General features: G+C 38.6%; 1 long non-coding RNA gene and 1 pseudogene across 1 annotated transcript; one reads left to right on the top strand and one right to left on the bottom strand.

Moving 5' to 3' along the window:
- The first annotated feature begins 23,721 nt into the window (after window positions 1–23,721).
- Window positions 23,722–64,003, top strand: LOC122050188 (annotated as a pseudogene).
- Window positions 64,004–68,288: 4,285 nt separating this feature from the next.
- On the bottom strand, window positions 68,289–68,810 carry LOC122053543. The gene is made up of 3 exons (XR_006132225.1): window positions 68,568–68,810; window positions 68,441–68,490; window positions 68,289–68,361 (listed from the first exon to the last, which is right to left on the bottom strand). It is a non-coding gene; the product is annotated as an uncharacterized LOC122053543 (long non-coding RNA).
- Window positions 68,811–72,089: the final 3,279 nt, after the last annotated feature.

Below are 72,089 nucleotides of genomic sequence, written 5' to 3'. Positions count from 1 at the left end.
CTTCCGACATACCTATGGGGCTATGCTCTAGACACGGCAGCTTTCATTCTCAACCGAGTTCCATCCAAGGCCGTGATAAAGACCCCATATAGGATATGGACTGAGAGAGATGCCCAGGTGTCTTTCATGAGGATTTGGGGTTGTGAGGCTTACGTACGACGTCAAGTCTCAGACAAATTAGGACCAAAATCTGACAAGTGCTATTTCATCGGATATCCCAAGGAAACTAAGGGATATTACTTCTACATTCCCAGTCAGCACAAGGTAGTTGTGGCAAAGACTGGGGTCTTTCTAGAAAGGGACTTTGTTTCTAGAAAGACTAGTGGGAGCACGTTCGATCTTGAAGAAGTTCAAGATGCGAACAATAGCACTGATGCCTCGATGGAAATTGAACTGGAACCACAAAGTGTTGTGGATGATGTTGTTCCACAAGGAGTTGAGGAACAACAACCGGTTCAAGTAGACATACCTCTTCGCAGGTCTGATAGGGTACGTCGTCAGCCTGAGAGATACTCATTTCTCTTGTCTGACCATGATGACGTTATGCTCAGAGGAAGCTGTGATGAGACCAGATTCCGAGAAATAGCTAGAAGCCATGAGATCCGATATGGAATCCATGTACACCAACCAAGTATGGACTTTAGTTGATCCACCTGAAGGGGTAAAACCCATTGGGTGTAAGTGGGTCTTTTATAGAAAGACTGACATGGATGCACTTATCTATGAGGGATTTCTGCCGATGTCAGATGGCGTGAGTCTTTCGAAGACTCAAGGTCCCTCTTCTAGAGAGGAGAGAGACCGCATGGATCAGATCCCTTATGCCTCAGCCATAGGGTCTATCATGTATGCCCTGCTATGTACTCGACCTGATGTCTCGTATGCTTTGAGCATGACGAGCAGATACCAGTCAGATCTGGGTGAAAGTCACTGGATAGCGGTCAAGAATATTCTTAAGTACTTATGAAGGACTAAAGAATATTTCTTGATATATGGAGGCAATGATGAGCTAACTATAAAGGGTTACTGTGATGCCAGCTTCCAGACCGATCAGGATGATTAAAGATCACAGTCGAGGTTCGTGTTTTGCTTGAATGGTAGTGCTATGAGCTGGCAGTGTTCACAGCAGTTCTACAACGTTTCCATCTCATTCGAGAGATTATCGATAGAGGAGATTTGAAGATTTGCAGAGTACCTACAGAGGCTAACATCACAGATCCCTTGACCAAGGCTTTGGCACAGAGAAAGCATGATGGTCACACTAGGTCATTAGGCCTTAGAGCCTATACTGATTGGCACTAGTGCTAGTGGGAGATTGTTAGTTAGTGTAGGACCGTTGCGGCCGGCTAGAAGGGGGGTTGAATAGCCATGAAAAGTAAAAGCAACCCTTCTCGAACTCTTAAGCTAACACTTGCATAAAATTAATTAAGTAGATAAATAAAAGCATAAAAGAAGAGGCACCGAATTTGACTTGGTTACAACCAGGGTGGTTGTTAATCCAAGAAAGATGATCGCACTATCAATCTCCTTCAGGCGGAGAAGCCTCTTACAGCAGTGAGAGCGCAGAAGACAAAAGTTAAACTAAAGCAGTGAGCGTACTAGTGTTTGGAATGCTAATTACTGAGTTGATTCAAAGCTTCTGGACCAAGGCTATATTTATAGCATTGGTCGGGGCGCCTGGAAGGGTTCCGGGCGCCCTGGGGGGATAAAATTTATCCCCCAACATTCAGATCGAGATAATTCTTGATCGAGTATCGTTATATGAGTGTCATATACTTTCTCATGTGGCTATTAGTATGACTATTAGTTGAATCGATAGTGAGATGATATAGGGAACACTACTCTAAATCATTCGTAGTCGATTATTAACATTCAGGGACAATGTTAATGCAATAAGACTAGCATGTAGGTCAGCTCGATGACTTGATCTCATAAGTCATGGATAAAGAGATATCAAGTTGACACATGGGTATGCATTGGAGAATGTATACATAATGACCCGCCATGAGAAAGTATCATGTATCGTTATATGAGTGTCATATACTTTCTCATGTGGCTATTAGTATGACTATTAGTTGAATCGATAGTGAGATGATATAGGGAACACTACTCTAAATCATTCGTAGTCGATTATTAACACTCAGGGACAATGTTAATGCAATAAGACTAGCATGTAGGTCAGCTCGATGACTTGATCTCATAAGTCATGGATAAAGAGATATCAAGTTGACACATGGGTATGCATTGGAGAATGTATACATAATGACCCGCCATGAGAAAGTATCATGTATCGTTATATGAGTGTCATATACTTTCTCATGTGGCTATTAGTATGACTATTAGTTGAATCGATAGTGAGATGATATAGGGAACACTACTCTAAATCATTCGTAGTCGATTATTAACATTCAGGGACAATGTTAATGCAATAAGACTAGCATGTAGGTCAGCTCGATGACTTGATCTCATAAGTCATGGATAAAGAGATATCAAGTTGACACATGGGTATGCATTGGAGAATGTATACATAATGACCCGCCATGAGAAAGTATCATGTATCGTTATATGAGTGTCATATACTTTCTCATGTGGCTATTAGTATGACTATTAGTTGAATCGATAGTGAGATGATATAGGGAACACTACTCTAAATCATTCGTAGTCGATTATTAACATTCAGGGACAATGTTAATGCAATAAGACTAGCATGTAGGTCAGCTCGATGACTTGATCTCATAAGTCATGGATAAAGAGATATCAAGTTGACACATGGGTATGCATTGGAGAATGTATACATAATGACCCGCCATGAGAAAGTATCATGTATCGTTATATGAGTGTCATATACTTTCTCATGTGGCTATTAGTATGACTATTAGTTGAATCGATAGTGAGATGATATAGGGAACACTACTCTAAATCATTCGTAGTCGATTATTAACATTCAGGGACAATGTTAATGCAATAAGACTAGCATGTAGGTCAGCTCGATGACTTGATCTCATAAGTCATGGATAAAGAGATATCAAGTTGACACATGGGTATGCATTGGAGAATGTATACATAATGACCCGCCATGAGAAAGTATGATGTATCGTTATATGAGTGTCATATACTTTCTCATGTTGCTATTAGTATGACCATTAGTTGAATCGATAGTGAGATGATATAGGGAACACTACTCTAAATCATTCGTAGTCGATTATTAACATTCAGGGACAATGTTAATGCAATAAGACTAGCATGTAGGTCAGCTCGATGACTTGATCTCATAAGTCATGGATAAAGAGATATCAAGTTGACACATGGGTATGCATTGGAGAATGTATACATAATGACCCGCCATTAGAAAGTATCATGTATCGTTATATGAGTGTCATATACTTTCTCATGTGGCTATTAGTATGACTATTAGTCCTTAGACCTGAAGTCACCATGGATCCCTACATAAAGAGTTATGTACTTAGGTTTCGTCAAACGTCACCCGTAACTGGGTGGACTATAAAGGCGATTACTGGGTATATAACGAATTATGTAGAGGGATGTGAGTGATGTAGATGGGATCTATCCCTCCCATATGACGGGAGCGACATCGGTATTCTTGATAGAGTGAGACCACTAAGTGCATGCCCATGCCCAAATGAGTCAACGTTCGATGTTGAGCTCATTTGATCGAGTGAGTCTACTTGGAGTTCAAGGTTTAGATTGATTAGAGGATGACACGGTCTATGCCACATATTGATCAATCTAGATGTCTAGGATAGGAGGACAATGTCATATATTGTGAGGAGTCACAATTAGTAGTCACAAGGTGATGTTGGATCTCAACATTTCTTGTAACTTGGGTAGCAATGATGTATTTCTAGATGCCGCTCATTACTTATGTTTCTAAAGGAGTTTAGAAACATTGCCAATGCTACAAGAACCTATTGGGTCACACATAAAGAACAAGTGGATGGAGATTAGGTTGATATGATGAACCAATTGGATTAGGTTCATATGATGCACCAAAGATTGGATTCAAATTAGACTTATTGAGTTAGACTCAATTAGATTCAATTGTTGAATGAGTCTAATTTAAATTTGATTCATTGAGTCAATTTATATTAATGAATTGAGATTCATTAAATTGAAATTGACTTGAATCAAAGGTTGGATTTAACTCAACAAGGAAGAAAATTGGTCAATTTTGACTTGACCAAATGGATGTTGAAACATCAAGTTTGACTTTATGCATTGCCACATCATGTAGGTTGACTCATCCTACATGGCATGACACATAGTTGCCACATCACCTCCACCTCATGAGGTGTGCCACCTCATGAGGTGTGCCACCTCATGGAGGTTACACCTTCCTCTTTGCATTAATGTGGCCGGCCACATTAATGAGGGAGGTTTTCATTGTGTGGTCGGCCACACACTTTATGAGAGGAGTTTTTATTTTGTGGTAATTATGTGTGTTGAATGCTTGATTCTTCTTCTTCCTTGGTCTCTTCTTTCTCCCTCTCTAGAGGTTGTCGTGTACTTTTCATGGTGGAAGAAGGTGGGTGAGTGAATTAATCCAAGAAGTCCAAGAAAAAGGTAATATTTTAGAGGAGTGTATTGTATTCTCTTCTTTGCTTTCCTTTCTTCTTCCATTCCCATCCGAGAGCCCTAGAGAGAGTGCTAGCACTCTTGGGGTCTTTCTTCTCCATCCTTGAGTGCTAGAGAGCACTCCTTGTTCGTGTGGATATCACTAGAGAAGTATCTACCTTGATACTTTGGAGATCCGACACGTACCTTGGACGAGCGGGATTTGCGAAGGGCACGCTTCAAGGGTAAAATTCTCAACACATAGATCTAGGAGTAGATCTAAAAGGTTTTTCAAACTCGTACTCGTAATTTCATTCGGTTTTTCCTTGCACGGATCTACGGCTTTGGGTGATTCGGGGTTTCCGCGACGCGAAAAGCGGTTTTTGCGGCCCGAAAAATCCAACAAGAACTCCTCGAAGAACTCAGTCTCGAAGTCAGACCAGGTTATTTGATCTACTTTTCGTTTTTCCTTGACCAATTCCCACCACATTCTTGCATCACCAGTGAAACAGAAGGAGGTACACTTAATCTTTTCTACCTCCGGCCAGTCCAGTAGCTCCAATATACTCTCCAGGGGTTTGAACCATGCCTGAGTATCCCATGATTCATTGGTTCCAGAGAAATTCTCTGATTTTAGTTTCTGCCACTGGATGAGGTATGCTTCTTGCCTCACAACCTTTGCTGGGGCTACAAGAGTAACGGATGGTACTTCAGCTATAGTAGGTGTCACCATATTGACTTCCAGTGGGACTACAGAGGGAGCTTGTGGTTAGCAGTCAGGGCTGCAATAACCTGCTGCTACTCCACCACTTGTCTCTGCAGCTGAGCTACTACTTCTACAAGGTTGGGTTGTGGTGTAGACTCATTTTCCCCTAGTTGAGATTCATTAACCCTCAGCTGTCTAGCTGGTCGTCCTCTAGCCATTCTACATATCATAAACCAACCAATGAGACATACGTCAGCCCATCCTCATTCCTACTTGCTATCATTACTACTTCCATGTATAAACATGCTAACTCATGACAAACAGTTCTTACTAACCATAATAGAATAAAATGCATAAAAGTTATGAGAAAAGTACTTTCTTACTTGGAAGCTGTAGGATCAATGCTTGATGTGTGTGTGGCGAAAGGGTGGAACTTACTCTGATACCAAACTGTAATGCCCGCCCTTCTTACCCCTAACCTAAGGTATGGACGCTACACTTATCATACCTTCTAAAGACTTCATTATACTTACATTGCTCGGTTCAAAGATCTACTCTGAACTTGTTTTGACTGTTAAGTCGTGGTTTGGAGTGATGTTGAGTTGAGATGAAGTCTAAAGCTGCTAGAAAGTTTGGGCTGTGTGGTGATAACCGACCGTGTAGCCCTACCATGCCCAAGTTTAGGCACGGTTGTGTTTGCGACATGGCCGTGCAAGGCCTTCCCTGCTGGAGCAGGTCACGACCGTGTGGCTTCACACGGCTGTGCCACCTTGGCAGAGAGGTAGAGGGGCACGACCGTGTGGCTCACACGACCGTGTCACCTCAGTTGAGAAGTAAGGGGTGCACGACCGTGTGAATCCACACGGCCATGTCATCTTATCTGAGAAGAAGAGGTGCATGGCCATGTGACTTCACACGGCCATGTCACCTTAGCCGAGACCAACAAGGGTGCACGACCGTGTGAATCCACACGGCCGTGTCACTCTGGCCGATAGGAGGAGGTGCAAGGCCATGTGAAATCACATGGTCGTGTCACCTTGGCCGAGAGCAAGAGGTGCACGACCGTGTCACCATGGCCGAAAGGGGGAGGACCATCACCATGTGAATCCACACGGTCGTGTCACGGGCCGTGTGCAGTCACACCCAGCCCTACAAAAGGAGTTGTTCTCCCCTTTATACTCCTTCTTGGACTACCATTCTATTCCTACTCTTGAGGAAGAGTCTTGGACACACTAGTTACTACTAAACTATAATTTTATCATAAGCAACACTTAGCGTTCTTTCATGCATACTCAAAAGATATGAAAATACACTACACCAAGTTTTAATGAGTTCCTTGCACTAACAAGTTCCAGGATCTTCTTCTACGGTTCTGTCACACACACAGATCCACCAAGCACTACTCCTGTTGCCCCCTTTTACTCGAGCTTTCATTTACCTTTATCTTCAGTATAAGGAAATGCAAAACTATAAGCAGATGCTTAGTAAGTATCATTTGCTCACAAAATAATGTATTAAAAGAGAAACATGCTTCTTTTAAAACTGCTAGCGAAAAACACAAAACGTACACTTGACCTCAATTCACACTAAAACGTAAAATTCAGAATTATATACATGACATACATTTTAAAATAGGTTGATCATACAAAACATCAACTCAAACCATGCTAGTAATGAAATGAATACAGAAATCTAGGCATATTATAGAGTTCGTCAATGCTACATCTTATAACTCAAGTTCTCAACCATAAGAGGACTTTCACTAATACGAATAAGTATTTTGAAATCTTTATATTACATAACTAGTGAAAATAATAATCAGCTTTCTTGGGCCCGACATTGTACTACTTTGCGCGCATCCTTAATAAGGTCTGAGGTAGCTAATCCCGAACCTATTAAGGTACTACTAAGCGATCTAGGGGCCTAGGGGCGATCTAGGAGCCCACCCATGGACCTTGTGTCCAGTACATGCCACTTTAAGGTAAAATACTTTCTTTTACTTATTACTTTCTTATAATTGCACTTGTTTGTCATGTAAACAAACACCTTATGTGCACTTAATCCCTCACGCTTAAAGGGTAGCACTTTAGGGCACTTGATTATGATTCTTAGTCCCAAACTTAATGGGAAGCAAATCAAGATACTCTAACCTTGCTCTTAATCCCAAACTTAGAGGGTATCTTACATATCATAGCATCTATCTTTTCTTAACATGTAATAACCTTCTCATAACATGCATACATGCTTAAACCATATCAATATAGGTAACATCGAAGCAACTCATACTGTAGGTGAGAGATACTTACATCCTTTCTCTAGATCTTATTCTTATAGGGTGTAGGAAAAGCAACCCTCTCTTTTGTATGCCTTGATCTCCAAGACACCCACCTCATACGTACGAATCCTGGTGAAAACTCCCCTCTAGATCCTCCTCTTGAAGAACCTAGAACCTTGGAACCCTAGAGTTCTTAGCCGAAACTTCAAAGTGGGGAAGAGAGAAGGAATTTCGGCTAGGTATGGGAGAAGGGGAGATGAAAAATTAGGTTTCCATCCCTTCTTTTCCCTTTTATACCATGAGGAAGTTGAAGCATCTCTTTACCCAAAAATCTGCTTATAATCAATTGTTTCTATTGCCAATGTGATGCTTTATCACCACCCTAATGGCAACTTTAACCAATCTTAAATAAAAGGTCTTGGGTTCAATCCTAGCCCAAGACCATTTATAAATCTATTTTTATTTCTTTTATTGTCTCCTTTTTATTTTTTGCTTTTTGACATATGTTGACTCTCCGCAAGTGTATGGAAATGTCATAAGTAATAAAAAGATATCATATCCACAAGGACTATTGACTAAACACTAGTTAACTTCGCACGCCGAATTATCTAGACAAACATAAGGTTGATGAGAAAAGAAAGTAAAAGAAAGAAAAGAGGAAAGAGACAGAATGATCTCGAGAGGGGTTGACCTAGAGGATGGAAGGTGATAGATTCTAGGATTTTGGTTTCTTTGTAATGCTATTCAATGTAAATGATTTACCAAATCTTATTTCTCAATTATCCGTCATTTGTAGGAGGTTGCTGGTTCTCTCTTGCAATAGACAACTGGCCTAGGACAGTAATATATCTAAATGTGATTAATTAGGAATCAAACCTATGTTGTCCTTACACGGGCTTACCTGTCACGTGCGTCCCTCGGATAATCAACATAAGAATTCATCACTTTTCAACCCCTTCTAGATATAAAAGATAAATGCATCCAATCTATCCTACCCCCTTGAATGGCCTTATTTCACCCTCAAGATTATCCCTCAAATGTCCTTACATGGGCATGTTCCTGTCATGAACGTCCCTCGAAAAATCAAATGAGGAATTACCTATACAAGATCCACAAAATATTCAAACATTCAATCAAGCATGGTAATTAAGTCCAATCACAACAATGCACACAAGATCAAATAGATACAAACAAGACAAGATCATTGAAATAGGAAATTGGCAAATCCATAAGAGTTTACATCAAGTCATCATTACAAATACTTCCCACATCCTAGATCTAGAGATCTACTCCATAGCTAAGGAAGAACAAACCCAAAACATAAAGAAAAGCATACTTACAACCCTAGATTCAAGAAGAAGGGGAAGAAGAGATGCTTGCCGATGATTCTGATGTCTTGGGGATGCCTCCTTGCTCCGGAGATCGACGGATCTTCAATGGAATGGTGGAGAATGAAACTGTATGGTTTCCTCCTAAAGGGAGAACCCTTCCCCCAAGGAGAGGGATGAAATCCTAGATCCAAGATCCCTCCAAGAATGGGGATCTTAACCCCTTTTATACCTCCTCCACACTACCCAGGAAAACCAGGAATACAAGGGTCCGGTAAACTGGGGGTTTCACCCATTAGAGCAGGTTTTCTCATGATTCATCCTAAACCAAAGTTATATCTCTTGAAATTGTCTTCAATATGATACTTGGATCGAGCCCTGGATCCAACCAAGCCAAATTTTATGGCGGTTCAAAGTTTGATTTGTAGTCTGGGCGGAGGTCCAGTTGAACCCGTGGTTGGGAGACACGTGTTGGTTGCTACTCGGAAAACCTAGAGGTTCCACTGTACAAAAATTTTGTACATAGGTCTGAACCTTTTCCTAGCTACCATGTGTTCTTTTAAATTAAATTTTGGATCGCCTGCGGAACTTAACACGTTTGATTCAAAACTTAATCTATTTGTTCTTTTAGGTTTAGACTTGGATCTCCTGCGGAACTTAACACGTTCGACCCAAATTACCTTAAGTTATTAATTCCATTAAATATTAATTTTCATAATTGGTTCCCAGTACTGACGTGGTGAGGCACATGGCCTTCTTGGATATGGGAGCAACCACCACCGACTAGACAAAACCTTTTATAGAAATCTAATATTTAATTTCCTAAAATAACTTTAGGTTAACCGAAAAGAACAATCAAATCACAAGGATAAAATAAAACAAAAGAACACAACATCGAAATACATATTCGAAATACTAAATCGTATGCCCTTGTATTTGGTATTATTTCCATAAATAACTAGTATGATGCGGAAAAGTAAAAACTACTAGTTACACCTTCTAGAAAGACCTCTTGATCTTCTACCGTATTCCTCTTCTAACCTCGGACGTTGTGTGGGCAACGATCTTCCAAGATGAGAAAACACCAACCACCTTCTTCTCCTCCTAGCTAGGTTCGGCCACAACAAGGAAGCTTCACCAAGGAAGAAAATCAAAACACCAACCAAGCTCCAAGAGATGCTAACTTTCTCTCCTTCTTCTTCTTCTTCTCCAAGTAGTATCCGGCCACTACAAGAGCTCCAAGTGGAGAGAGAGGTTCGGCCACCACAAGAGGAAGGGAGGGAGAGGATGGCCGGCCACACCAAGGAACAAAAGAGTGAGAGAAAATAATAGAGGTTGTATCTCATAAAGGCACCCTCACCCCTTCTTTTATATTCCTTGGCCTAAGCAAATTAGGAAATTTAATTACAATAAAAATTTCCTTAATTTCCTTGACAACAATTAATTAAGAAAAATTAAATAAACTTTTCTTAATCAATGTGTATGGCCGGCCACATCATGGAGCAATTAAGGGAAAAATTTTCCACAAGAAAAATTAAACTTTCCTTATTTGCTTCCGGAAAAATTTTAAAAATAAAATTTTTCATATTAATCTCTTCATGGTTGATCAAAAGAAATTTCCATAATTTTAATTTCTTATCATGTGAATAATTTTTAAAGAGAAAATAAAAACTCTCTCCAATCTACAAATTAGGAAAGTGATCTATTCTCTCTCCTTTAATTCTTTTGTAGATCTTTTACAAGAGAGATAATTTAATTTTAATTCTCTTTAATAAATTATATCTTCCACATAATAAAAATTAAAATTAAAATCCCTTTTAAATTTAATTTGACCAGCCCCTCTAGCTTGGGTTCAAGCTAGGGCCGACCACCCAATTTTATACCTAGGCCGGCCGTAGCTTCCGACCCCCTATTGGTGGGTATAAAAGGTGGGTATTGGTGGGTATAGTACTCTATAAATAAGAGGCTACGATAGGGACCGAGAGGAGGAATTGGTTTTGGTCTCCCGATAAAATTAAGCATCCCGTGTTCGCCCCTCAATTTTATCAATGATAATTCATTCCACTAGAGAACTATCATTGAACTACCGCACCAATCCCAAATTACATTTTTGGGCTCCTACTTATTATCAGTGTGTTAGTCTCCCTGTGTTTAAGATATCGAATGTCCACTAATTAAGTGAGTTACCGACAACTCATTTAATTAATATCTTTGTCCAAGAATAGTACCACTCAACCTTATCATCATGTCGGACTAAGTCCACCTGCAGGGTTTAACATGATAATCTTTATGAGCTCATCTTGGGGACATTATCAACCTAGATAGCTAGGACACAGTTTCCTTCTATAATCAACATCACACACTATAAGTGATATCATTTCCCAACTTATCGGGCTTATTGATTCATCGAACTAAATCTCACCCATTGATAAATTAAAGAAATAAATATCAAATATATATGCTTGTTATTATATTAGGATTAAGAGCACACACTTCCATAATAACTGAGGTCATTGTTTCTTTATAAAGTCAGTATAAAAGAAATGACCTCTAATGGTCCTACTCAATACACTCTAAGTGTACTAGTGTAATTAGATAGTTATGATAAACTAATTCCTAATTACACTACGACCTTCCAATGGTTTGTTCCTTTCCATTTTGGTCGTGAGCTACTGTTTATAATTTATAAGGTACTGATAACATCATCTTCTGTATGTGACACCACATACTATGTTATCTACAATATAAATTAATTGAACAACTACAAGCAAATGTAGATTATTTGACCAAATGTGATTCTCTAAACAAATGTCTACAAAAGCTTAGGCTTTCAGTATACACTCCAACAATCTCCCACTTATACTAATGACTAAGCTGCCATATCTTCTGCCAAACATCTGATTCTCATTCCTTCCGCATGCTGATCGAAAGCTTTCGCCAGAAGGGCCTTAGTGAAAGGATCTGCCAGGTTATCCGCTGATGCAATCTTGGCGATGACAACTTCTCCTCGCTTCACGATATCTCGTATCAGGTGGTACTTGCGCTCTATATGTTTACTTGCCTTATGAGCTCGTGGTTCCTTCGAGTTTGCAACTGCACCGCTATTATCACAATAAATTGTGATGATTTTGGGCAAACTAGGAATCACATCTAAGTCCATTAGAAAGTTCCTGAGCCATACTGCTTCTTTAGCTGCCTCAGAGGCTGCTACATACTCAGCTTCCATTGTTGAGTCTGAAACGCATTTCTGCTTAACACTCCTCCATGAAATGGCTCCACCTCCTAAAGTAAACACATAGCCTGATGTAAACTTACTGTTGTCCCTATCTGATTGGAAATCTGAATCCGTGTAACCCAAAGGAAGCAAATCGTCTGCTTGGTAACTAGCATATAATCTCTAGTCCTTCACAGGTACTTTAATATATGCTTTACCGCAGTCCAATGTCTTTGTCCAGGGTTACTCTGGTATCTGCTAACCATTCCCACGGCAAAACAAATATCAGGTCTCTAACATAGCATTGCATACATAAGGCTTCCTACAGCCGAAGCATAAGGAACTGCTTTCATGTCTTCTATCTCCTTTGATGTCTTTGGGGACATCTCTTTAGATAGTGCTATTCCATTTCTAAAAGGTAAGAAACCTTTCTTGGAATCCTGCATGCTAAAACGAGCAAGGATTGTATCTATATATGAAGCTTGGGTCAGACACAACATTCTTTTCTTGCGATCCCTTATTACTTTGATCCCAAGAATGTGTGCACACTCTCCCAAGTCCTTCATATCAAATTGTTTGGACAACCATACCCTTACGTCTGATAATACCTTGACATTGTTGCCAATTAACAAAATATCATCTACGTATAGTACAAGAAATACCACCACGTTTCCGTTACACTTCTTATATACACAAGACTCATCCGGACTTTGAATAAATCCATATGACTGGATTACTTCATTAAACCGGATGTTCTAAGATCTTGAAGCTTGCTTCAGTCCATAAATGGACCGATTGAGCTTGCACACTAGATGCTCTTTGCCTTTTTCAATGAACCCTTCTGGTTGCTTCATATGGATGTTCTCTTCAAGACTTCCATTAAGGAAAGCTGTCTTGACATCCATTTGCCAAATCTCATAATCCATATGAGCAGCAATGGATAAGAGTATCCGGATAGACTTAAGCATGGCTACCGGTGAAAAAGTTTCCTCATAATCGATTCCCTCTTTCTGAGTATACCCTTTCGCAACAAGCCTAGCTTTGAAGGTTTCTACCTTCCCGTCTGTCCCTCTTTTCCTTTTGTAAATCCACTTGCATCCAACGGCTTTTATACCATCAGGTGGTTCTACAAGCTCCCAGACCTTATTAGAGTACATGGACTCTATTTCAGTATTCATCGCCTTTTGCCAAGATGCTGTATCTATATCTTTGAGTGCTTCGTCATATGTTCGGGGATCAGGTTCATGTTTACCTGGTACCAAGTCCGAAGACTCTCCCAAAAACATGAATCTATCAGGCTGCCTCACAACCCTCCCACTACGACGAGGCACCGTTTGTGGTTGTGTATCATGTGTGACACGTGTTGCAGTCTCTTGTGGTACTTCATCTTGTACTGTTGGTACTAAGGTAGACGTGTCCTCTCTTAGTTCTTCTAAAATAATTTTGCTACTAGGCTTGTGATCCATTATATAGTCTTCTTCTAAAAACTGGGCATTGGTGCTAACAATGACCTTCTGGTCTTTAGGACTATAAAATAAACCACCTTTCGTTCCTTTGGGATATCCCACAAATACGCGAACTTCTGTACGAGATTCTAACTTATCAGCATCTATGCTGGACTACCCCAAATCTGAATATGTCTTAGACTGGGTTTTCGCCCATTCCACAATTCTATGGGAGTAGAAGAAACTGATTTAGAAGGTACTAAGTTCAGTACGTATACTGCTGTTTCCAGAGCATATCCCCAAAACGAATTTGGTAATTCTGAATAACTCATCATTGATCTAACCATCTCCATAAGAGTCATATTCCTTCGTTCTACCACACCATTCTGTTGGGGTGTTCCAAGTGCAGACAATCGGGATTGAATCCCGACTTCTGATAAGTAATTCCTAAACTCTCCTAAGAGGTATTCGCCACCACGATCAGACCGTAGTGTCTTGATACTTTTACCTAGTCGTTTCTCCACATCAGCCTTGTATTCTTTGAACTTATCAAAGCACTCAGACTTGCGGCACATTAGGTAAATGTATCCATATCTTGAATAATCATCTATAAAAGAGACGAAATATTCAAAACCACCTCTTGCCTGGACAGACATAGGATCACACAAATCAGAATGAACAAATTCTAACACTTCTTTGGCTCTATACCCCTTGGCCTTGAACGGCCTCTTAGTAATTTTACCTTCCAAGCAAGATTCACAAGTTGGAAAATTTTCCAACTCTAATGAACTCAAAAGTCCATCGGCTATAAGCCTCTGAATCCTACTTAAGTTAATATGACCAAGCCTTAGATGCCAAATATATGCTTGGTTCATTTCCGAAGGTTCTTTTCTTTTATTAGAGTTAGAAGATGAGTTATAAATTTCCATGTTTTGCTTTGTGGAGGAAATTGGATTTAAAGTATACAAATTGCCAACTAATGCACCAGAATAGATAATCTCTTTATTTCTTTTAATAACTACATCGTTACTGAAAGAAACTGAATATCCATCTAAAAACATGTTAGAAACTGAAATTAAATTCTTTCTAAAACTGGGTACATATAGACAATTTCTTAAAACCAAATTTCTATTTCTACTAAAAGATAAGTAGACGTCTCCCACTACAACAGCTGCCACCTTAGTAGCATTGCCCATGTGGACGGTAATCTCTCCTTCAGATAGTCGTCGGGTTTCCTGGAACCCCTGCAAGGAATTGCAGACATGATCAGTGGCTCCCGTATCTACACACCAGGTGCTGGTAGATAACACCGCTAAACATGTTTCAACAACTAGAGCAAGAGATTTACCATTGTTTTGATTCCTTCGAGGACAGTCCGCCTTCTAATGCCCTAACTGCTTGCAGATGAAGCAATTGCCTTTCGGCTTCTTCACTCCAGCTTTAAATCCTGTACTCTGAGATTTATTCACCTTCTTTGCTGAGCCAACTTGCTTCTTCTTCTTCTTTCCTTTCGGTTTAGAAGTAGAACCATTTTCAGCATTGTGAATCTGAGAATTATGGAGAAATAATCCTTCTGCTGCCTGGAGTTCTGTCAGTAGTTCCGCTAATGAATATATCCTCTTATTCATATTATAGTTCAGGCGGAACTGCTCAAAACTTCTAGGTAGTGTTTGGAGGATCATATCGATCTGGGTTTCCCCATCAATTTCACCTCCAAGGATTTGTATTTCGTTCAGATAAGCCATCATCTTTAGGATATGATCCCTCACAGGAGTACCCTCTTGCATGGTGGCTGTCATTATCTTTCTCATAGCTTCTTGTATAGAAGCCCTGTCTTGATGACCAAAGAGTTCCTTGAGATTGTTCATGATATCATAAGCTGTTGGTAAATCTTGATGCTGATGTTGCAATACATTTGACATTGAAGCCAAAATGTAACACCGCGCCATCTCATCAGCTTTTACCCATTTCTTATGATATTCAATCTCCTCTTGAGTAGATTCACCATTGGGTGCATCAGGGCAAGTCTTAGTCAGTACAAATTTATAGCTTTCAGCAGTAAGAACAATATCCAGGTTTCTTTTCCAATCTATATAGTTAGGTCCAGTAAGCCTATTCTGTTGTAGTATGATGGACAGTGGGTTGAAAGTCATCCTAAGAATCACAAATAACTTTTGGTCAGGACTCTAAATTTAGAATAATATTGATTCCTCAAACAATACTATTTTAAATTAACCAATGCCTCAAAACACCGTGAATTTTGTATGCCACGTTAGTGTGGACGTATACAAATTCAACATTTGTAAAAGGAGGGTTTTAACCCCATTAATTTTATTATCTTGTCAACCTAACTTTTTGACAAATAAAATTAATAGTTGGTATCATTTGGTCACACAAATAATAGCAGTGACTCCGATGGGGAGGATACTATTATATGTGTCTAAGTGTATACCATTACTTGACACTAAGTCCATTAATAAGATTATGCCCCTTCCGTTGGGGAAGATCTCACGCTCTTAATTAACTTCCTATAATCATCCAAAAATGGAAGTTTGTCCTAGTGATCCACAAACAAGCTCATCCGTTATGGAGGAAGGCACTCAGAGCCAACGCGCAAGCTTGTTTGCATCACTTACAAACCAGTAATGGAGACCATGGGATTTACTTAAAAATCCCTCTCCCACTTAGTTATTTATAAATGAGGAATTTTAACTATGCTAGCCTACTAAACAAGTATACTAACATGCACACACAGCACAATATAAAAGCAATAAATAGAAAAATCTAATTTTCAACTATTATGGCTTTTATCTTTGGTTGTCCTCCGTGTGTTGTCATCCCAAGCTGCTGCCATATTTGGCCACCGCCACTGGGTCTAGCTGTCGCATCCGTCTTGTTCCTTATTCCGTTGCGCTTCTGGTCCTTCGAGAGTTCCACGCTTTACAAGATTTGATTTGCGACATAAATAGAATTTTACAGTTTTTGATCCTATATTCCATAAAAGGAATGTACATGTATCTAGATCAAAAATAAAATCCTAATAAAACTAAATACAGCTCCTGCTGTATTTTATAATACAATCATGCACACGTAAATAAATGCTCTTGACATGTCCAAGGGTCCAATCACACACATAATAATTAAAAGCCATAACAGTTGGCTCCTGCATCCAAAGAGTTAGCATATCCTACTATTATCTTGCCTAAATTATGTATGACATGTGCATAATTATTCTAAATACCAAATACACAGAGGCAAAACCTTAGCTCTGATACCAATTGTTGGTTGCTACTCGGAAAACCTAGAGGTTCCACTGTACAAAAAGTTTGTACATAGGTCTGAACCTTTTCCTAGCTACCATGTGTTCTTTTAAATTAAATTTTGGATCGCCTGCGGAACTTAACACGTTTGATTCAAAACTTAATCTATTTGTTCTTTTAGGTTTAGACTTGGATCTCCTGCGGAACTTAACACGTTCGACCCAAATCACCTTAAGTTATTAATTCCATTAAATATTAATTTCCATAATTGGTTCCCAGTACTGACGTGGCGAGGCACATGACCTTCTTGGATATGGGAGCAACCACCACCGACTAGACAAAACCTTTTATAGAAATCTAATATTTAATTTCCTAAAATAACTTTAGGTTAACCGAAAAGAACAATCAAATCACAATGATAAAATAAAACAAAAGAACACAACATCGAAATAACATATTCGAAATACTAAATCGTATGCCTCTTGTATTTAGTATTATTTCCATAAATAACTAGTATGATGCGGAAAAGGAAAAACTACTAGTTATACCTTCTAGAAAGACCTCTTGATCTTCTACCGTATTCCTCTTCTAACCTCGGACGTTGTGTGGGCAACGATCTTCCAAGATGAGAGAACACCAACCACCTTCTTCTCCTCCTAGCTAGGTTCGGCCACAACAAGGAAGCTTCACCAAGGAAGAAAATCAAAAAACCAACCAAGCTCCAAGAGATGCTAACTTTCTGTCCTTCTTCTTCTTCTTCTCCAAGTAGTATCCGGCCACCACAAGAGCTCCAAGGGGAGAGAGAGGTTCGGCCACCACAAGAGGAAGGGAGGGAGAGGATGGCCGGCCACACCAAGGAACAAAAGAGGGAGAGAAAATAATAGAGGTTGTATCTCATGAAGGCACCCTCACCCCTTCTTTTATATTCCTTGGCCTAAGCAAATTAGGAAATCTAATTACAATAAAAATTTCCTTAATTTCCTTGACAACAATTAATTAAGAAAAATTAAATAAACTTTTCTTAATCAATGTGTATGGCCGGCCACATCATGGAGCAATTAAGGAAAAAATTTTCCACAAGAAAAATTAAACTTTCCTTATTTGCTTCCGGAAAAATTTTAAAAATAAAATTTTTCATATTAATCTCTTCATGGTTGATCAAAAGAAATTTCCATAATTTTAATTTCTTATCATGTGAATAATTTTTAAAGAGAAAATAAAAACTCTCTCCAATCTACAAATTAGGAAAGTGATCTATTCTCTCTCCTTTAATTCTTTTGTAGATCTTTTACCAGAGAGATAATTTAATGTTAATTCTCTTTAATAAATTATATCTTCCACATAATAAAAATTAAAATTAAAATCCCTTTTAAATTTAATTTGGTCGGCCCCTCTAGCTTGGGTTCAAGCTAGGGCCGGCCACCCAATTTTATACCTAGGTCGGCCCTATCTTGGTTCCCAAGCTAGCTTGGTCGGCCCCCTATTGGTGGGTATAGAAGGTGGGTATAGGTGGGTATAGTACTCTATAAATAAGAGGCTACGATAGGGACCGAGAGGAGGAATTGGTTTTGGTCTCCCGATAAAATTAAGCATCCCGTGTTCGCCCCGAACACACAACTTAATTTTATCAATGATAATTCATTCCACTAGAGAACTATCATTGAACTAGCGCACCAATCCCAAATTACATTTTTGTGCTCCTACTTGTTATGAGTGTGTTAGTCTCCCTGTGTTTAAGATATCGAATGTTCACTAATTAAGTGAGTTACCGACAACTCATTTAATTAATATCTTTGTCCAAGAATAGTACCACTCAACCTTATCATCATGTCGGACTAAGTCCACCTGCAGGGTTTAACATGATAATCTTTATGAGCTCATCTTGGGGACATTATCAACCTAGATAGCTAGGACACAGTTTCCTTCTATAATCAAAAACACACACTATAAGTGATATCATTTCCCAACTTATCCGGCTTATTGATTCATCGAACTAAATCTCACCCATTGATAAATTAAAGAAATAAATATCAAATATATGTGCTTGTTATTATATTAGGATTAAGAGCACACACTTCCATAATAACTGAGGTCATTATTTCTTTATAAAGTCAGTATAAAAGAAATGACCTCTAATGGTCCTACTCAATACACTCTAAGTGTACTAGTGTAATTAGATAGTTAAGATAAACTAATTCCTAATTACACTACGACCTTCCAATGGTTTGTTCCTTTCCATTTTGGTCGTGAGCTACTGTTTATAATTTATAAGGTACTGATAACATCATCTTCTGTATGTGACACCACATACTATGTTATCTACAATATAAATTAATTGAACAACTACAAGCAAATGTAGATTATTTGACCAAATGTGATTCTCTAAACAAATGTTTACAAAAGCTTAAGCTTTCAGTATACACTCCAACAGCACGTCCGTGCCATTTAGCATGGGTAGACAAGTCTCTCTCTCTCTATTGGACCTGAAGTAAAGTTGTAGATCTTGAAGTCAGCTATGGTTTAGTATAAAGATCATCCAAAAACTCCAACTGAGCGCAAAGTTATGGCCATTTTATGAACTATCTGCAATCTACCCAGAATTTAGCACAGCTCTGTTTTGGCGTGGCATGGGCCGTGTTCTTCGTCACACAGCCGTGTGGGATCTACACAGCCTCACACGTCTTCTTCTCTAGTTGAGTCACACGGTCGTGTGGCTCACACGGCCGTGGCATTCTTCTTCGTTGCCAAGGTCCATGGCCTTCCTCTCCTCTGGAAACTTGGCACGGTCGTGACATTTGGCATACCCGTGTGTTGCTTGGCCATGGGAAACTTGGCACGGCCAGGTGGGACACACGGTCGTGGACTTCTTCACATCTAGTGCTGGAGCACGACCATGCCATTTGGAACGGCCAAGGCATGATATGGCCACACGCCCATGTGGCATACACGACCCAAGCATGAATTCTTCCGGAGTTGCTCCCATGTACGTTTTAGCTCCATTATTTCTACAAATAGCGTCCTGTCAATCAAAACAAGCAAAGAGCAGATCTTCAAACAAAATATAACGGAAGTATGACATTACAATGAAATAGGGTGCAATAAATATAGATTATGCTAATGAAATACAAGTAAATGTGCGTCAAAGCATGCATAAAAGTGTATATAATCTACGCACATCAACATAGAGGAAATTTATGGCGTTACAAGCAGCGCGCTGAAGAAAGATGACTTTGGACGTGATGAATAGAGCTGCTGGTCGAGACCTCTTTATAAAGCTCTTTGAGGGCGCGCTCATCCGCACTGAATCCACTACATGGATGAGCTCTGAAGAAGTCGCTGCTGATCCTCTTGAAGGCGCCTCTAATCCCATGGAGGTCACCTTCAAGGCTATCCAAGGCACCTCAACACTCCCTGTGGGTGTCTACAGCGTTGCTGCATGCACTCTTCAGCCTTTTCACCCGAGGCACCTCCAAGCTCCATGAGGGCTCCTCGGGTACTGTTCATCTGAGGCAAAGCTTGTACATTTGTCGTTGCAAGATATGTTAGTCCCAAAAATACCCTGCAACACAAAGTTAGCACATATAACATAAATATAAAGTCTAACAGTCACTGAGCTGTCCAGTTCTGACTTCGAATTTCTGACTGAAACCCTAGGATGAACTGACGCCTACTATTCTCTCAACGGGGAATGCATCCTCACCTTCTCCACTCAGGAGAGTATACCTGTTGTAAGTTCGGTCCTCCAGATAGACTGGACTTTCTACCTAGGATTACCATCCCCTACGACCTAGGGTTACCACCCCCTAGGACCTAAGGTTACCGCCCCTTAGGGTTTTCCACCACCTAGAGTTACCACCCCTTAGGACCTAAAGTTACCACCCCCTAGGACCTATGGTTTCCACCCCCTAGGGTTTTCCACCTGCCTAACGGTAGTTAGGACTTTTCTACAAACTCATCACACACATTAGATAACAAATAACGTTAACTTTGAATCTATTGCCATTATCAAAACTTGGGTTCAATCATCGGATGCTTCCTGCACCAACAATCACTCCCTTTTTGATTATGGTAACAAAAAGTCAAAGTTAAGTAACAATAATGCTATAAAGAATTTTCAAAGACAGCATAAGCATGACAGTAGAAAATTAAGTGCAAAACTCCCCCTTAGTAAAAGCTTAAGTACATAACCCATAACCCCCCCCCCCCTCTAATAAAAGCTCCTCTTTTTAGAATTTTTCTTTAGACTTTAAAATTTTAAATTTTCTTATACTCTCTCTCTTTGCCATATATCAAAAGAAACAGCAAAAGGAAAGTAAATAAAAGTTTAATCATGGGCCTTAGCTAAGAATTTAGCTTTAAAAAGAAAGCAACTTGTTTTGAGAAATATTTTAACTTTATATTTTCAGTAAGTTTAAAACACCAAAATGTAGCTAAAAATATCTTTAGAAAGTTATATGAAAAATTTGGCTTTAGAAAGATATTTAAAAACTTGAAAAGTGTTTGATTTTTGTGAAACAGATTAAAAACCTTTTTCTTTAGAAATTGTTCAAAAACTATGTTTGAAAAATAATTTAGCTAAGGGAAAGTGTTTAACTTGAAAAGTAACTTAGCTAATTTTGAATTAGAAAAATGTAAAACTTTTAAAAAGAAGTTTTTCAAAAAGAAACACTTTGTTAAATCCTTAGTTTTAAAAGAAGGGAGTTTAATAGGAGATAGAATAAATACTTAACTTTGAAAACAATTTTTTCTTAGAAGACTTTTTAGCTAAGTGAAATAAAAAATGATTATCAAAAGTTAAGTAGGAAAAATAATCTGATTTTGAGAAAGTGTTTATAAAAACTTTTCCTTAAAGAAAAATTTACTCAAAAAGTTTGGAGAGAAAATTTAGCTAAGAAAACGGTTTTTTAACTTTGAAAAGTCACTTAGCCAATTTTGTGTTAGAAAAATTTAGTTTAAAAAGAGAAAATAAATATTTGACAAAACTTTAAAAAGAAATTTTTAGATATTCAAAAATTAATTTAACTTAGTTAAAAAAAATACTTAACTTTAAATAGTATCAAATTGGAAATTTTAACTAAGGTCACTTTCAATTAGTACCATAAAGAGTAAATCAATTTTAAGTAAAAGTTAGTTTTCTTTTCAAAAGTCCTAATGTCCAAGCATGAGTAATCAAAAAATTAAAACTAAATTCTTAATTTCCTTAGCCAAATGTTTAACCATTAGCTACTAACTGTTTACCTAGAGGGCAACAATTTTCATTTGGTTAGTCAAGTTAAGTGAGTGATCCAGTTAGATTTGACTAAGATAGGATAACTTAACTAGATTAATGTAAATCAAGTATTTATTGCCCAGACTTATGTCAATGCACAGACTTAAGCATACTGAAGTTCAGGCAGTACTCTATGCATCTCACACCATTCTAATTATTTTCAAACACAAGCAAGTTAAAACTAGTGTGCTTGTGAGATGCTCTGGCTGAAACTAGGGGTACATAATTTTTAGGGGGTAAATACCTAGACTAAATCTAGATTTTTAAAAACTAACAAAATTGGAATTTTGAAAAATATTTTTCCTAGACTTTTAAAATAATTTTAAAAACAAGCTGATTTTAAAAAGCATAGTAAGCAGAAATAGGTTCTAATCTACTAGACATAAAAACTAAACAAACCAAAGAGAGTTATCCATACATGAAGTAAATGTAAGTCTAATAGATACAATGCATGTCCTGAAATGTGATCAAATAGGAGGGTCGTCAGCTGAAGGAGGTGACGGAGGTCGCTCAGGTACATGCAATGCTCGAAGAATCTCCTCTTAGAGAGTAGTCAATCCAGAGGTCATCCCAGCCCGTAGTGTATGGAAACCGTCCAAGATCAATTGTCATGTCTATGCAGAAGACTCCTCGAGATGAGCGAGTCTATCCTCGATAGATAAGGAAGTGGAAGGCTGGGCTGACATCGATGGCTGGGCTGAAGTCGATGGTTGTGATAGATCGAGAGGAACCCTGAACCTCTCAATATCAGTGAAATCTAGCCACTTATCTATGGCAGCTGGAATGACTCCCTCGGCTGGAGCAGCAGCACCCTCAACTGGAGCAGCAGGCTGCTCATCCTCGGCTGGATCTGTCGGTGGCGGCCCACCTCTCCATGCAAGAACCCCTTGAGCGGTGATATCTATATGTGCTAACCTAAGATGACGCTGGTCAATCTCGTCATAAGGTCTAAGGGAGGTAACCGTCCCCTGAGTTGTATCTATCTCTAATGTTGAGAAGATGTAAGTCAGAACATGACAGTAAGGCATATGGACTACACGGGACGTAATGAGACTGGTCGTATGAATGATGTTATAAAACATGTGTAATGCTATGTCTATATCAAAATGCTGACATAATGCATACAGAAAGAAGGAATGAGAGGGATGCATCTTCAGGATGTCCTGAGATGTGATGGGCAAAATGCATGTAGTCAGGACTCTATACATAATGTAGTCCTGGACCCTAAGAGAAAGTGACCTGAAGTCAGAAACTACAGGTGGACTCTCACCCTATAAAAATACTCATAGAGTGTATCTAAAGTAATGTGGGAGTAGGGCTCACCATATGGCAGATCCCTACTAGGGTAGCATAAAAAAGGGCATGTAGAGGGTCTAAGAGCTAGACTCGTACGTATCATGGTAGGAGTAAATTGAAGATCCTTTCCACCAACTCTGGTGGAATAGATCAGGTCACCAACACTTTCAAGGTTGTTGTAGAACTGAGCACACAAGTCTTGATTTACTGCATTACTGTAGTAAATCAATTTATCAAGCTGAAAGTGCTCAATCATTTGTACCACAGGCTGACAATATCTAGCAAAAAATATCCTAATTAAATATCTACACTTAATTGGAGAATATGAATGCTCAATGAAATCAACCTTATGTCACTCAATGGGGAACCTCAAATCAATGGACAAGGTAGTACCAGAGGTAGACGCAACATTACGTCATTTCCTAATTTTTTAAACAATACACAAAAATAATAGCAAAACAAGCACAACAAACACATATAGAATTATTTAAGGTGGATTGGGGTATACCTAGGAGGCATTGTGAGGCTTAGAGGGAAGAGACTCGGGTTAAAGGCACCTCGGTTGGGAGAAATTGTTCGTTGTTCGCGTGAGAACTCACATGAGAATGGCAAGAAATGGCGAACAAAGAGGTATCTATTCGCTGAAAAATTACATGTTGAGGGCACCTTCCACTACCTTGAAGGTGCCCTAAAGGTGTATTTAAGGCGCCTTGAGGTCGATTGGAGGCACCTCAAACGCGCTGGCTGGAAATCTCCCACCGCTCTCGAGGCCGCCTCCTTTGTGTTGGAGGCACCTTCAAGAGGTGCTTTGCCGCATCATTTAGGTCAATTAATTTAATTATGTTAATTTCAATATTTAAGTTAATTAGTTAAGTTAATTAAATAAAGTTAATTAAATAGTTAAATTGATTAATTAGGTTTGATATTAATTAAGTTGTTAAGTTTAATTTATTAGATAAATTTAGTTTAATTGTCAATTTTATTAAGTTGATTAAGTTAATTAAGTTGATTTATTAAGTTGACTAAGTTGATTAATTTAATTAAGTTGATTTATTAAGTTAATTAATTTAAATTAAGTTGATTAAGTTAATTAAGTTAAATTAAGTTCATTAAGTTAAGTTTAGGTTTAAGTAAATTTGACTAAGTTCAACCTAGATCCATCTCACTAAATTCTATGTTATCAATCAGGGAACCTTATGTATTTTTGTGAGATGGTTATCTTTAATTTAAATTATATCTAAGTATTAATTTATATTTGAGTTAGACTTAAGTTTTCCAATTAGTCAATTAAATACACAGTTCAAAAATTGGCTCCTAGGTTGTGGTGAGGCACTAGGCCTTCTTGTATATGGGATCATCCACCACTTCTAGACAAAGCCTTTTAAAGAAATTATATATTTAATTTTATTTTTGAACCACCTAGGTTTAACTAAACAAGTGTAAATTATGCCTAGGTCCATAATCTATCCTAATCTAATCATGTATTTATACAGAAAAGAAAAGAACAATCATCAAACAATTCTATTTGTTAATAAAGATAGTTTTTCTATTGGCTCCCCCAGGATATAGCCTCGATATGCTCTATCAAGGTAATAGATTTGATCCTTGGGGACCCAATATTGACCAAGTTGGACTTAAGTACTCATGCTTGGACTACCTTTCTATTTGGTCTGTTAACATGTGATAGATAAGACCGATATTTTCTTTTAGTTTTAAATTCTAATCCAGATTGATTGTATACGGCCTCCTATTTTCTAAGAATCAAGTCAAGATTCTTGGAACCCAGTATAAACCGTTTCAATGCTATCGTTAAATCCTTAACTTGAGTTTTAGGCTGGAATTCTATTCCTCAAGCTTTTGAACTTGAGTTGAGGTTCCAGTCTGAATCGGGTCAATCAAGGATTCAGAGGCAGTCACTTCTTTAAGGATTGTTACCTCCTTTAGAAGTGATTTGATCTGAATGTTAGAATTACCTAATTTATGCATCAAATAATTTACTAAGTTGTATAATCAATAAGTACTTACAGAGGGGTTAGGCCCTTCGAAAATGGATACGGATACGTGGCTTCTCTCGGACTCAGCTTCAGACTCATCCTCGCTTCCGGATTCATTGACTTGGTCCCGGGTCGTCATTGCAAGAAAACTCGTCTGTTCGAGCTCTTCATCATCAGACTCTTCTGAAGAAGACTCATCCCAGGTCGCCTTCAGGGCTTTCTTCTTTCGTTGCTTCTTCGTATCCTTTTGATTCAGATAATTTTCTTTGATATGCCCCTTTTGATTGCATCCGTAGCAGGTAACTTTGAATTTCATCTTTGAACTTAGTTGGGTCTTCTTAGACTGGATCACCTTCTTGATGTCCTTCTTGTTGAATCCCTTCTTCTTTTTATAGAGCTTTCTTACCAAGTTGACGAGTTTGGCCGTGAGCTCATCGTCGTCATCGTCTAAATCTGGTTCTTCTTCTAACTCTGGTTTGATTCTGCGTCTGGGTTTTGGTTCGCATGCTCTGCTTGTACCTGCAATCAAAGCTATACCCTTCTCGATCGATTGAGCGTTAACTTGTTCATGCAATTCAATTTCAGCAAATAGTTCATCTAGTTTAATTAAGGATAGATCCTTAGAAACCTTGTAAGCATCTACCATGGATGCCCACAAGGTGTTCCTCGGAAAAATATTTACGACATACCTTAGGATGTCGCCGTTCTCCACTTTCTGTCTGATTGCATGGAGCCCATTTAGCAGATCTTGTATTCAAGCATGGAGCTGGCTGGCCGTCTCACCTTCCTGCATTTTAATATTATATAATTTATTAAGCAATAAGTCATGCCTACTTACCTTCGTGTCGGACGTTCCCTCGTGCAACTCAATCAGCTTTTGTCACAGTTCTTTGGCACTCAAGAACGGGCCGACGTGGTTTAGCTCCTCCTTGGTTAGGCCACACTGAAGTGTACAGGTTGCTTTGGCGTTCGCTTCTACCTTCTTTATGATCGTATTGCATCCCAGTTCTCACACGAAATCGGTTTGCCAGTGCCGTCAGTTGGAAGTTCCAGACCGATTTTGATAATTGATATGGGTTATGTTGAGTCTACCCATGATAGCAAAGAGGAAACAGGAGAATAAACCAAAGAAGGTGTAACAAGGCACTCAGGGAGTAAAAACCGACTAAGCAGAAGAGATCGACCGAGCACACGAGTTCGGCAGGCCAAGATAGGTCACACAGGAATAGCTGGTTGAATATAAAGGTACTTAGTCTTATAGTAGATCGAACATATTACGCTCGGTAGGTGAGAACCAAACGAGCAGAAGAGATCGACTGAGCACATGAGTTCGGTAGGCCGACACAGGCTGAGAGGGAACAGTTGGTCGAGTATAAAAATACTTAGTCTTACCATAAACAGATCATAACACGCCCGACCAAGTGAAACCAGACCGAGCGATAGTGCCCATTTATACCCGGCAGGATAAGACCGGCGAGAACATATGGTCGACTGAGTGAAACCCGACCAAGCGACAGTGCTCATTTAAGCCCGGTAGGATAAGACTGGTTGAGAAGATATGGTCGACCGAGTGAAACCCAACCAAGCGACAGTGCTCGTTTACATCCGGCAAGATAAAATCGGTCGAGAACATATGGTCGATCGAGTGACAGTGCCCGTTTACGCCCGGCAGGATAAGACCGGTCGAGAACATATGGTTGACCGAGCGAAACCCGACCAAGCGACGGTGCTCATTTACGCCCAGCAGGATAAGACTGGTCGAGAACATATGGTTGACTGAGCGAAACCTGACCAAGCGATAGTGCTCGTTTACACCCGGCAGGATAAAATCGGTCGAGAACATATGGTCGACCTGTTAGTTAGAGCCCTAGAGCCAATCATTTGATGATTGTTGTATGAACTCGTTGTATCATATTCTTGTATATAAATAAAGGTATTTGTTTTGGTTATTATACTTACTTGTATTGGTGCCAAATAACTAAGTATAATAGCGTCCTTGAGTAGAAGGTTCTTACCTATATCAATCGATTGGTTGAATCGATAGTGAGATGATATAGGGAACACTACTCTTAATCATTCCTAGTCGAGTATTAACATTCAGGGATAATGTTAATGCGACGAGACTAGCATGTAGGTCAACTCGATGACTTGATCTCATGAGTCATGGATATAGAGATATCACGTTGACACATGGGTATGCATTGGAGAATGTATACTGAATGACCCGCCATGAGAAAGTATCATGGATCGTTATATGAGTGTCATATACTTTCTCATGTGGCTATTAGTATGACTACTAGTCCTTGGACCTGAAGTCACCATGGATCACTACATAAGGAGTTACGTACTTTGGCTTCGTCAAACGTCACCCTTAACTGGGTGGACTATAAAGGCGATTACTGGATATGTAACAAATTATGCAGAGGGATGTGAGTGATGTAGATGGGATCTATCCCTCCTATATGACGGGAGCGACATCGATATTCCTGATAGAGTGAGACCACGAAGTGCATGGCCATGCCCAAATGAGTCAATATGAGATATTGAGCTCATTTGATTGAGTAAATCTACTTGGAGTTCAAGATTTAGAATGATTAGAGGATGACACAGTCTATGCCTCATATTGATCAATCTAGATATCTAGGATAGAAGGACAATGTCATATATTGTGAGGAGTCACAATTAGTAGTCACAAGGTGATGTTGGATCTCAACATTCTTGTAACTGGGGTAGTAATGATGTGTTGCTAGATACCGCTCATTACTTATGCTTCTAAATGGGTTTAGAAGCATTACCAACATTACAAGAACCTATAGGGTCACACACAAAGGACAATTAGATGGAGATTAGGTTCATATGATGAACCAAGAGGATTAGATTCATGTGATGAATCAAATTGGATTAAGAGTAATCCTAATTGAACTAATTGAGTTGGACTCAATTCGATTCATGTGTTCAATGAGTCTAATTTAGATTATGACTCATTGAATCAATTTAATTAAATGAATTAGATCCATTATATTAAATTACCTTAAATCAAATGGTTGGATTTGATCAACCATGGGAGTTATAATGTCAAGTTTGACTTGACTTGAGAGGAAGATGAAAAGTCAATTTTGACTTGACTATATGCCACCTCATTTGTGAGTTAGCATTAAGTGGCCAATAATGGTGTTACACATCATTAAGTTTAGCACATGTGTGTGCCACCTCATGGAGGTTACAAATCTCCTCTTTAATGGCCATATTAAATGAGAAAGGAGGTTACACTCCTTAATGTGGCCGACCACTTATGGTGGAATGAATGGGTTAATTTTCATTCAAGCCAATTCATTCCTTCTTCTTCATCATCTCATCTTCTTGCTCTCCCTCTCCTCCTCTTTGCCGTGACTGACCTAAGGTGCTAGCACACCTTTGTTTAGTCTTCTCCACCTAGTTTGTTCGTGTGGATACGCATAGAGAATTGTACACTTGACGATCTAGAGATCCGGCGAACCTTTAGACGAGCGGGATTGCAAAGGGCTTCGCATCAAGGGTAAAATCTTTCAACCATGTAGTTCTAGTGTAGATCTAGAGGTAAGAAACTCGTACACATAAAATTTTGTTTTATTTTACTTCGCACGGATCCGGTGGCATGGGAATCGGGGTTTCCGCAACGCAAAATAGCAGTTTTTGCAACCCGAAAAAGTGGTTTTTGATAACCATGATTTAGCTATATTATTTTAATTCATAATGCATGCTTTTGATGGTTTATTCATAGCCTAATCTCACATTTACATTACATTTCATAAATTGCATGTGATCTTGGACTTAATTGCAATTTAGCATATTTTCATGGGATTTGATGCTAATATTTGTTTATTATTTTGTAGGCATCAAAAGGGTCATGGACCCGATCAAATCAAACCGCATTTGGGCTCAAATCAAGGGCTTAATGAGGCGATTAAACCTTGGAGCATTATGAACCGTCCATTGAAGATTGGAGAGATCTGAGCCATCCATCAAGCATCTGGTCCATCCGACCTAATGAGGAGCAGATCTCGTCCATTGACGAAGATCCAGGAAGTTTGATCCAGATCAGAGACGATCCAACCGTTGATCCAGCCCAAATCAATCTGGACCATCCGATCAATTTTGAGGAGATTTAAAAACCCCGAGAAGCTACAGTACCCAGTGAGCTCGGCGTTCGCGATTTCTTCCACTGTAGCAGCTTCTCCTCCACCGCAACGCCGCAGCCTCCAATTCCTCGATCCAGATCCGTGAGCTAGATTTCTTCGATGATGACGATCATTAGCTGTCGGCGTTCATCTTCCGGTGATCAGAGAGCTTGAGGGAGGTTTCCCGAACGGCGATTTGGGTTCTGTTTCATCGCCGTGATTCCGATTGTGGAGGTCTCCCAATCAGCGATCTTCGCATCCACCAGAGCTTAGAGGGAGGTCTCCTGAGAGCTACTGGACCTTTTCCGATCTCCATTCCGCAGCCAAACTGTGTTGATTTGGCCATTCGATCTGGTTTGCAACTTCACAGAACTTGGGCTCTGTTTCTTCGGCAAGTGAGGTTATCAGAGGGACGTGAGCTGAATGGAGGTTTCCTGGAACTATGACCGTTCCCTAGTAATAGATGGAAGCTCAGAGATTATTTGTTGAGTGTTTGAATGGAGGTTTCCGAGAGCACATCTGGTGACAGCAGATTGAGGAAGTTTTGTTCCGGATTTGATTTAAGGGATGTTTAGGGTTTTAGTTTCCTTAACTTTGTCTTTGAATTGTCCATGAATTTGCTCAGATCATCAGATCTGATTTTGTTCCTTTCCATTTCATTTTGTTTGAATCTCAATTGTAATTCTATTATTGTTTTCTTACTTGCAATCTGATTCCTTTAGATTTTTGTAATTTAAAACCCATGTTCAATTTCAAAATTAATTTGCAATTAGTTTTGGTTTCAAATTAGAGTTCTGATTTACATTAGTTATTTAATTTTGGTTATTTAGTTAGCTAACATTGTGTTCAAAATTGAATCTATGGTTGATGTGATGAGGATAAACTTGTGAATGCTTAAATTGAGATTTTTGGTTGTGGTCATCTGTTCAATGCATCTATGATTGAGAATTTGAGCTTAATGATTGAATTTAGTGTGAGTGAGGATTGGATGATACTTCGATTTTACAAGTTTAGTTGAAATCTTGAGTATACTTATTACTTGTTATCTTTGCTCTATGTACCGGAATAGTTATGACTGAGAAGGAATTCAAATGTTGAATGCTAACTTTAGCTTATTGATTGTTACCTATATTGTATGTTGAAGATCATGTGAAGTGATTGGATAATTTGTTAATGGAAGAATTCGATTTAATGATACTAAATTGATCCTAATGTGTTGAGATGAAGTGGAAAATGTTTGGATAAGAAACACATTTCTTTGAGTCATTTTAAATTGTTCTAGTGTACTTTTGGGGTTTAGTTGTACTCAAGTTAAATTAGATTTTTGATTGGAACCAATTCTAGAATGCACACACATATTAGTTATCCTTGGAAAAATATGACTTGTGGCGCCTTACTACACGAGTAGTCTTTATGTTCAGTGAGTTTCCAATCTTTATTAATTTGATGTGCCACGTGACATGAAAATGGCTAATACCAATCATCTCATCTTCTTGCTCTCCCTCTCCTCCTCTTTGCCGTGACTGACCTAAGGTGCTAGAACACCTTTGTTTAGTCTTCTCCACCTAGTTTGTTCGTGTGGATACGCATAGAGGATCGTACACTTGACGATCTCGAGATCCGGCGAACCTTTGGACGAGCGGGATTGCGAAGGGCCTCGCATCAAGGGTAAAATCTTTCAACCATGTAGTTCTAGTGTAGATCTAGAGGTAAGAAACTCGTACACATAAAATTTTGTTTTATTTTACTTCGCACAGATCCGGTGGCATGGGAATCAGGGTTTCCGCAACGCAAAAAAGTGGTTTTTACGGTCCGAAAATCCCAACAGTGGTATCAGAGCCACGTGCGAAGCGTGTACGAGTTTAGTTTTTTGTTTTATGACAAAAATTCAGTTCTGTAACTTTATGTAATTTTATGATTTTTATGGTTTTTATGGGTATTTTTCTCGTAGAAGCGAAGCACAAGTGTTTAGACACTTGTAGGCTTCGACTACCTAGAAGATTTTTCTGAAAGGGCAAGGTTTCGCCCCAAATCATTTTGAGACAACGGGCTAAGGCACTGTAGGATCACTTAGGAACACTCGTGATGGTTATATCACGGGTAGGGGTATTGCCCCTGACCCCGCAAGGGGCTTCATTCCGTGATTGCGCCCGAAAATCGCCGCTGGGAATTTTTACTCATAAAAATTGTAAAAATAGTAGTAAAAATTACATAAAATTATTGAAATTATATAATTTAGAATTATGTGTTATATTATGATAGTCATGGCCCAAAAGACCCAATTTGATTGGAAAGATTGTGTTGTAATTCATAATATGACCTGCGTGCCATTTTGTGTGTTTGCGCGTGTTGTACTTGATTCACGACCTGCGCGTCGTGCCTTTATCTATTTATTCTTGTTGTAAATTAGTTTAAACTCGAATGTAACTTGAGTTTCACCATTGTAATTTACAAAATTGGAGCAGTGGAAGGTCCACTCGAGACGGAGTTACGAGGAGGGCGCGAGCAACACAAGGTGGTCAAAGGAAGGAGCTTGAGAAGCTTTTGACCTTAGGTTAACCATCCGATCTTCTCATTGGCTTGAGAAGATCGTAGTAGGGCCATGACTAATCATAAAATATTTAATTAATTGCTTGTGTGTGTATATGTGATGCATGCTAGATTAAGTAATTAATTAGTGCCTTAACGGTTAGATCAGATCTAAATCGTGTACAAGATGCACCCTTAACGATTAGATTAGATCTAAATCACGTATATGATACATATCGTCAATTAGATTAGATCTAAATCGCGTCGACTCTAAAATGCCTACCATGTCGTGATACCTATCACTACCTCGATCACATGTTGTTGTTGAATCTGCCAAAGCAGAGCAACACATATTATCTTGGTAGGGTACGGAGGGACAATCTTGGTCTAGCCTATCAACGCATGGGTGAGTAAAACTCAATTAGATTGAGTATAACTAGTTAAATCAAGTTTAACTATAGGCATTTATCCAATAGTTGGAAGATAGGACAAAATCACGTTTATATTAACTCTTGGGCGTATTAACCAAAGCTAACTCGAGTTTTAATATAAATGCGGATCTTGATCCTATAAACAAGAGTTGCATAGAGATGTAATCGGTAATTAGTTACCTACCGATCATACTAAGTCTTGGGCGATTGAGCCAAAGCTAACTCAAGGCCTAGTATGATGTGAATCTTGTCCCACATGAATTATAGAATTCAGTGGAAGCATCGTTTAATTAAAGGCCTAATTAAATGATTACTAGAATATGATGTTTATTTATTTTCTGCAATTTCTATTGTAGATTGCCATGACGTCAAACACAAACACCTTCTCTCTGCGTTCTGTCCTTGACAAGGACAAGCTTAACGGAGAAAATTTCCTGGACTGGTACAGGAATATGAGAATAGTTCTCACCCAAGAACGTAAACTGTACGTTCTGGAGCAGCCCATTCCGGAGGCTCCTCCTGCTAATGCCACGCGAGTTGACAAAGATGCTTATAAGAAACATCAAGATGATACATTAGATGTGTCCTGTCTTATGCTCACAACCATGAACTCTGAGCTTCAGAAACAACATGAGTTAATGGGTGCTTATGATATGGTTGAACATCTTCGTCAACTATATCAAGGACAAGCGCGGCACGAGAGATTTGAGATCTCTAGGGCACTATTTCAGTGCAAGATGTCAGATGGGGCTCCCGTAGGTTTATATGTACTCAAGATGATTGGGTACATAGATAATCTACAGAGGTTGGGATTCCCACTTAGTCAAGAGCAGGCCATTGACCTTATCTTGCAGTCTTTTCCAGAGAGCTATAGTCAGTTTGTCATGAACTACAACATGAACGAAATTGACAAGCCACTACCCAAACTGCTTACTATGTTACGAACTACTGAGCTCAACCTTAAGAAGGTTAAGCCCAACTCTATTCTGATGGTTTAGAAACACAAGGGCAAAGGCAAGCCTAAAGGCAAGGGAAAGTCCCAAGCCAAAGGCAAGGGTAAAGCACTGAAGCCTAAAGGACGGGTCGCCAAGGATGCTACCTGCTTCCACTGCGGTCAGACCGGGCACTGGAAGAGGAACTGCAAGGTGTACCTGGAAGATCTTAAGAAGAAGAGAAGTGAGACTTCCACTTCAGGTATATATGTTATAGAAGTCAATCTATCTATTTCTTCATCATGGGTATTAGATACCGGATGTGCTTCTCACATTTGTAGTAATGTGCAGGTGCTGAGAAATAGCAGGGCATTGATGAAGGGCGAGGTGGACCTACGTGTAGGCAATGGAGCACGGGTTGCTGCTGTTGCTGTAGGGACTTATTTTCTATCTCTGTCCTCTGGGCTTGTACTAGAGTTGGATGATTGTTGTTATGTGCCTACTTTGACTAAGAACATAATTTCAGTTTCTTGTTTGGACCAGAAAGGTTTTTCATTTATAATAAAGAACAAATGTTGTTCAGTTTATTTAAATGATATGTTCTATTGTAGTGCACCTCTAATAAACGGACTCTATATTCTAGACCTTGAGAGCCCTATCTATAACATAAATACCAAGAGGTTCAAGTCAAATGACATGAACCCAACCTATCTCTGGCACTGTCGCTTAGGTCATATAAATGACAAATGCTTATCCCAGCTCCATAAAGATGGTTTGCTGGACTCATTTGATTTTGAATCATATGAGACATGCGAGTCATGCCTTCTAGGCAAGATGACCAAGACTCCCTTTAGTGGACATAGTGAGAGAGCGACTGACTTGTTAGATCTTATACATAGTGATGTATGTGGCCCTTTCAATGTCGCTGCTAGAGGTGGTTATAGGTATTTCATTACATTTACTGATGACTTCAGTAGGTATGGTTATATGTACTTGATGACACATAAATCTGAATCCTTTGAAAAGTTCAAAGAATTCAAGAATGAAGTACAGAACCAGCTTGACAAGAGTATTAAGATACTTCAATCAGATCGAGGTGGAGAATACCTTAGCCATGAGTTTCATGACTATCTAGCTGAGTGTGGGATTCTATCCCAACTCACTCCTCCTGGAACACCACAGTAGAATGGTGTATCCGAAAGGAGGAATCGTACCCTATTAGATATAGTACTGTCTATGATGAGTCACACAGATCTTCCTACATCACTTTGGGGTTATGCTCTAGACACAGCAGCCTTCATTCTCAAACGAGTTCCATCTAAGGCTGTAATAAAGACACCATATAAGATATGGACTGGAAGAGATGCCTAGGTGTCTTTTATGAGGATTTGGGGTTGTGAGGCTTACGTTAGACGTCAAGTCTCAGATAAATTGGGACCCAAATCTGACAAGTGTTATTTTATTGGATATCCCAAGGAAACGAAGGGATATTACTTCTACATTCCCAGTCAACACAAGATAGTTATGGCTATGACTGGGGTATTTCTGAAAGGGATTTTGTTTCTAGAAAGACTAGTGGGAGTACGTTCGATCTTAAAGAAGTTCAAGATGCGAACAATAGCACTGCAGCCTCGATGGAAGTTGAACTGGAACCACAAAGTGTTGTGGATGAGGTTGTTCCACAAGGAGTTGAGGAACAACAACCAGTTCAAGTAGACAAACCTCTTCGCATGTCTGATAGGATACGTCGTCGGCCTAAGAGATACTCATTTTTCTTGTCTAACCATGATGACGTTGTGCTCATAGAGGATGAGCCCACCTCCTATCAGGAAGCTGTGATGAGACCAGATTCCAAGAAATGGCTAGAGGTCATGAGATCCGAGATGGAATCCATGTACACTAACCAAGTATGGACTTTAGTTAATCCACCAGAGGGTGTAAAACCCATAGGGTGTAAGTGGGTCTTTAAGAGAAAGACTGACATGGATGAACTTATCTATAAGGGTCGCTTGGTAGCTAAAGGTTTCAAGCAGATTCATGGTATTGACTATGATGAAACCTTTTCTCCAGTAGCGATGTTTAAGTCCATTCGGATCATGCTTGCTATTGCAGCATACCATGAATATGAGATATGGCAGATGTTGGTCGCTACTCGGAAAACCTAGAGGTTCCACTGTACAAAAATTTTGTACAAAGATCTGAACCTTTTCCTAGCTACCATGTGTTCTTTTAAATTAAATTTTGGATCGCCTGCGGAACTTAACACGTTTGATCCAAAACTTAATCTATTTGTTCTTTTAGGTTTGATTTGGATCTCCTGCGAAACTTAACACGTTTGATCCAAATCACCTAAGTTATTAATTCCATTAAATATTAATTTCCATAATTGGTTTCCAGTACTGACGTGGCGAGGCACATGGCCTTCTTGGATATGGGAGCAACCACCACCGACTAGACAAAACCTTTTATGGAAAGCTAATATTTAATTTCCTAAAATAACTTTAGGTCAACCGAAAAGAACAATCAAATCACAAGGAAAAGAAAAATAAAAGAACACTATATCGAAAACAAATTCGAAACACTAAAATCATATGCCTCTTGTATTTGGTATTATTTCCAAAAATAACTAGTATGATGCGGAAAGGAAAAATACTAATTATACCTTTTAGAAAGACCTCTTGATCTTCTACCGTATTCCTCTTCTAACCTCGGACGTTGTGTGGGCAACGATCTTCCGAGATGAGAACCACCAAGCCATTTTGTTGGATCTCAACATTCTTGTAACTTTGGTAGTAATGATGTGTTGCTAGATACCGCTCATTACTTATACTTCTAAATGAGTTTAGAAGCATTACCAACATTACAAGAACCTATAGGGTCACACACAAAGGACAATTAGATGGAGATTAGGTTCATATAATGAACCAAGAGGATTAGATTCATGTGATGAATCAAATTGGATTAAGAGTAATCCTAATTGAACTAATTGAGTTGGACTCAATTTGATTCATGTGTTCAATGAGTCTAATTTAGATTATGATTCATTGAATCAATTTAATTAAATGAATTAGATCCATTATATTAAATTGCCTTGAATCAAATGGTTGGATTTGATTAACCATGGGAGTTATAATGTCAAGTTTGACTTGACTTGAGAGGAAGATGAAGAGTCAAGTTTGACTTGACTATATGCCACCTCATTTGTGAGTTGGCATTAAGTGGCCAATAATGGTGTTACACATCATTAAGTTTTGCACATGTGTGTGCCACCTCATGGAGGTTACAAATCTCCTCTTTAATGGCCACATTAAATGAGAAAGGAGGTTACACTCCTTAATGTGGCCGACCACTTATGGTGGAATGAATGGGTTAATTTTCATTCAAGCCAATTCATTCCTTCTTCTTCATCATCTCATCTTCTTGCTCTCCCTCTCCTCCTCTTTGCCGTGACTGACCTAAGGTGCTAGTACACCTTTGTTTAGTCTTCTCCACCTAGTTTGTTCGTGTGGATACGCATAGAGAATTGTACACTTGACGATCTCGAGATCCGACGAACCTTTGGACGAGCGGGATTGCGAAGGGCTTCGCATCAAGGGTAAAATCTTTCAACCATGTAGTTCTAGTGTAGATCTAGAGGTAAGAAACTCGTACACATAAAATTTTGTTTTATTTTACTTCGCACGGATCCGGTGGCATGGGAATCGGGGTTTCCGCTGTTGGATCGAGACGCGCTATAGGGGGGGCTGAATAGCGCTCGTGGCTATTTCGCGTTTTTCAGATTCGTAAAATCGTACGAGTAATAAAAGCAGCGGAATAAAATCACAGAAGACACGAAGATTTACTTCGTTTGGAGCCTAGGTCGACTCCTACTCGAAGGCCCGCGATCCTTGATCGCTTTCCGTGGGCAACAACTATATCGCGTAAAATCTTTTACAACTTTAAATACAAGTGCTGAAAATATAAACAATATACCGACAATTTATAGAAGATGAAAACTGGTCGCCAATCGTCGGAGCAGCAGAGTGTAGTCGAAGCGTTCGGAGTAGCACAGGTTCTTTTGTTTGTGTTCAGTTTGAGATTGATGTTGAAGCTGCACCTCGAGGCCTCCTTTTATAGCCTCTGCAAGTCTGATCTAGATCCCCAAGTCTCGGGATCAGATTTGACCCGAAGCGGATCGGTCGACCGATCCCCTGTTCGGTCGACCGATCAGGCGATCTTCTCCCATCCAATCAGCCCGATCCACTCGCTCCGCTGGTCAAACTCTATCCCTGCGTTCGGTCGACCGATCCCAGCATTCGGTCGACCGATCCCAGTGTTCGGTCGACCGATCCCAGCGTTCGGTCGACCGATCAGTCTCCTCTGACTCGCTCACCTTGGCCTGATCAAGACGCCACCTGTACCAGGTTTGGTCGACCGATCCTGAGGTTCAATCGACCGATCCCTGGTCGAGCCCGGTCCAACTTCTGGTGAACTGATCAGGTAGCTTGGAGGTTCGGTCGACCGATCCCTAGGTTCAGTCGACCGATCCCGGTCAGTACTAACCCTGCACACAAATGTTAGTTTCCTGCAAAACAGAGTTAGAACACAAAAAGATAATGTATATAAATGAATTTGACAGTCACCCGACTGTCCGGGTCTGACTTCTGGTTTCCAACCGGAAACTCTAGGTCGACCCGACGCCTACTGTTCCCTCGTCAGGGGAACGCGTCCTCACCTACTCCTCTAAGGAGATTTTACCTGTTGCCAGTACGATCCTCCAGATCGACTGGACTTTTGCTTAGCGTCCATTGCTTCCGGTCTTCATGCTGGATGTCCGGTCCTCAACCCATCCAGACTTCCACCTGGTTCACAACACCAGGATTTTAACCTAGGGTTACCACCCCCTAGGATTTTGCCCAAAGCTCCGGCCCATCAAGACTTCCCGCATAGGGTTACCACCCTCTATGACCTAGGGTTACCGCCCCTAGGGTTTTCCCTTTGCTTAACCGCAGCTAGGACTTTTCTTCACCTAGGGTTACCATCCCCTAGGGTTTTCACCTGCCTAACCGTAGTTAGGACTTTCTTGAAACACTCAATTAAGTACGTTAGATAACAATTAAACTTAACTTTGAATCTCTTTGCCATTATCAAAACTAAGGTTCGATCGTTGGATGCTTTCTGCACCAACAATCTCCCCCTTTTTGATTATGGCAACCGAAATTCAAAGTTAAGTAAAATGCAATAAGGGAAAACAGAAATGAGTACAGTGTTGGTTGCTACTCGGAAAACCTAGAGGTTCCACTGTACAAAAATTTTGTACAAAGGTCTGAACCTTTTCCTAGATACCATGTGTTCTTTTAAATTAAATTTTGGATCGCTTGCGGAACTTAACATGTTTGATCCAAAACTTAATCTATTTGTTCTTTTTGGTTTAGACTTGGATCTCCTGCGGAACTTAACACGTTCGACCCAAATCACCTTAAGTTATTAATACATAAAATATTAATTTCCATAATTGGTTCCCAGTACTGACGTGAGGAGACACATGGCCTTCTTGGATATGGGAGCAACCACCACCGACTAGACAAAACCTTTTATAGAAAGTTAATATTTAATTTCCTAAAATAAATTTAGGTTAACCGAAAAGAATAATCAAATCACAAGGGAAAATAAAACTTAAGAACACTACATCGAAAATAAATTCGAAATACTAAAATCGTATGCCTCTTGTATTTGGTATTATTTCCATAAATAACTAGTATGATGCGGAAAAAGAAAAAACTACTAGTTATACCTTCTAGAAAGACCTCTTGATCTTCTACCGTATTCCTCTTCTAACCTCGGACGTTGTGTGGGCAACGATCTTCCGAGATGAGAAACCACCAACCACCTTCTTCTCCTCCTAGCTAGGTTCGGCCACAACAAGGAAGCTTCACCAAGGATGAAGATTAAAACACCAACCAAGCTCCAAGAGATACTAGCTTTCTCTCCTTCTTCTTCTTCTTCTCCAAGTAGTATCCGGCCACCACAAAAGCTCCAAGCCAAGAGAAAGGTTCGGCCACCACAAAGAAGAAGAGGGGAAGAGAGGTTGGCCGACCACCACCACCATGCTCCAAGGGATGAAAGCTTTCTCTCCTTCTTCTTCTTCCTCTCCGAGTAGTATCCGGCCACCACAAGAACTCCAAGGGAGATGAAGGATTCATCCACCACAAGAGGAAGAGAAGGAAAGGATGTTGGCCGGCCACAATCACCAAGGAAACAAGAAGAGAAAATAATAAGAGGTTCTTTTCATGAAGGCACCCTTACCCCTTCTTTTATATTCCTTGGCCTTGGCAAATTAGGAAATTTAATTAAAATAAAATTTCCTTAATTTCCTTGATATGATTTAATTGAGAAAAATAAAATAAAATTTCCCCAATCATCATGTCATGGCCGGCCACATCAATGGGGAGCAATTTAGGAAATTTTTCGCCAAGAAAAATTAAAGTTTCCTAATTTGCTTCCGGAAAAAATTTTAAAATAAAATTTTTCATAATAATCCCTTCATGATTGATTAAAAAGAATTTCCATAATTTGAATTTTTACCATGTGAATAATTTTAAAGAGAAAACAAAATATCTCTTCAATCTACAAATAAGGAAAGAGATTCATTCTCTCTCCTTTAATCTTTTGTAGATTCTTTTTAAAAGAGATATTTTAATTTTAATTCTCTCCAATAAATTATATCTTTCACATGAGAAAAATAAAAATTAAAATTCCTTTTAATTTAATGGGGGCCGGCCACCTAAGCTTGGGTTCAAGCTAGGGCCGGCCACCCATGAATCAAGGCTTGGCCGGCCCTAGCTTGAACCACAAGCTAGCTTGGCCGACCCCCTTATCATGGGTATGAAGGTGGGTACAGGTGGGTATAGTACTCTATAATTAAGAGGCTACGATAGGGACCGAGAGGAGGAATTGGTTTTGGTCTCCCGATAAAATTAAGCATCCCGTGTTCGCCCCGAACACACAACTTAATTTTATCAATGATAATTCATTCCACTAGAGAACTATCATTGAACTACCGCACCAATCCCAAATTATATTTTTGGGCTCCTTCTTATTATGAGTGTGTTAGTCTCCCTGTGTTTAAGATATCGAATGTCCACTAATTAAGTGAGTTACTGACAACTCATTTAATTAATATCTTAGTCCAAGAATAGTACCACTCAACCTTATCATCATCTCGGACTAAGTCCACCTGCAGGGTTTAACATGATAATCTTTATGAGCTCATCTTGGGGATATTATCAACCTAGTATCTCTAGGACACAGTTTCCTTCTATAATCAACAACACACACTATAAGTGATATCATTTCCCAACTTATCGGGTTTATTGATTCATCGAACTAAATCTCACCCATTGATAAATTAAAGAAATAAATATCAAATATATGTGCTTGTTATTATATTAGGATTAAGAGCACACACTTCCATAATAACTGAGGTCATTGTTTCTTTATAAAGTCAGTATAAAAGAAACGACCTCTAATAGTCCTACTCAATACACTCTAAGTGTACTAGTGTAATTATATAGTTAAGATAAACTAATACCTAATTACACTACGACCTTCCAATGGTTTGTTCCTTTCCATCTTGGTCGTGAGCTACTATTTATAATTTATAAGAAACCGATAACATGATCTTCTATGTGTGACACACACACCATGTTATCTACAATATAAATTAATTTGAACAACTACATTTATCATAAATGTAGACATTTGACCAATGTGATTCTTATTTCTAGATAAATGTTTATACCAAAAGCTAGGCTTTTAGTATACATCCTAACAATCTCCCACTTATACTAAAAGACTAAGCTGCTATATCTGCTGCCATACATCTGATTCCTAACCCTTCAATATGCCCATCAAAAGCTCTTGCCTTAAGGACCTTAGTGAAAGGATCTATAGATCATTACCTGATGCAATCTAGGCGACAACAACTTCTCCTCGTTTATACGATTTCTCGTATTGGGTGGTACTTGCGCTCTATTGTGTTTACTTGCCTTATAGACTTATGGTTTCTTCGAGTTTGCTACTGGACCAATATTATTGCAATAAATTGTAATAATTTTTGGACAAACTAGAAATCATATCTAAGTCTATCTTGAGGTTATTGAGTCATTCAGCTTTTATGGATACCTTAGAGGTTTGCCATATACTAAGCTTCTATGGTGGAGTCCAGAAAAACACAAATGTTTATCACTCTTCCATAGTTATGACTTTACCTCCTAAAGTAAACACAAAACCCCGAGGTTAACTTATTATTGTCCTTATCCGATTGGAAGTCAAAATTCATGCAACCCAAAGGGACCAAAATAGCTGCCTTGTAAACTAGCATATAATTCTCTAGTGCCTCTAAGGTACTTCAATATATACTTTACTGCAGACTAATGTTCTTGTCTAGGGTTACTTTGATATCTGCTAACCATGCCCACGGCAAAACAGATATCCTATCTCGTACACAGCATTGCATACATTAGGCTTCCCAGAGCCGAAGCATAAGGAACTGCCTTCATGTCCTTTATCTCTTTTAATGTCTTCGGAGACATCTCTTTAGATAAAGCTACTCCATGCCTAAAAGGTAAGAAACCTTTCTTAGAGTTCTGCATGCTTAAAACGAGCAAGGATTTTTCTGATATATGAAGCTTGGGATAAGTAAAAAATATTCTTTTCTTGCGATCCCTTATTACTTTGATCTCAAGAATATATACATTCTCCCAAGTCCTTTATATCAAATTGTTTGGACAACCATACCTTTACTTCTGACAACATTTTGATATTATTTCTAACTACCAAAAATGTTATCTACGTATAGTACAAAAAAATACCACCACGTTTCCATCACACCTTTTGTATACACAAGAGTTATCCAGTTACTAAATAAATCCATAGGTCTGGATTTACTTTGACAAACCGGATGTTCCAAGACCTTGAAGCTTTGCCTCAGTCCATAGACTGATTAAGCTTGCACACAAGATGCTTTTAACCCTTTGTAATGAACCCTTCTGGTTGCTTTATATGGATGCTTTCTTCAAGACTTCCATTAAGGAATGCTTTCTTGACATCCACTTGCCAAATAGATAAAAGAATCCGGATAGACTTAAGCATGGCTACCAGTGAAAAAGTTTCCTTTTTCATCAAGCCTTGCTTTGAAAGTTTCTACCTTCCTGTCTATCCCTCTTTGCCTATTATAGACCTTTTTACACCCAAAGGCTTTTACACCATTTGGTGATTCTACAAGCTTCCAGATTTTATTAGAATACATATATTCTAATTCTTTTATTCATTACTCTTTGCCAAGATGCTGCATCTTTATCTTGGAGTGCTTCGTCATATATCCGGAGATCAGGTTCATGTCCTCCAGGGATCGAGTCCAAAAACTCTCCCAAAACATGAATCTTTTTAGGTTGCCTAACAACCCTCCCACTACGACGAGGCAGTTTCTGCAATTGTGTATCATTTGTGATACGTGTTGCAGTTTCCTTGTGATATCTCATCTTGTACAGTTGGTACTAGATTAGACATGTCCTTTATTATTTCTTTAAGAACAAATTTATTTATGGGTACGTGGTTTATTACATAGTCCTTTTCTAAAAATCGGTCATTGATGCTAACAATGATCTTCTGATTTTTAAGACTATAAACCTACTTTCATTTCTCTAGGATAACCCACAATCAAGTGAATTCCTACCCAACTTATCATTATCTCTCTTCAGCATATGTGCTGGACTACCCAAATCTGAATATGCTTCAAAATAGGCGTACGTCTATTCAGCAATTCTATATGAGTGGAGAGTTCTGACTTTGGAAGGTACTATGTTCACTTTCGTTTCCAGAGTTTACCCTTAAAATGAATTTGGTAATAACTCATCATCAATCTACTTATTTCCATAAGAGTCCTATACCTTCCTTTTTCTACACCATTCTGTTGGGGTGTAGCAGGTGCAGTTAGTTGGGATTGAATCCCTACTTCCGATAAGTGACTCCTAAATTCTTCCAAGAGGTACTTGCCACTACGATCTCACCGTAGTGTCTTGATACTTTTACTTTGACGTTTCTCCACATCAGCCTTGTACTCTTTGAACTAATCAAAGCACTTAGACTTGTGGCACATCAAGTAAATGTATCCGTATCTCAAATAGTTGTCTATTAAATAGATGAAATATTTGAAACTACCTATTGTCTGGATAGTCATAGGATCACACAAATCAGAATGAACCAATTCCTATATATCTTTGGCTCCAAACCCCTTAGACTTAAAAGCTTCTTGGTTATTTTTCCTTCCAAGTAAGACTCGCAGGTTGGAAAGATTTCCACTACCAATGAACCCAAGAGTTCATTGATCATTATCCTTTGAATCCTACTCAAGTTAATATAACCTAGCTTTAGATGCCAAAGATATAATTGGTTCATTTCTTGAAGGTTGCCTTGAAGGTTGCTTTCTCTTAAAGTTAGAAGATGTGTTACTAATTTCCATTTGTTGCATCGTGTGAGTTATTGGATTTATAAATTGCCAACCAACATTCCAGAACAGATAACTTCCCTCTTTTTCTTAATAACAACTTTGTTATTAAAAGAGGCAGAATATCAAGTTCTTTGAATAGTTTAGAAACTGAAAACTAGTTCTTTCTAAACTTGGTACGTAAAGACAATTACTCAAAAATCCATGTTTTATTCTTATCAAAAGATAAACATCTCCCACTGCAACAGCTACCACTTTTACAGCAGTGCCCATGTGGACAGTGATTTTCTTTCATATATTTGTCAGGTTTCCTGGAACCCCTGCAATGAATTGCAGACATGATTAATGGCTTCTGTATCTACACTCCAGGTTCTGGTAGATAACACCATTAAACATATTTCAACTAATGAATTAAATACACCTATATTGTTCTTAGTTCTAAGAAGACAGTCTACCTTAATGTCCAAGTTCTATTTCCAATCATTACAATTGGGACTACTAAGTCTTTTCTATAGTATGACAACTAGGGGATTGACAAACATTTTAAATCCTAAGAATCACAAAAATATTTGGTCAAGACCAACATCTCAAAATCCCTATGAATTTTGTATGCCACGATAGTGTGGACGTATACAAATTCTAAAGGAGATTTTATCTATTAATTTTATTATCTTGTCAACCTATGACAAATAAAATTAATAGTTGGTCTATCTTTGATCAAATATTTGGTCAAGACTCTAAATTTAAAATAATATTGATTCCTCTAACAATACTATTTAAATTTACCAACACCTCAAAACACCGTGAATTTTGCATGTCACGTTAGTGTGGACGTATACAAAATCAACATTTGTAAGAGGAGGGTTTTACCCATTAATTATCTTGTCAACCTAACTTTATGACAAATAAAATTATCTCAAACACCGTTAATTTTGTATGCCACGTTAGTGTGGACATATACAAAATCAATCATTTGTAAGAGAGGTTTTAACCCATTAATTTTATTATCTTGTCAACCTAGTTATTTGACAAATTAATAGTTGATTTTCTTCGGTCACACAAATAATAGCAGTGACTCCGATGGGGAGGATACTATTAGACGTGCCTAAGTATATACCATTACTTGACACTAAGTCCATTAATAAGACTATGCCCCTTCCGTTGGGGAAGATCACACGCTCTTAATTAACTTCCTATAGTCATCCAAATGGAAGTTTAATCTAGTGATCCGCAAGCAAGCTCATCCGTTATGGAGGAAGGCACTCAGAGCCAACGCGTAAGCTAGTTGCATCACTTATAAACCAGTAATGGAGACCGTGGAATTTATTTAAAATAAATCCCTCTCCCACTTAGTTATTTAAAGTGAGGAATTTTGCCTATGCTAGTCTACCTAACATACATACTAACAAGCACACACAACACAGCATAAAAAGCAATAAATAGAAAAACTAATTTTCAACTATTATGGCTTTTATCTATTGTTGTCCTCCGTGTGTCGCCAACCCTAGCTGCTGCCATCTTTGGCCACCGCCACCGGGACTAGTTGTCGCATCCATCTTGCTCCTTGTTCCGCTGTGCCTCTGGTCCTCAAAAGGTTCCACGCCTTGCAAGATTCGATCCGCGACATATATAGAACTTTACATTTTCCGATCCTATATTCCTCGAAGGAATGTACATGTAGACTAGATCGAACATAAAATAAATTTACATCCATCGATCCTATATTCCATAAAAAGAATGTACATGTAACTAGATCAAAAAATAAAATCCTAATAAAACTAAATACAGCTCCTGCTGTATTTTATAATACAATCATGCACACACATATAAATGCCCTTGATATGTCCAAGGGTCCAATCACACACATAATAACTAAAAGCCATAATAGTTGGATCCTGCATCCAAAGAGTTAGCACATCCTACTATTATCCTGCCTAAATTATGTATGACATGTGCATAATTATCCTAAATACCAAATACACAGAGGCAAACCCTAGCTCTGATACCAATTGTTCGTTGCTACTCGGAAAACCTAGAGGTTCCACTGTACAAAAATTTTGTACAAAGGTCTGAACCTTTTCCTAGATACCATGTGTTCTTTTAAATTAAATTTTGGATCGCCTGCGAAACTTAACACGTTTGATCCAAAACTTAATCTATTTGTTCTTTTAGGTTTAGACTTGGATCTCCTGCGGAACTTAACACGTTCGACCCAAATCACCTTAAGTTATTAATTCCATTAAATATTAATTTCCATAATTAGTTCCCAGTACTGACGTGGCGAGGCACATGGCCTTCTTGGATATGGGAGCAACCACCACCGACTAGACAAAACCTTTTATAGAAAGTTAATATTTAATTTCCTAAAATAACTTTAGGTTAACCGAAAAGAATAATCAAATCACAAGGGAAAATAAAACTTAAGAACACTACATCGAAAATAAATTCGAAATACTAAAATCGTAAGCCTCTTGTATTTGGTATTATTTCCATAAATAACTAGTATGATGCGGAAAAAGAAAAAACTACTAGTTATACCTTCTAGAAAGACCTCTTGATCTTCTATCGTATTCCTCTTCTAACCTCGGACGTTGTGTGGGCAACGATCTTCCGAGATGAGAAACCACCAACCACCTTCTTCTCCTCCTAGCTAGGTTCGGCCACAACAAGGAAGCTTCACCAAGGATGAAGATTAAAACACCAACCAAGCTCCAAGAGATACTAGCTTTCTCTCCTTCTTCTTCTTCTTCTCCAAGTAGTATCCGGCCACCACAAAAGCTCCAAGCCAAGAGAAAGGTTCGGCCACCACAAAGAAGAAGAGGGGAAGAGAGGTTGGTCGGCCACCACCACCATGCTCCAAGAGATGAAAGCTTTCTCTCCTTCTTCTTCTTCCTCTCCGAGTAGTATCCGACCACCACAAGAACTCCAAGGGAGATGAAGGATTCGGCCACCACAAGAGGAAGAGAAGGAAAGGATGTTGGCCGGCCACAATCACCAAGGAAACGAGAAGAGAAAATAATAAGAGGTTCTTTTCATGAAGGCACCCTTACCCCTTCTTTTATATTCCTTGGCCTTGGCAAATTAGGAAATTTAATTACAATAAAATTTCCTTAATTTCCTTGACATGATTTAATTGAGAAAAATAAAATAAAATTTCCCCAATCATCATGTCATGGCCGGCCACATCAATGGGGAGCAATTTAGGAAATTTTTCGCCAAGAAAAATTAAAGTTTCCTAATTTGCTTCCGGAAAAAATTTTAAAATAAAATTTTTCATAATAATCCCTTCATGGTTGATTAAAAAGAATTTCCATAATTTGAATTTTTATCATGTGAATAATTTTAATGAGAAAACAAAATATCTCTTCAATCTACAAATAAGGAAAGAGATTCATTCTCTCTCCTTTAATCTTTTGTAGATTCTTTTTAAAAGAGATATTTTAATTTTAATTCTCTCCAATATATTATATCTTTCACATGAGAAAAATAAAAATTAAAATTCCTTTTAATTTAATGGGGGCCGGCCACCTAAGTTTGTGTTCAAGCTTGGGCCGGCCACCCATGAATCAAGGCTTGGCCGGCCCTAGCTTGAACCACAAGCTAGCTTGGCCGACCCCCTTATCATGGGTATGAAGGTGGGTATAGGTGGGTATAGTACTCTATAATTAAGAGGCTACGATAGGGACCAAGAGGAGGAATTGGTTTGGGTCTCCCGATAAAATTAAGCATCCCGTGTTCGCCCCAAACACACAACTTAATTTTATCAATGATAATTCATTCCACTAGAGAACTATCATTGAAATACCGCACCAATCCCAAATTACATTTTTGGGCTCCTTCTTATTATGAGTGTGTTAGTCTCCCTGTGTTTAAGATATCGAATGTCCACTAATTAAGTGAGTTACTGACAACTCATTTAATTAATATCTTAGTCCAAGAATAGTACCACTCAACCTTATCATCATGTCGGACTAAGTCCACCTACAGGGTTTAACATGACAATCTTTAGGAGCTCATCTTGGGGACATTATCAACCTAGTATCTCTAGGACATAGTTTCCTTCTATAATCAACAACACACACTATAAGTGATATCATTTCCCAACTTATCGGGCTTATTGATTCATCGAATTAAATCTCACCCATTGATAAATTAAAGAAATAAATATCAAATATATGTGCTTGTTATTATATTAGGATTAAGAGCACACACTTCCATAATAACTAAGGTCATTGTTTCTTTATAAAGTCAGTATAAAAGAAACGACCTCTAATAGTCCTACTCAATACACTCTAAGTGTACTAGTGTAATTATATAGTTAAGATAAACTAATACCTAATTACACTACGACCTTCCAATGGTTTGTTCCTTTCAATCTTGGTCGTAAGCTACTGTTTATAATTTATAAGAAACCGATAACATGATATTCTGTGTGTGACACCACACACCATGTTATCTACAATATAAATTAATTTGAACAACTACATTTATCATAAATGTAGACATTTGACCAATGTGATTCTTATTTCTAGATAAATGTTTATACCAAAAGCTAGGCTTTTAGTATACATCCTAACATACAGGCATAGACAAAACTTAAGCACATTATGGCTCCCCCTTAATGGAAGCTCCCCCTTAACATAATTTTGAATTTTTGAGTTTTCTATAATTTCCTTTTAATTTCTTTGAATTTCCTTATACTCTCTACCTTTGCCATATATCAAAATAAAGATGAGAGGAAAAAAAAATGAGTATTGATGTGAACACTTAGCTTTTTAAATTAGTTTTTTTTTTGTAAAGTCAAAGTGTTTCTTTTAAAAAAAAATTCTTTAAAACTCTAAGTTTGAGAAACAATTTTCAAAGTATTTTGGAAAGATTTTTCAAAGATTTTCAAAGTATTTTTAATAAGTTTTTCAAATGTTTTTCAAAGGATTTTGAATAATTTTTCAAATAATTTTGAAGTATTTTTCAAATAATTTTGAAAGTATTTTTCAAATAACTTTGAAAGTATTTTTCAAATAATTTTTATAGTATTTTCAAATAATTTTGAAATTTATTTTCAAATAATTTTTAAAGTATTTTAAAATAATTTTGAAATTGATTTTCAAATAATTTTTAAAGTATTTTTCAAATAATTTTGAAATTGATTTTCAAATTAAAGTATTTTTCAATAATTTTGAAATTGATTTTCAAATAATTTTTAAAGTATTTTCAAATAATTTTGAAATTGATTTTCAAATAATTTTGAAGTGATTTTCAAATAATTTTTAAAGTATTTTTCAAATAATTTTGAAATTGATTTTCAAATAATTTTTAATGTATTTTTCAAATAATTTTGAAAGTGATTTTCAAATAATTTTTAAAGTATTTTTCAAATAATTTTGAAATTGATTTTCAAATAATTTTTAAATTATTTGTCAAATAATTTTGAAATTGATTTTCAAATAATTTTTAATGTATTTTTCAAATAATTTTGAAATTGATTTTCAAATAATTTTTAAAGTATTTTCAAATAATTTTGAAATTGATTTTCAAATAAATTTTAAAGTATTTTCAAATAATTTTGAAATTGAATTTCAAATAATTTTTAAAGTATTTTCCAAATAATTTTGAAATTGATTTTCAAATAATTTTTAAAGTATTTTTCAAATAATTTTTTTTTAAGATTTAAAATGGGGTTTTGAAATAATTTTTTAAGGAATTTAAAATTTAATAAAATGATTTTTATGTGTGAGCTGCATTAATTTATCTAAGTTAATTAATTTGAATTAATTTGGTTAATTTAGATTAATTTGAATAATTAGAATAATTTGGATTAAACCTAGATGCATCTCACCCGATTTTACGTTGTCAATCAGGTAATCTAAAGTAATTTTCTGAGATGGTTATCTTGATTTAGGTTATATCTAAGGATTAATTTACATTTGAGTTAAACTTAGGTTTTCCAATTAGTCAATTAAATACATATTTCTATGATTGGTTCCCAGGTCAATGGCGAGGCACTAGGCCTTCTTGGGTATGGGAGCATCCACCACTTTCTAGACAGAACCGCTCAAAGAAATTACATATTTATTTTTCTTTTTGAAACCTCCAGGTTTAACTAGCAAGTGTAAACTATGCCTAGGTCCTTAAACTATCCTAAATCTAAACATGCATAATGTAAAGGAAAATAAATAAACAAGCATCAATCTATCTATTGGTAAAGATGGTCTTTCTATTTGCTCCCCCTGGATCATAGCCTCGATAGGGTCTATCAAGGTAATGGATCTGATCCTTGGGGACCCAATATAGTCCAAGTCCGACTTGATTAACCAAGTTTGACTTGGGGACCCATGCTTGTTTTACGTTTTTATTATTTCTATTAAATAAGGACAGATATGATTTGTATTTTCTTTTTGTTTTAAATCCGAGTCCGGATTTGTTGTAGACGGCTCGCTGTTTTCCAAGAATCAGATCCAAATTCTTGGAACCCAATGTGAACCGTTCTAACGTATCCTTGAGTTCTTTAATTTGAGTTTTCAAATTGGAATTTTCTTCCTCAAGTGTTGGACTTGAGTTGAACTTCTAACTTGAACTGACTCAGTTAAAGAACTCGAGTTAGTCGCCTCCTTAAGGGTTATTACTTCCTTTTGGAGCGACTTAACCCGGATGTTGGATTTAGCCAACTTTTTAAGCAAATAAGGAATTAAATTCTTTAATTCATCTATTTGAGTTTCAGTGAGTAAAGAACTTACAGTGGAGATCTGGCCTTCGGAAACGGATGTGGATCCGTGGCTTCGCTCGGACTCTGTTTCTGACTCGCTCTCGGCTTCGGACTCGAGTTCGGACTCAGTTTCGTCAATTATGTTAGCCTGCACTGGTAACGCGAGAAAGCTCGTCGGTTCTTCCTCCTTGTCAGTCTCGGATTCGTCTAACGACTCGAACCAGGTTGCCTTCAATACTTTCTTTCTTCGTAGCTTCTTGTTTGGACAATCCGGCTTGTAGTGCCCCTTTTGGTTGCAGCCGTAACAGGTGACTCCAGTCTTGTCCTTCGTGTTCATTTGAGTCACCTTTTTTGACTTGCATATTTTCCGCACGAGTTTTATCAGTTCGGAAATGACTTCGTCTTCGTCCTCTGTGTCGGATTCATCTTTGGGCTCGGGTTTGAATTTGCGCCTTGACGTCGGTTTGCGCGTTCTGCTGGTACCTGCAACCAAAGCAACACTTTTCTCGACCGGGCGTGCATTAGTCTGCTCATGCAATTATAATTCGGAAAATAGTTCATCTAGTTTTATTGAAGATAAATCCTTGGAAACTTTGTAAGCATCAACCATGGATGCCCATAAAGTGTTCCTCGGAAAAGCGCTTAGCGCGTACCTTATTACGTTGCGGTTTTCCACCTTTTGGCCAATCGCATGAAGCCCGTTGAGTAGGTCCTGGATGCGTGCGTGAAGCTGGTTCGTCGTCTCACCTTCCTGCATTTTAATATTATACAATTTATTTAGTATTAAATCCCGCTTACTTACTTTAGCGTCGGAGGTGCCCTCGTGTAGTTCGATTAGTTTGTTCCACAGCTCCTTTGCACTTGAAAACGGTCCGACTCTATTCAGTTCTTCTTTTGTCAACCCGCATTGCAGCATACAGGTTGCTTTGGCATCAGCTTCGACCTTCTTCATTATGCTGGTGTCCCAATTGACACATGAAACCAGCTCTCTGTTGCCGTCACGTGGAAGTTCAAGACCGGTCTGGATGATGATCCACATCTCGACTTGCGTCTTGAGATGGTAGATCATCCGGTTCTTCCAATAAGCAAAGTCTTCACCGGAGAAGAGCAGGGGGCGGGTAGTGCTAGAGCCTTCTTGAAGGGCCATTTAAGAGAAGGCAATCTTGTAAAATAAACACAGTAAAACTTGTTCCAAGACTTAGTCTTGGATTAGTAGTGCGGGAGAGAAATAAAAATAGTAATTCAGGAATTTTGAGGAAAAATAATTAAAAAATTATTAAAATAATATTAAAAAAATATTACTACAAATTTTTGAAAACACAATATTTCGCTAATTCCAACCAATGGTGAAAAGATGAAAATTAATTTTTCAAAAACAGTTTTGGAGGGAAAAAAAATGAAAGGCGTAAAATGCTTGAATGGTGGTTGCACCAATTCAAAGCGACCCCGCTCTAATACCAATTGTTGGATCGAGACGCGCTAGAGGGGGGTGTATAGTGCTCGTGGCTATTTCAAGTTTTTCAGAGTCGTAAAATCGTACGAGTAATAAAAGCAGCGGAATAGAATCACAGAAGACATGAAAGATTTACTTCGTTCGGAGCCTAGGTAGACTCCTACTCGAAGGCCCGCGATCCGTGATCGCTTTCCATGGGCAACAACTATATCGCGTAAAATCTTTTAGAACTTTAAATACAAGTGCTGAAAATATAAATAATATACCGACAATTTATAGAAGATGAAAACTGGTCGCCAATCGTCGGAGCAGCAGAGTGTAGTCGAAGCATTTGGAGTAGCACGGGTTCTTCTGTTTGTGTAACACCCCTAGAAAGCCTAGATAAGAAAGTAAGGATAATGAGAGTTTGAAGGTAGTGTAAATATTCTAAGTTGAATATTAAGATGGGAAGGATTTAGATGATTAAAACTTTATGAAAGAAAATAAAGTTGAGAATATAAATCATCTATGCATGATTTATAATGGATGGAATTAATGTAGACAAAAGGAAGAAATATTTCATACATATATATGTATGAAATATTTATGCATAATGCATAATATTGTAATATATGAGTTATTATGTACAAAAGAAAATAAAATGTTAGAAGAGAGATTGAACCTTGGATCTCTTGTAAGGAACATGTATAGGATATCAAAGGGGATAGGAGAATTATTGATAAGAAGAGAAAGGACTAAGTAGTTAAGAATAAGAAAGGATTCTTTTTACTTAAAAGGAAAAGGAAGTAAAAAGAAGTAAAAAATATGTTAGGAGAAGGATTTGATCCTTGGTTCTCTTGTGGATGCATGCATGTGTTAACCAAGTGTGATAGGAGTGAATATTGTAAGAGGAGAGATGGGAATTATAATTAAAGGAAAGAAAGGAGAGAAATTAAGAGAAAGAAAAGAGAGAAACTCAAGAAGCATTTCTCTAGCATATTCTTTCTCATTAAAAGGAGAAGTAAATGAGGAGGATGAATCAAGTCAAGTTTTCCTCCCCTCACTTTAGTATAAATAGGCATGGAGGGGTGACTTCAACTTCATCCTCAACTCATTCTCCTCCTCTCCTCCATTGGTGCCGAGAACTCACTCTCTCCCTCTTTTCTTCTTCTTGTTGCCGAGCAACACAAGAGGAAGAAACCTCTTCTTCCTCCTCACTCTCTCCCTCTTTTCTTTCTTGTTGTTGCCGAGCAACACAAGAGGAAGAAGTCTCTTCTTCCTCCCCCTCTCCACCAAAAGACCTAGCTTCCTCCATTGGTGCCGAGCAAAGCAAGCAAGAAGAAGAAAGGTCCACAAGCAAGTTCTCGAACCTAGGAAACTTAAGCAAAGAAAGTAAGCTTCCCCTCACCTGCGGTACAAGGCTTTCATGTGATTTTCGGATTCTTTTTCTATGCCTTGAAAGAAAGTTTTCCCCTATGTTTTTATACATATATGATGCATGATCAGAGGTGTATGTAACCTTAGAATTTCAATCAAAAATATTGTAAATAGGTTAGGAAAATTATTGTCTAACCAAACTAGTGCAAGGTTCCCTCTATGAAATGCTAAGGACCTTCCTATGGTTTTCTTGCTTGGAAGTTGATTGGAACCAAAAGAACCCCACTCTCATGTTTCGGCCAAGAAAGAATTTAGGGTTAGGAGGACCTTGAATTTAAAATAACTATGCTTATATGACATGATATAAAGTTCTTAAGAGTTGTATACTTGTATGTTGAAAGAAACTCATGAACCTTACTCTTAATATTTCGGCCATGGTAAGGTGATGGTTTAGAGAAGCTTAAACAAAATTCTAATATGCTCAATGACCTCTGTGATATTATGTTATGAAAGATGATTAATGCTCTCATGTTTAATTGGAATGTAGAAAATTAGTTACATGATTTATGACATGTAAGATCACAAGAGTCCTAGCTTGTTTATGATCCAACTTTGTGTATGATGTTCTTAGTAAATCTTGCTATGAAATTTACTTAGGTTTCCCATGCTTTAGGCCACTTAAAGGAAGTTTATATTCTATGAATTTCAGCCAAGTAAGGTTTAAAGGACCTAGAGGCCTTGGAAATGAAACCTAAGGGGTTAAAAGTACTTCTTATGAAAACTTGATAATGTGTGAATGTGATACATGTTTGTATGACCTAAATGAATCATTATGTGTTCGGCCATGAAGGGATAGATGCCCTAGAAACCCTAGAAAAAAAATTAAATATGTCTATGCCATGCTGTATGAAAATGATATGATAATAAGTTAGAATGCATGATTGCTTTAGTTATGAAATGATATGCATAATGAAGTTATATTATGAAATATGCCATGATGTGTTATAGCATAGAAAATGCTATACATAATGAAAAGAAATGAAGTTATGTTATGATATGTGATAGCATAGAAAATGCTATACATAATGAAAAGAAATGAAGTTATGTTATGATATGTGATAGCATAGAAAATGCTATACATAATGAAAAGAAATGAAAAGAATAAATGCATGAAAGATTGTTAAGGACATGATATGATAGTTATGCATGATAAGTTATTTTTATGGTTTGTACCAAGGGTGGGCTCCGTAAACGCCCCGGGGTCTATGGAGTAAGACTCGGGCCTCGTCAGTAATGGGCCTTTGAGTGCCCTAGGTCGATGGAGTAAGACTCGGGTCTAGTATGTATGCATGGTAGGGCTCAAGACTTGCTACCTTGGACCTACGCATTAAGTATGTGGTACAAACCGGGATCCCAAATGATGATGATATTAATTTCAAGTACTATTAAGTATAAGTTTTCAAATTCACGATGCATTGCCTACATTCATATGTGCTTGAATTATATGATGATATGATATAATGTCATGTGATATTATGATATGAATATGATGCCCTTGTATGTCTCATGCTTGTGATTTATTTGTTTTATGATATGATATTCATGCTTCTATGAAATGATATGTGAATAAGAAATATGCATGATATGTTTGAATAGAATGATATGTTATGTTATGATTAGTTGAGACGATGATATGTTGATCCATTCTTGATATACGATGATTCTCGGTTTTAGTGAGTAGGAAAGGAACTTACTGAGCCATGAGTGCTCATAGCTTACTTTCCTTGTACCGCAGATAAAAGAGAAAGCTGGATGAACAACGGAGCAGCAGGAGGAGCAGATAGTGATGTGTGTGGTGGTGGCTCGGCTAGGACGATTCGGACAAATTAATATTTTTAGTTATAAGTTCAATATATGCACATTTGAACAAATCAGAATATGTGATATTATGCTTAATAAATTAAATTCTTTAAAGTTTTTATTCTTCCGCTGTTATAGTAAAACATGTACGTAAGTAGTATAAGAACGTAGCGCCGCCCTTGGGTAAGAAGGGTGGGCGTTACAGTTTGTGTTCAGTTCGAGATTGATGTTGAAGCTGCACCTCGAGGCCTCCTTTTATAGCCTCTGCAAGTCTGATCTGGATCCCCAAGTCTCGGGATCAGATTTGACCCGAAACGGATCGGTCGACCGATCCCCTGTTCGATCGACCGATCAGGCGATCTTCTCCCATCCGATCCGCCTGATCCTCTCGCTCCGCTGGTCAAACTCTATCCCTGCGTTCGGTCGACCGATCCCAGCATTCGGTCGACCGATCAGTCTCCTCTGAGCCACTCACCTCGGCCTGATCAAGACGCCACCTATACTAGGTTCGGTCAACCGATCATGAGGTTCGGTCGACCGATCCCTGGTCGAGCCCGGTCCAACTTCTGGAGAACCGATCTGGTAGCTTGGAGGTTCGATCGACCGATCCCTAGGTTCGGTCGACCGATCCCGGTCAGTACTAACCCTGCACACAAATGTTAGTTTCCTACAAAACAGAGTTAGAACATAAAAAGATAATGTATAATAATGAATTTGACAGTCACCCGACTGTCCGGGTCTGACTTCGGGTTTCCAACCGGAAACCATAGGTCGACCCGACGCCTACTGTTCCCTCGTTAGGGGAACGCGTCCTCACCTACTCCTCTCAGGAGATTTTACCTGTTGCCAGTACGATCCTCCAGATCGACTGGACTTTTGCTCAGCGTCCATTGCTTCCGGTCTTCATGCTGGATGTCTGGTCCTCAACCCATCCAGACTTCCACCTGGTTCGCGACACCAGGATTTTAACCTAGGGTTACAACCCCCTAGGATTTTGCCCGAAGCGCCGGCCCGCCAAGACTTCCCGCATAGGGTTACCACCCCCTATGACCTAGGGGTACCGCCCCCTAGGGTTTTTGTCACGCCCCAGGTAGTCCCTGCTAGAAGAAATTTCGGCAGCATCTCCCCTGTACGGCGGACAATATGAATCTCAGTATACATATATATCTATACCTCGGCCACACACGGCCGGAACAATACAATACAAAAAAAATAAACAATCCACGCAATTTATATAGACAATCCACGTAGTTTAATATACAGCCTCCGGCTGTCAACAAAATCTATAAAAAAGAAAGACGATATAAAATCATCACAGATATATGTAAAACATCCTACTACACTACAACGAAGAAAACCAAATCAACAAAGTAATGAAAATATCTGCAGCGGAAATCAATAGTAGCAAACCCAAATGTTCGACAAAAGTCTACAATACAATAGTCTCACATCGTAAGTACATAAAATGCAAAACAAAACATTTCCCGACAACAGGAAAAATCCTCGCGACAAGGGGCTAGCGACTGGAATATCTCCCGACGGCATCAACCTGAAAGGTAGAAATATAGCGGTGTGAGTCCAAAGAACTCAGCAGGTAATCCAATAGATATGTACAGCAACATATAGCTACCAGTAATAGCCTAAGGTACAACCTCCTAAACCATAGCACCTATAGTACAGTTTCCTAACAGTATAGCAGGTATGCATATCTGAAATAAACTGTGATAACCAGCAATAGGCATAAAGTACAATCTATAGCAAGAACGATAAGAAAATGCATAACTGAAATAAACTGTACTAACCTGCGAGGCTTGTGCAACTGACTGTGAATATACACAGATAAAAATAGTCAGAGCAAAAGCATATATAACCTGTATGCATGTCAATCATATGCAATCACCAAAATGCATCAATCATAAATAATGCAATCTGTGCATATGATGCAAATGACATGTCCTGGTCACCCCTACTGCCATGCTCAGCCGTCTCACACGCGATGGTGAGACCGAGTGGGTAGGGCTGTGACAACCGTGCACTCTGCTGTCACTACCCCTGAAGAGTGACCGAGTGGACGGGATGCTGTCGGAGTACACCTATCCTCCTACCTCAAACATAGTGAGGGAGTGCAATGCTGTCATCTCCTGGTATACAATGACGGGGAGGGACCCCGGTGTGCTACCACGCTCCTGTCACGCTACCCATGAGCGGCCTAGCGGAGCACTACCGGGCAACCTACCATACACACCCTGAGTGTTGTGCCACTACCCATGCAGTGAACACGTTGTGTGCAGGCTCATGTAGCCGGCCGACGAGCTCAACAATAATGGAGTCGTCCATCGCCCAGCATGCAATCATGCAATATGGTGCATGCGGCTACAATATGTCATACCTGAGTATATCCTCCTCCATATGCGTAGATGCCAAAAGTAAACGCATATATATAACAGAGATATAAACAACATGAAACCAACAATATATAACAAGTATCTCCAGCAACTAATCATGGGTAGATAAGCACTACAAATAACCATAACACACATATACACATGGCAAAAGATAAAAGTAATCCAGACTAATATAAACCATCAAACAGTAGGAGCATGTGATAGGTATCAACTAAGCTAAATCCAAGGAAGAGATAAATCTACTATCTACTACTAGTAATTATATATAAACTACACATATCCTAAGACAATATCAAAAAGATAAGTCAAAGGGTACCCGCCTCAAGTAGAAGGTACAATCCAAATCCGAAGTCAACGTCGAGACGCCTGTCTCGAATCAGAATCCTGCGTCAAGCAATATATATATTTTATTTAGCTAAATTCAAATGAAATAGCTAAATAAAATTCCCAAAACTAAATTAGGGCAAACCCTAATCACCACAATCACAACTTACCAATTTAAATCTAATGGTCGATTAGGGTTAGTTACCTAATCCCCAATCACCAATTTGATTAGCAATCCAAACTTAGATTAGATCCAATAGTTAACTAGGGTTAATTGCTTAACCCTAATTATTCCATTAGATTAAATCTATGTAAATAAATCTAATCATAATCAACAACTAGTAATCCAAATACTCCTAATTCAAATCTACACATCATGTATCAACTAATTACACCTAGTAATCATGCAATCCAAAATATACCTAAATCAATCTAGTCATAAACCTAAATTAACCGTTCTACAACAAGATCAAATACTTACACATAATTCTAATTCGAAACTACACATGATCTAGTAATCACACCTACATTCAACTAATCAATCACACGAAATCTAATTCCTCTAAATCATGTATCAATCAATATAAAATACCTCAAGCTTAGCCAATAAGAGGGTTGCCTACCGAATGAGCTGCTGGAGTCTACCTCTCTGCCCGGATGCAACTACTGACCACCAACCAAAAACCCCACAATACTCAACCTGCTGGATCACCTAAATCAAGAAGGAATCAAGCAAAGATCACATATCAACATGAAATGGTGATCTCTGATCAAGCAACGCATAACACCAACTAGACTCTCCTTCAGCCGAGACCTCAGTTAGCAACAAGGAAGAGGAGATCCAAGATCACCTTCACAAAATCTCACCTTCCTAGATTGAATCACAATGACACCAGAACAGAGCACTAATCTGTGTGAATCAACGTACCGAACCTACTGACCCTCAATCAGCAACAACAAAGACGAATCCAAGATCTGACCTGGGATCGCCGAGAATCAAAGAGAAAGAGTAAGAACCGAGGAAGAAGACACAAACCTAGGGCACCAATCATAGATCAGAAAGAGGAAAGATCGGTCACTTACCCTCGGAGCCCTAAATGTCCCTTCCCCGTCGGCGATCGGGTTGGCACCGAATCGGTCCAGTGGCGTCGAATCCAACCGATCCCCTCCAAGATCTGGGAAACGACGGTGGAAGGAGGTGCTCTGCCGCCAACGATCCACTCCCCTGGCGTCGCCGGTGTCGGAAAAGAGACCGCCGAGCAGAGAGGAGAGGCGATCGACCACAAAACCTGCCGAAGCAGAACCCCTCGACCAGATCCGGCTTAGACTTCCTCGGCACCGTCGAGCTCCGGTGACTCCACTGATTTCCGTCGAGGTCGACAGTCGCCGGAATCGTCGGCTTGCTTTGGCCGCGAGAGAGAACAGAGAGAGCTCGGAGTCGGGGGGAAGGCAGAGGGAAAATGGTTCGGGTATCGGCGATTCGGGGAGGAGAAAAGGAATAAAGGAAATAAATATAAAAGAATTTAAATAATAAAACATTTCCTCATTTTAACGGGCATCCAAATAGGCTTTATCCGCACCCGCCGATTCGTCCCCTCAAAACCCTCCGTTCGAGCTCCGAAAAATTCCCAGAAAATTTCTAAAATTCCGAAAAAATTCTATAAGGCTATTTCTGAAATAACCCTATTTATTTAAATTTTCCGAGATCTCACATCCTCCCCTACTAATAAAAATTTGGTCCCCAAATTTTGCTATATCCAGCAGCAACCACTAGAATATAACCAAACAGTATAAATGCTGAAAGAACTCTAACCCACATACCTCAAGTAAACAGATGAGGGTATCGAGCTCGGATCGTATCCTCCAGCTCCCAAGTAGCCTCCTCGTCAGAATGATGCTGCCATCCGACTTTAACCAGCTAGACCGTCTTGTTCCGCAGCTGACGCTCTCTGTGGTCCAGAATCCGTACCGGAACCTCCTCGTAAGTAACGTCAGGCTGAATAGGAACAGATATATTTGACAAAACATGTGCTGGATTGGATACCTATCTCCTCAGCATAGATACGTGGAATACATCATGAATGTCAGCTAGAGATGGTGGTAGCGCCAGACGGTAAGCTACTACTCCAATCCTCTCCAAAATCTGGAATGGCCCAATATATCGTGGAGCTAGCTTACCTCGAAGACCAAATCGCTTCACCCCTTTCGTGGGTGAAACTCTCAGAAACACATGATCACCAATGGAGAACTCCAGGGGTCTCCGTCTCTGATCAGCATAACTCTTCTGACGGTCCTGAGCCTCTGACATCCTCCGTCTGATAGTACGGACTAACTCCGCATCCTGCTGGACTCTCTGAGATCCTAGCAGCTGATCCTCCCTGACCTCCTCCCAGAGGGTGGGTGTCCGACAAGGTCTACCATACAACGCTTCAAACGGTGCCATCTGGATAGTCGAATGATAGCTGTTGTTGTAGGCGAACTCCACCAATGGCAGGTGGTCCTCCCAGCTACCCCCAAAGTCCATAACACAAGATCTCAGCAAATCCTCCAAAGTCTGTATAGTCCGCTCTGACTGCCCATCTGTCTGTGGATGGAATGCCGTACTGAAACGAAGCTGTGTGCCCAAGGCCTGCAGCAGACTCTGCCAGAAACGGGACGTGAACCGTGGGTCTCGATCAGATATAATGCTCAACAGAACACCATGCAATCTGATAATCTCTCGACAGTATAACTCAGCTAATCGATCTAGATAATCAGTCTTCCGGATCGCTAAAAAGTGTGTGGATTTGGTTAATCGGTCAACGATTACCCAAATCGCATCATGACCCCGTCGAGTCCTAGGCAATCCTACCACAAAATCCATAGTAATGTGCTCCCACTTCCACTCTGGGATAGGGATCCTCTAATGTAATCCAGCAGGTCTCTGGTGCTCGACCTTCACCTGCTGATAGACAAGACATCTAGCTACGAACTCCGCGATGTCTTTCTTCATACCGTTCCACCAATAGGAACGCCGCAAATCATGATACATACGAGTTCCACCTGGGTGGATAGCAAATCTAGAACGATGCGCTTCCTGAAGTAACTCCTCCATGACCGGGTGGGACTGAGGTACACATAATCTGCCTCGAAAATAAACAATACCCTCGTCATCTCGTGTAAACTCGGTCTGCTGTCCGAAAGCTATCTGGTTGCTAATGAACTGTAAATGCTGATCTCCGGCCTGGGCCTCTCGAATCCTCATCCTGATCAATGATTGAGCAACCATGGTAACAAGAATACCCTGCTCTGTCCGTCCCTGCTCCTCAAGGCCCAACTCAGAGAATCCCTGAATCAAGTCCGTGACTAAAACTCGGTGACAAGCTAAAGTCCCTCTGGACTTCCTGCTAAGTGCATCAGCAACCACATTAGCTTTACCCGGATGGTAGCTAAAAGTACAATCATAATCCTTCAGGAACTCCATCATCTCCTCTGTCAGAGATTGAGTTCCTTCTGTGTGAAAATATATTTGAGACTCTTATGATCAGTAAGAATCTCAAAAGTAATACCATACAGATGATGTCGCCAAATCTTCAATGCAAAGATAATGGCAGCTAGCTCTAGATCAGGTATTGGGTAATTCTTCTCATGCTCCTTCAACTGACGAGTGTTGGAGTGTATACTGAAAGCCTAAGCTTTTGTAAACATTTGTTTTAAAGAATCACATTTGGTCAAATTATCTACATTTGTTTATAGTTGTTCAATTAATTTATATTGTAGATAACATGGTATGTGGTGTCACATACAGAAGATGATGTTATCAGTACCTTATAAATTATAAACAGTAGCTCACAACCAAAATGGAAAGAAACAAACCATTGGAAGGTCGTAGTGTAATTAGGAATTAGTTTATCTTAACTATTTAATTACACTAGTACACTTAAAGTGTATTGAGTAGGACCATTAGAGGTCGTTTCAATTATACTGACTTTATAAAGAAACAATGACCCCAGTTATCACTACAAGAAAATTGGGCTTTTACAACACTTAAAAGACAACGCTTTTTTTAAAAAGCGTTGTCATTTTTCTTTTAACAACGCTTTTAGTGAAAAGCATTGTCTATTTCTTTATTTTCTTACTGATAGACAACGCTTTTTTAAAAACCGTTGTCTTTTAGTGATTTTTGTGGGTCAACGACAACACTTCTTGAAAAGTGTTGTCTATTACTATTTTTTAAGTGTTGTCTATTATCAAGTTCTCATCTAAATTAAATCTAAAATGATACAAACCGTTGGATTAAGTAAGGAGTTGAAAAACCCTAGGTTTCACTCGCTTGCACCCACCAATCTTTCGAAAACCTCCCGAACCCTTCTCACAACTTCTCATCTCTCGCCTTCTCCATCCAACTCCTCCTCTCACGCCCTCTCACCTCCGTCTCGCCTGCCACTGCTGCCCTCGTTTCCGCGCAAGGGCAACTCACGTACGACTCCACCTCCTCCTCTGCATCCACTCGACAGCTAAAGTGGTTCAACATTGGAGAGGGTTGTCTTGTATTTGAAGGCCTCTTCGAGTTCTTCCAGGCCTCCGCTGACGGCTCCATCGATGCCATCGTGAAGATCAACCGCGAAGATGCCGACATTGCCATCAACTGCGCTGGCGGACTACACCACGCCAAGAAGTGCGAGGCCTCCGACTTCTGCTACGTCAACGACATTGTCCTTGACATCCTTGAGCTCCTTAAGTACCACAGGGTAAGCCGACTATACATTTCCTTCTGTTACTCTTCCATCATAGATTTTGTTCTTGCTTCACTGTTGGCGATCATGTTTAGCGTTGATTATTTTTTGCTTCTATGCAACTTACAAGATTTAGTAGTAATTAGAGGCAATTACAGTTTTATTTAATTTAGTTGATTTTCATTTGTTTTTGTTAGCCTTGTTGTAGCTCCTGACATCTGTAAGCACACATCAAAATCTCTCCTTTCCTCTTGTTTTTATCAGAATCAAAAGGTTTCAGAACAACAAATTCTGAAAAGTAATCTAAGAGGTTCGTGAAGATCATAGTCATTGCTACAACTTTGGGCATCCTTTTGTTCTTGATCGTGTCTGTGTTCATTTGGTGGAGAAGGAAAATAATCAAAAGTATGTATGCTCAACCACTCATGTTAAATATTGTCGACTAGGTGTATGATGAAATGCCCTTATGAGTTATACTTGTTGATTGGTATTTATTTTTCACATTTAACTACTACATTTAGATGTAAGTTTGTTCAATGACACATACTCATTTGCAACACAAAGCAAAGTAATCGAGGTGAACAAGAAAAAAAACATCACCTGGCAAAGTGACAGATCACAAATTTGGCAGTGATGTCTACCCTAAATACTTCTAGCAGGGAGGTCTCATATGAGGTGCCAAGCTGTAAGTGTTTTTTTGTCTTTCATTTCTATATCATATGTTGTATTCAAGTTGGTAGCAATCATTGTAATAAAATTTGCAGTTGAGCGAGCAAGAATATCTCATTGTTTGGATGAGGACAGCTGCCTTGCCATAGTTTAGAAAATTCTATGGGAGAATTGAGAGAGACCTTGCAGCCAATGAACAAATCTCAATGACAATAGAGAACAACTACAACACTTACAATTTTGAAGGGGAGAAGAGGTTGGTACTTTCTACTACCTCATGGATAGGTAGGAAGAATGGTTTCATTGGTGTTGCATATCTTACAATCGGTAGCCTTTGCATATTTCTTGTGGTAGCCTTCATGGTTCTTTATCTGCTCAAGCCTTGGTAAGTATCTTGCTCGTGGTTAGCATTTATGGTACGCAGTACAATGAATACATTTTTCTATAGTTGATAAGCAAAAATCAGGTTAACAAGGTTTCACTTGGAACTAATAGACTTGTTGCTCCGATTGATTTCAACTTCGATGTTACCTAGTGACAACTCATGCAAATTGGTTCACTTGATCTTGCAGGACCCTTGGAGATCCATCGTACTTATCTTGGAATAGAAACCCAGATGGACATTAGTGAAACTTTAAGTTCAAGTTGCATTCAAAAGTTGGTAAAGTTACAAATTTAGTTGCTCTAAATCAAAGTCTGCCAATCATGTGCAAACAATTTTCTTTGAGGATTCTGTAATCTGTAACTTCAATAGAGACCAAAGGAAATACAATGTTAGATCATTGTGCAAATTGAACAGTCACGTCATGTTGACAATAGTATCATCATTTTGGGAATTATGTACCTAGTTTTTATGTACACTGTGTATCTATCTCTATTATATATAGTGTACCTGGTTTTGATGTGTCATGACTTTGTTCTTTTTGTTAACTTATGGTTGATTTCATTTCTATGGTAGGGTCAAAGAAACATAATGGTTTTGCAAATATAAAAACAATGATTTTGTAAATAAAAAATTAAATATAATTTTTTATTTTTTTATTTTTAAAAGACAACGCTTTTAAAGCGTTGCAATAATGATGTTTTTGCAAAAAATACACAACGCTTTTAAAGCGTTGCAAAAGCGTTGTCTTTGCTACAAACGACAACGCTTTAAAAGCGTTGTCGTTGAGCAGACTTTAAACAACGGTGCCTTTAACAACGCTTTTTCAGACACAAAGACAACGCTTTAAAAGCGTTGTCTATTAGCTTTTTTCTTATAGTGTATTATAGAAGTGTGTGCTCTTAATCCTAATATAATAACAAGCACATATATTTGATATTTATTTCTTTAATTTATCAATGGGTGAGATTTAGTTCGATGAATCAATAAGCCCGATAAGTTGGGAAATGATATCACTTATAGTGTGCGTTGTTGATTATAGAAGGAAACTGTGTCCTAGTTATCTAGGATGATAATGTCCCCAAGATGAGCTCATAAAGATTATCATGTTAAACTCTGCAGGTGGACTTAGTCCGACATGATGATAAGGTTGAGTGGTACTATTCTTGGACTAAGATATTAATTAAATGAGTTGTCGGTAACTCACTTAATTAGTGGACATTCGATATCTTAAACACAGGGAGATTAACACACTCATAATAAGAAGGAGACAAAAATGTAATTTGGGATTGGTGCGGTAGTTCAATGATAGTTCTCTAGTGGAATGAATTATCATTGATAAAATTAAGTTGTGTGTTCGGGGCGAACACGGGATGCTTAATTTTATCGGGAGACCAAAACCAATTCCTCCTCTCGGTCCCTATCGTAGCCTCTTATTTATAGAGTACTATACCCACCTATACCCACCTAATGGGCACTACAACAAAAACTGCAAACGACAACGGATATTATCCGTTGTCGTAGGGTGAAAAAATCATTGTAACTGAGGGTGTTGTAGAATGTATGGCCCTACGACAACGGTTTTGAATCCGTTGTCTTTGTAGACATTTGACAACGATTTTTATCCGTTGTTGTATATATGCTCAAAATTTGGCTACGAAGGATACAACAACGTTTTAAAACCGTTGTGGTAGATAATTTCAATAACAGAAATAAACCGTTGTGGTAGACTTTTTTTACAACAGATATAAACGGTTGTGGTAGATAATATTTGACACATTTTGTTTTTTTTACAACAGTTTTAATATATTTTACAACGGATAAAACCGTTGTCTTTTATCACTTTTTACAAAAAAAATTCGTTGTGGTTTACCTTGTTTTTACAACATTTTTAACTGTTGTCTTTAATGTTCATTAATACCAAACAACCAATCTTATTTTACTATAAGCAAACCACCAATACAAAACTAAATATTTACTACATTAAATCCAAAATAAACATCCATATATAATTCATCTTGTAGCCACATATACAAAAATATACAAAATGAGTTGTTACTCATCAAAATACACATGTTTTCCATTATTGTTCTCCATATACATTAAATCACATGTTTTTCATTTGTTGTTCTCCATATGACTTTTAATTTACAAATTAGCAAGGCAAGCTACATCCTAACAAAGTTCACTTCTTGCATCAAAAAAACTCAAGCCTCACGCATTGCCCGACCTGCAAGAGAAAAATTTAACAAAACTTATCAAATTCCAGAATTCCAAAAGGAGAATGTAATTAACCAATCTGTAGTGCATAGAAGGCAAAAACAAACCAAATGAAGGAAACAAAAAGAGATGTTTATTAGAGAATAACAGTACATTGAATCTACTAGGAGCAGTGATACCTAGCTTAGCATAGTTTACTAAATAATTAGCACTGCATGCAACTAACATTATTTAAGTGAACTATGATCCAAGATCAATAGAATCCATGCAAAGTGCATTACATCCATTAACATCTTGAAACAATATATTCATGTAATTTTCTATGCCATTTTCCAAACTGCATTACCTTTGAGAATTTGGTATGCACAATATGCTTTTCCATTTTGCAAGTAACAAGTTGCCAGGAGCTGCAAATTGATCTGCAATAAATAGACCCATGACAAAAGCCGCATAAGTGAAAGTAAAAAACATAGGTTCAAAGTCTTCCAATTAAAACTTGAACAAAAAGAATTGGATCATCATGATGAGTTATGGTAGGGTGAATTGTTTGTAGAGCTAAAACAATTCCATAAATTCCTCAAAATAGAAATCACATACGCACAACTTTAATAATTACATAGGACACCTAAAAGAACCAAAGTGTCAATCAAATAAGTGTAGATTAAGAGCTATAGCATTCACTACATTCTAGCTGGAAAAATAGATTTTTCATTCCATTTCATCAATATAAAGAGAAAATCTAACAAATTTAGCTGCAATGCACCTGCAATTCACGGGTAATTTGCACTGCTCATCCAAGCAAAAGTATATAGAGCAAACTATTAAGAAATCAAACTGCAGTATATAGATGTTTTGTATATCAATATACTATGGATCATACACAAAATGCCTTTACAAGCTCTTCATTTCATTATTCTCAAGCAATCACTAACATGCATATAGATTAAATGAGTGATGCGAAAACTTACCACATGTACTGGAAGTGTTTGTGGATCCACAAATCTGAACTTATCAACCTTGTTTTCTTTTTTCATCTTTTTGAAGAGAAACCTTCCATTCAAGCAAAAAAAATGTTAGTATGCTAATACAAATAAAATGAAAAAAATGAGTGATGCGAAAACTTACCACATATAAGCAACCAGACAATTAGCAGATATTGACTCCAACTCATAAAAAGGTGTGATATCTTCAATGTTCACTAGCAATTTGTACCTAATATGCCAAGATGAATAAGTACAATCATATGGCACAATTCAGCAGCAAGAGCAGCAGATGAATAAGTCTATCAAATCTTTCTTGCAACGTAGTTACCTTTGCTACAACTGTAAGTGTAACACATGCCTGACCCTTTATCTCCAGCTCTTGGATCTGCTTCCAAGACTCTACCAATAGGCCCTGCTGCAGCACTAAGACCAGCACCTAGAGAAAAATGCATTCGGCTGCAAAATGTCTTAACTGCTTTGGAACCATGAAGTACGATGATGTAGTCCATCAACTCCCCTCCAATCTAGTGTTGTTAAAAAAACAAAAATGATCAGATGAGGCAATCACTTAACCTTAAAGTTAGTTTGCTGAATAGTCGTACTCCAGGAAAGTTAAGAACTAAAGGCAATTTATAATTTTCAAATTGCTAAAAAACTGATAATTTCCAGTATGAATCTTTGCCATAAGTTCATTTCATATTTCAGAAAATGTCAATTGTAATGTAAAAACAACCAGAAATTTGTGATGGTATTTAAATATTATTGGAAATAGTCATGCACAAAGTTCAATGGAGAAATAAGATCAAAGTAGCCACGGCTTGAAATCTCATGTTGTGCTAGACTGGTCAACATGACATGTACCATTCCGATCAATTTAGAATCCAATATTGATCAACACAGATAACCTATCATGTGCCACCCGTGTAGTTCATGTCAATGAGTGTGTTGTGTTGATCCTTGACGTGCTTCGGCATGCTTCAACACACATCAAGCAGATTTTTTAAAAGTTTTTTAACTTGTTTTCCAAAATTATAATTCAATTGATTGTCAAATTATTATAATCTTATTTTAAAACTATACAAATTAAGTAGAAGAAAATTATACGAGTAAAACTTAATATGAATTTTTCTCAACATGCACTGAAGTAAAAAAGGAAAAAAAAATCATCTCTACTTTAACTATCTAAATTGATATAGTTTATTAAAAGTACAAAAAAAACTCAATGAGAAAGAATTAAATGAGTAAAACCTATCTCAATTCATCTTGGCATATTAAACACGTGTCAACTCGTATGGGGTTTCAAGATTGTACGTAATCTCAAATTGTAATGGGAGAAGTCAGGACCTTCCTGTTGCTGCTGTTCTTCTAATTTCCTGGATTCAGAGGCATAAAAATAGCAACTGTAATAGTGATTTAATATGAACAAGCAGCATAGATAGTCATAAGATTCGAAAAGAACTGGTAAGAAGAGTATCATACCTTCGCTTTCGGTGTCAAAGATTGTATATTAACTTCTCCATTAAAGAAATCTGATTAAAGATTGACAAAATGTGAAAAAGAAAACATGAAAATTGTAAAAGAGAATAGAGGATGAAATGGTGCTAACAAAGGTTACATGGTCTGGCAACAATCCGACATTCTTCATGAGGATGAAATGGTGGAAGGCCCCTTCAGGGTCCCCATTTTGTGCTCTTCCTGCAATCACAGTATGGCAAGAGACCACATTGAGGAAAGGCAATCCTCTCAGAACCCTTTCTCCTTCTTCAAGATGACCACTTCTCATGTACATGTGAGCTAGAGAGCTCCCAACACACATGTCCTGCTCAAACCCATTGATAACCACGAAGGCATGGATTTGGTGACCAGAACCTGCATCCTTCAATCTGGCACAGCATCGCAAGGTGCTCCCCAAACCAAACTCATCGGGACGCAGGCCCTCCCTCCTCGACCTCAGGAAGCACTCGAGTCCCTCCTCGTCGAGCTCGAAGTGAGCCAGCCTGGCAATCATGGCATTCCAGGTAGCGAGGTTCCTCTCTGGCATTTCATCGAACAGCTTGCGGGCAGCGTTGATGTCCCCATTGTGGATGAGGCCGCCGATGAGGATGTTGAAGGACATCACGTTTCGACACGCCATTGCGTCAAACACGACGCGGGCGGCGGGGACTCGGCCAAGTTTGAGGTACATGTGGAAAAGGTGGTTTCCAGTGAAGCGGTGGAAAGAGGCAGCACCGACGATGGCTATGATTGCGTGGAGCTGACGGCCTAGGCGGAGGGAGCGCGGCGAAGGGAGTAGGCAGCAGGCGTTCAGGAGGTGAGAGAAGAGGTTGGGGTCGGACCATAGTTGGGGTCAGATCGCCATCTTTCGGAGCACGATGAGAGGAAAATGATGGAGGCTGGGAGAGGGGGAGATGGTCGTGGCTGTGGGAATGGGAATGCGACAAAAAATACGGAGGGGGAAGGGATTTGAGAGATATCGAGAAGCTTCTGTTACAAAAAGGCGATTGGAGCTATGGACAGTGTTGGGGTCGTGGAGGAAGAAGGGAGGGAGGGAGCGGAGGCCGGAGCCGCCTCCCACCAGTTCATTGATTCCATCGCGAAGAAGGAGAAAGTAAAGTGGCTAGGTTCGGGAGCGCGAAGGGAAAAACACCGCGCCGAAAAGAAAACAGCGAGGGAAAGGAAAACAGCGAGCGGGAAAATGACCAAATTTAATTACAACGGTTTTTTCAAAACTGTTGTCGTAGTCGCTAAAAACGCGGATAAAGACAACGGTTTATAAAACCGTTGTAAAAAGTGTTGTCGTTTTAAAAAAAAACGCTCAATGACAACAGTTTTGCCAAAACCGTTGTCTTTTATATTTAATAGGGAGTTCAAAGACAACGGTTTTGGCAAAAATCGTTGTCCTTGAGCAAATATGCAACGCTTTCTCTTAAAACCGTTGTCGTAGGGGTGTTGTCGTTTGCAGTTTTTGTTGTAGTGGGGGCCGGCCAAGCTAGCTTGGGAATCAAGCTAGAGCCGGCCTAAGCATGGCTTGTGGGTGGCCGGCCCTAGCTTGAACCCAAGCTAGTGGGGGCCGACCACATTAAATTAAAAAGGATTTTTAATTTTAATTTTTATTTTGTGGAAGATATAATTTATTAAAGAGAATTAAAATTAAAATATCTCTCTTGTAAAAGATCTACAAAAGAATTAAAGGAGAGAGAGTAAATCACTTTCCTTATTTGTAGATTGGAGAGAGATTTTATTTTCTCTTTAAAAATTATTCACATGATGAGAAATTAAAATTATGGAAATTTTCTTTTGATCAACCATGAAGGGATTAATATGGAAAATTTTATTTTAATATTTTTCCGGAAGCAAATAAGGAAAGTTTAATTTTTTCTTGTGAAAAATTTCCTTATTTGCTCCTTGATATGGCCGGCCATAACATCTCAATTAAGGAAAGTTTGTTTAATTTTTCTTAATTAATTGTTATCAAGGAAAATTAAGGAAATTTTATTGAGATTAAATTTCCTAATTTACCAAGGCTAAGGAATATAAAAGAGGGGGTAGGGGTGCCTTCATGAGACAACTCTCTATTATTTTTCCTCCCTCTCTTATTCCTTGGTGTGGCCGGCCATACCCTCTCCCTCTCTTCCTCTTTGTGGTGGCCGAAACTCCACCATCCTTGGAGCTTTTGGTGGTGGCCGAATACCTCTTAAAGAAGAAGAAGAAGAAGGAGAGAAAGTCTTCATCCCTTGGAGCTTGGTTGGTGGTTTTCTTCTTCCTTGGTGAAGCTTCATTGTTGTGGCCGAACCTAGTTAGGAGGAGAAGAAGGTGGTTGGTGATTTCTCATCTTGGAAGATCGTTGCCCACACAACGTCCGAGGTTAGAAGAGGAATACGGTAGCAGATCAAGAGGTCTTTCTAGAAGGTATAACTAGTAGTTTTTCCTTTTCCGCATCATACTAGTTATTTATGGAAATAATACCAAATACAAGAGACATACGATTTAGTATTTCGAATATGTTTTTCGATGTTGTGTTCTTTTGTTTTTATTTCCTTGTGATTTGATTGTTCTCTTCGGTTAACTTAAAGTTATTTTAGGAAATTAAATATTAACTTTCTATAAAAGGTTTTGTCTAGTCGGTGGTGGTTGCTCCCATATCCAAGAAGGCCATGTGCCTCGCCACGTCAGTACTGGGAACTAATTATGGAAACTAATATTTAATGGAATTAATAACTTAAGGTGATTTGGGTCGAACGTGTTAAGTTCCGCAGGAGATCCAAGTCAAAACCTAAAAGAACAAATAGATTAAGTTTTGGATCAAACGTGTTAAGTTCCGCAGGCGATCCAAAATTTAATTTAAAATAACACATGGTAGCTAGGAAAAGGTTCAGACCTTTGTGCAAAAAATTTTTTGTACAGTGGAACCTCTAGGTATTCCGAGTAGCAACCAACAATTGGTATTAGAGCTAGGGTTTTGCCTCTGTGTTTTTGGTATTTAGAATAATTATGCACATGTCATACATAATTTAGGTAGGATAATAGTAGGATATGCTAACTCTTTGGATGCAGGATCCAACTATTATGGCTTTTAATTATTATGTGTGTGATTGGACCCTTGGACATGTCAAGGGCATTTATTTGCGTGTGCATGATTATATTATAAAATACAGCAGGAGCTGTATTTAGTTTTATTAGGATTTTATTTTTGATCTAGATACATGTACATTCCTTTTATGGAATATAGGATCAAAAATTGTAAAATTCTATTTGTGTCGCAAATCGAATCTTGTAAAGCGTGGAACTCTCGAAGGACCAGAAGCGCAGCGGAATAAGGAACAAGATGGATGCGACAACTAGACCCAGTGGCGGTGGCCAAATATGGCAGCAGCTTGGGATGACAACACACGGAGGACAACCAAAGATAAAAGTCATAATAGTTAAAAATTAGATTTTTCTATTTATTGCTTTTATATTGTGCTGTGTGTGCATGTTAGTATACTTGTTTAGTAGGCTAGGATAGTTAAATTCCTCACTTATAAATAACTAAGTGGGAGAGGGATTTTTGAGTAAATCCCATGGTCTCCATTACTGGTTTGTAAGTGATGCAAACAAGCTGGCGCGTTGGCTGGCGCGTTGGCTCTGA

The sequence above is a fragment of the Zingiber officinale genome, chromosome 3A (assembly GCF_018446385.1).
Source record: "Zingiber officinale cultivar Zhangliang chromosome 3A, Zo_v1.1, whole genome shotgun sequence".
NCBI lineage: Eukaryota > Viridiplantae > Streptophyta > Magnoliopsida > Zingiberales > Zingiberaceae > Zingiber > Zingiber officinale.
This window is presented reverse-complemented; position numbering and strand designations above follow the sequence as displayed.